Source organism: Electrona antarctica (assembly GCF_951216825.1).
Source record: "Electrona antarctica genome assembly, chromosome: 15".
NCBI lineage: Eukaryota > Metazoa > Chordata > Actinopteri > Myctophiformes > Myctophidae > Electrona > Electrona antarctica.
In genome coordinates this window covers 1,285,888-1,357,976 of record NC_136796.1, presented here as the reverse complement: position 1 = coordinate 1,357,976, position 72,089 = coordinate 1,285,888, and the positions used below count along the sequence as shown (strand labels likewise).

The window sequence follows — 72,089 nt, the reverse complement described above, 5'->3', positions numbered from 1 at the left end:
TGCTCTTCCTCTGCATATGGTTCCCGGTTGTTATGTGATGTTTTCTCCCACCACCACCCCAGCACCACCGGTGGGCTCTGTTATTTATGCTCCCCATGGGGGTTTTATTGTATCTACAGGTATATCTCCCTGCACTTCATGTTTTATGATGGTGTTTAATCGCGCCGAGCAGGGAGAAAATGCAGCAGAGCCCGAACGCCAAGTCAAATATCATATCATATGCACACTTGTATTCTCATTCTATAATACATTTTGGTTAAATCTATTCGTAAGTTGTCTGACTGAAGTAAGTATAAGTAAGTCAGACAGGCTTATTGTCAGTATTATCCAGGGTGCGGGAGTCTATCCCCGTTGCAATGCGTGCTAGACCTCTGGGAGATGGATTGCGGAGGTGGAGCGCCACACCTACGCTCAGCTCCCAGTACTTACCGCACAACATCATGGGGCGCTCCTCAAACGCTGAGTTGAAAGGCGAGTGCCCTTGAGCTAAAGCTGGGGAACATGCAACTGTAAGAGCTGGGGACAAAGGAAAAAGAAGAAGGTAAAAGGAGGGAAATATTGAGAAAAAGCAATGGATGATTCAGCTTCATGTAAAATCCTGCTGCAAGCGATTATATATCCAAATAAAAGCACTGACATGTTTAAAACTGTAGTTTCTGATGGATTAGATGAATAATGGTGTGTGTGTGTGTGTGTGTGTGTGTGTGTGTGTGTGTGTGTGTGTGTGTGTGTGTGTGTGTGTGTGTGTGTGTGTGTGTGTGTGTGTGTGTGTGTGTGTGTGTGTGTGTGTGTGTGTGTGCGCGCGCAACAGTGTTAATTGATTTGGTCGACTAATACTGTGACAAAAAATGTTCAACTACCTAAGACTAACTAAATATATTGACAATTTCATCAACAAATAAAAACTAGACTAAAATGTCAGGAAGGGACTAGTGGACAAGAGATCCAGTATAATTCATTTTACACTTGGTTGCATCCTGAAAATAGCAGATCTACAAGCTCACAACGCGTCGCAGCGTGACGCGTTGTGAGCTTGTAGATCGAATATTTTCAGCAAGTGTAAAATCAGTCATTACGACGGCATCAAGGCCCACTTAAATACCTTTTAGTCGACTAAATCAACTGTAGATATAGTCGACTAAACTATTTCAAATCACAATCCAGACTTCATTCATAACTATCAATGTTTTACACCCACTTGCCTGAGGTGAGGTGTGGTTCCAGTATCGACCACCGCGTGGCAGCGTCGCACCATGGTCCAGCTAAGGGCAACCCAACTGTAATACTGTGTGTAGGCTACTGTTTTTTTCTGCCACTGATGATGATGTGCATTTTTTTCATTAGCATTCTACTCTGTATGTATGTGGGACACAGGAGGAGACGTCTCTCTCTCTCTCTCTCTCTCTCTCTCTCTCTCTCTCTCTCTGTGTGTGTGACTGTGTCACTAAATGTACAGTAGTAAAGTACTAAGTACTGAGTACTTACTTGAATAAGCTATGTTAAAACGTTGTCCCAACTACAACATGTATACAAATTATGGTCGCCATTATCGAAAAATCTATTTTCACTCTATCTGAGCCAATATTGCACTTAAATGAACAAATAAGGTTGTGTCTATAGACTACACGACACGGTCCATAAAAATGCAGGCAGTGGATCAAACAATGTGGGAGATCTCATTCCCAGATAAACAAATATACATACGTCTGCTGCTCTGAGGTAGCATAGAGCGATGAAGTCCTGACGTCACTCGCTCAACCTCTGGTTCACGGATTTTTTGCTCTATGGAGAATTACATGGGGTCATCTTAAAATTGTCTCATATATGAATTGTGGTACAAAAATAAACAAACTGTCTCGGCAATATTGTCAGGAAGGTATTGTCTGTAGATCGTTTAAGACAGTCAGTCAGTCATATTTGATACAGTCTGTTTCTAGCGAAAATGTAACTAATTCGGCAGCAGTGACATTACCGTTTTCTCTCACTCAGTTCATTCTTCATATCCATATGAGTGAAGCGGCCTGGATGATTTGTTGGTTTTTCAAACACAGTTCTTATATGAGGCAATCTAAAATCCCCCTATGGGGATTACAATGCAAATAAAAAGTACACAAACCAGTGGACTTCTACCGATATTGACGTCAGCGGCATAACTTTAAGGTAGCTGCTAATGTTACGATGCTGTTAGATATGAGATAGTCTATCTTTTTTTGACGATGGGTTCTCAGTTTGGATATGAGATGATCTCAAAACTGTAGGCTATTTAAATGTTATCATTACTACTAAGGCCTATAAGAATTACCATTACCGAACGTTACTCACTGTAACGTTTAGCTACATACAAAATACTACAGGTACATGGTATTATAAAATGTTGACACAAAACTCCCAGAGGGCTTGTTAGCATTGTGGTCAATGCTGGAGGCTTCAGACAATGTCTATAAATCATGTTTCTTTGAATATTAACATGCTACATTTTTAACACGTTATTAGTCTGGTTTCCCAGAGTGTGTGTGTGTGTGTGTGCGTGTGCGTGCAACAGTGTTAATTGATTTGGTCGACTAATACTGTGACAAAAAATGTTCAACTACCTTTTTTCAATGACGAAGAATACATGGAAATTAAAACTAAGCTATGATGACTAAGACTAACTAAATATATTGACAATTTCATCAACAAATAAAAACTAGACTAAAATGTTAGGAAGGGACTATAGTGGACAAGAGATCCAGTATAATTCATTTTACACTTGGTTGCATGCTGCAAATAGCAGATCTACAAGCTCACAACGCGTTGCAGCGTGACGCGTTGTGAGCTTGTAGATCGAATATTTTCAGCAAGTGTAAAATCAGTCATTACGACGGCATCAAGGCCCACTTAAATACATTTTAGTCGACTAAATCAACTGTAGATATAGTCGACTAAAAAACTATTTCAAATCATAATCCAGACTTCATTCATAACTATCAATGTTTTACACCCACTTGCCTGAGGTGAGGTGTGGTTCCAGTATCGACCACTGCGTGGCAGCGTCGCACCACGGTCCAGCTAAGGGCAACCCAACTGTAATACTGTGTGTAGGCTACTGTTTTTTTCTGCCACTGATGATTATGTGCATTTTTTTCATTAGCATTCTACTCTGTATGTATGTAGGACACAGGAGGAGACGTCTCTCTCTCTGTGTGTGTGTGTGTGTGTGTGTGTGTGTGTGTGTGTGTGTGTGTGTGTGTGTGTGTGTGTGTGTGTGTGTGTGTGTGTGTGTGTGTGTGCGCGCAACAGTGTTAATTGATTTGGTCGACTAATACTGTGACAAAAAATGTTCAACTACCTTTTTTCACTGACGAAGAATAAATGGAAATTAAAACTAAGCTATGATGACTAAGACTAACTAAATATATTGACAATTTCATCAACAAATTAGGAAGGGACTATAGTGGACAAGAGATCCAGTATAATTAATTTTACACTTTGTTGCATGCTGCAAATAGCAGATCTACAAGCTCACAACCCGTCACAGCTTGCACCTGTACTCTTCAACATCTTCCTCATGAGTGTCACCTGGCTACTGCACAAAGAGCTTGAAGGAAGCAGTGGTGTGTCTGTGGATTACAGGCTGGACGGGAACCTGTTCAATATCAGGAGGCTACAGACTGCTACCAAAGTCAAATCTGTGAACTTAGTGGAACTACAGTATGCAGATGACTGTGCCTTTGTGGCACATACATCAGACGCTCTTCAAGCAACACTAACAGCTGCTGTGAAGGCCTACAGCAGACTGGGTCTCACTGTGAACACTGCAAAGACGGAGGTGCTATGCCAGTGGAACTCCCCTCCTCCAACTGCACCACCATCACCGGCCTTCAACATAGACAACGAGCCCTCAGTAGTAGTCCCAGATTTTAAATATCTAGGGAGTATCCTCTCAGACAACTGCAGTATGGACAATGATGTCCAAAACCGGAATAAGTCTGCCTCAGCCTCCTTTGGTAGACTGCGTAAGAGTGTTTGTGAACAAAGATCTCAGCATTCACACCAAGGTTGCAGTCTATCAAGCCATATGTGTCTCCACACTGCTCTATGGCTGTGAAGCCTGGACCCTATATCGCCGCCACATCCGTCAGCTGGAGAACTTCCACATCAAATGACTCCAGCGCATCCTTGGGCTGACCTGGCGCGAGAGCGTACGGGAATCCTGAAGAGAACCGGCACTAAGAGCATGGAGGCCACTTTTCTTCAGCACCAACTGCGATGGGTTGGCCACACCATCAGGATGCCAGAGGACAGGCTTCCACGCCAACTGCTTTATGGTCAGTTACATCATGGCCAGCGATCCGCAGGAGGGCAAAAGCGTAGATATAAAGACCAGCTCAAAACATCACTGAAGAGGTGTGGAATACAGCACACCCAGCTGGAAAGCTCTGCCTCAGAACGCACTTTATGGAGGCAGCTCTGCCATACTGGACTGCAGCGGTTTTAAGAAGAGAGGAGTACTGTTCAAAAGGCCTTACTGTTTCCCCCTTCACTAATGGTACGGCCCAGGTCAGTGCGACCTAGCCTATCTTCTCCCCTTTCTAAATGGTACAGACCACCTAATCAGTGCCAAATGACATTACTAGTTTCACCTGCTGCCCAGTACAGCAGAGCACTTCCAGTGCAGTTTGTGTTTGTAACCTCAGTATGCAGTCTTTGCTCGGTGTGCGTGCATCTAAAGTAATTTGCTGAATTAATGATCAGTCTGGTGACTTTGATTATAGTTTTTGCATAATACATATTTTGTACTGAGATATTTTCTGTAGAATTGATTTGTTTAGACAATATGGATATTGATGTATATTTTGTGTGATGTTTCGGGTAATTTAAGAATCCTAACTATGGGATTAATATGTACACTATGTTTTGTGTTTTATGTTGATAGGAACCACACCTACTGCTTAACAATTAAAAGACCTTTAAATGGAAAACCTTGGACTGATTTTTACCGATCTCCTGTGGAGGGTAGCAATTGCGTTCCGGCAAGTAGTTTAGTGTGACAAACGGTCAACACTTCATTTCAAGTACGGCAAGTGAAAGGAAACGCTAAATCCATTCCAAGCATTAGTTTGGGCTAATTGGTCAAATTGGGCTAAATTTGGCCATCAGCACAGTTGGGCCAGTTGCTATCGCCAAATTTAGCCCAATGAGTGTTTTTATGCAAAACTAATGCTTGGAATAGATTCAGCATCATGAAAACCCCCTAGTTTGATATGTCACATGCTACTTAAAGCATAAGGAAATTTAGAAAATATTGCCTTATAATAGGATGTCAATGGTGGCATTTTGAAAAATGGCTGCCATGGGTGCCATTTGGAAAATTCAGGATGCCTCCACATCCAATTATGTTTGGGATGCCTTTGGCTATATGTGTACCAGATTTCATGCTTTTATCACAAACTGAACGATTCCTTTATATATTGGAGCTAAGCAGCTGGACTATCATGTTCTTTTTCCCTCCATCGAAAAATGGTCCTTGGTCCTTCTAAGCGAACTTTGGGTGTGAAAACGGCCTAACACTGACTTTATATGCCCTCACTGCAATAAACCATGTGGCGCTCGGATTGGACTTCATAGTCACCTCAAAACTCACCAGTAGAAGAAGTAGAAGTCATCATCGGATACGATGGACTACCATAAGCGTGTGTGTGTGTGTGTGTGTGTGTGTGTGTGTGTGTGTGTGTGTATGTGTGTGTGTGTGTGTGTGTGTGTGTCACTAAATGTACAGTATAATAAAGTTTAACATGTAGTTTCCGTTGAGTCTGTTTGTTATCCTATACTTACCGATCACATGAACTGATCTCTGTCTTCTATCCTTCTGCTCTGCTGTCTCCTTTCTGAGGTACTGTTCAGCTTCAATAAAGAGAGTTCAACACAATGGCTTCTAAATCATTCATGACAGATTTCTAAAAAAAACATGTTTCTTTTTGAGTGATTCTCAACCTTTTTCACGTCAAGGACCCCCAGAATTATACAGTATGTAATTGGCCCCAGACCCCAATCTCAAAATATGTTGTCCCAGGGACCACCCCCAGAAGCAAAGATTTGAGTTAAAAATGTTCGCTCTGAAAGATTTGCGCCACATTTTCACGATTTTTCCAAAATAGAAGATCTACAAGGCCAAGCTCATAGCGCGGCACTCGGTGCCGAGCGTAACATTTGCTCTGAAATTCAAAGATTCGCGCCACATTTCGCACTTTCACTAGCTCGTAGCGCGGCGCTCGGTGCTGCGCCATGAGCTTGTAGATCTGCTATTTTTCAATAGCTAAAGTATAACATAATGCTTAAAACACCAAAAGGGATTCCCGTCCTGAATGGGTTAAGAATTACCTGTGGGATTTGGGGTTATCTATGCAAATTACAGAAAACAATCCACATTCAGGAGGATCATTAACCAAAAATGACAGATCTACAAGCTCACAAAGCGCTGTGAGCTTGTAGACCTGCTATTTTTAATGAAGAGATTTGGTGTAGAGGGAAAAAAGTGGTCCAAGTACAGAGTTAACTCAGGTCTGTTTCACTAAGTATAGACTAGAGGGTGTATTCTGCTATGGAGAAAACGTGATGTAAATCTGAAGACACATTGGAGGCGATGCAGTAGAATTGATTTGATACTCACCAACTAGTTCACGTTCACATTCATCATTCATGAAAAGAGAAAACACATGGTTGGAATAGTTAGAAAACTGATCCTTCACAAACAGAAAGATGACTAATAATTAGCAAATTGTTAAGGAACCTGAAATATGGAATGTAATAATGAAATGGTTCAAATGAATCGACTATCTTGATTACTATACAAAATAATAGCTTGCTTCATATATCATAATGATTCAGCATTCTAAATACAGTTACTGTAATTACACATCAGGAGGAAATACAAAACAAATATGTGTTTAGAAAACTGCTGTTGTAAACATAGATGATTTTACAAATTGTAAAATAACATGAAACATAACATTAAATAAATCAATCTGCTATGTCAATAGTAATCTGTCAGTAATATAAATCATCTTGACTAACGGAACCTGTTATCTTTTATTCAAAAAAAATGGCTTCTAAATCATTCATGACAGTTTTCTGAAAAACCCATGTTTCTATGTGAGTGATTCTCAACCTTTTTCACGTCAAGGACCCCCAGAATTATACAGTATGTAATTGGCCCCAGACCCCAATCTCAAAATATGTTGTCCCAGGGACCACCCCCAGAAGCAAAGATTTGAGTTAAAAAAATTTGCTCTGAAAGAATATAAAGATTTGCACCACATTTTCACGATTTTTGTAAAATAGCAGATCTACAAGGCCAAGCTCATAGCACGGCACTCGGTGCCGCGCGTAACGTTTGCTCTGAAATTAAAAGATTTGCGCCACATTTTCACGATTTTCACACTTTCACTAGCTCGTAGCGCGGCGCTCGGTGCTGCGCCATGAGCTTGTAGATCTGCTATTTTTCAATAGCTAAAGTATAACATAATGCTTAAAACACCAAAAGGGATTCCCGTCCTGAATGGGTTAAGAATTACCTGTGGGATTTGGGGTTATCTATGCAAATTACAGAAAACAATCCACATTCAGGAGGATCATTAACCAAAAATGACAGATCTACAAGCTCACAAAGCGCTGTGAGCTTGTAGACCTGCTATTTTTAATGAAGAGATTTGGTGTAGAGGGAAAAAGTGGTCCAAGTACAGAGTTAACTCAGGTCTGTTTCACTAAGTATAGACTAGAGGGTTTCATTGGTTTAGACTCCTTCAGTTTGTATTCTGCTATGGAGAAAAAGTGATGTAAATCTGAAGACACATTGGACGCCATGAAGTAGAATTGATTTGATACTCACGATCTAGTTCACGTTCACATTCATCATTCATGAAAAGAGAAAACACATGGTTGGAATAGTTAGAAAACTGATCCTTCACAAACAGAAAGATGACTAATAATTTGCAAATTGTTAAGGAACCTGAAATATGGAATGTAATAATGAAATGGTTCAAATGAATCGACTATCTTGATTACTATACAAAATAATAGCTTGCTTCATATATCATAATGATTCAGCATTCTAAATACAGTTACTGTAATTACACATCAGGAGGAAATACAAAACAAATATGTGTTTAGAAAACTGCTGTTGTAAACATAGATGATTTTACAAATTGTAAAATAACATGAAACATTAAATAAATCAATCTGCTATGTCAATAGTAATCAGTCAGTAATATAAATCATCTTGACTAACGGAACCTGTTATCTTTTATTCAAAAAAATGGCTTCTAAATCATTCATGACAGTTTTCTGAAAAACCCATGTTTCTATGTGAGTGATTCTCAACCTTTTTCACGTCAAGGACCCCCAGAATTATACAGTATGTAATTGGCCCCAGACCCCAATCTCAAAATATGTTGTCCTAGGGACCACCCCCAGAAGCAAAGATTTGAGTTAAAAATGTTTGCTCTGAAAGAATATAAAGATTTGCGCCACATTTTCACGATTTTTCTAAAATAGCAGATCTACAAGGCCAAGCTCATAGCACGGCACTCGGTGCCGCACGTAACGTTTGCTCTGAAATTCAAAGATTTGCGCCAAAGTTTCACGATTTTCACACTTTCACTAGCTCGTAGCGCGGCGCTCGGTGCTGCGCCATGAGCTTGTAGATCTGCTATTTTTCAATAGCTAAAGTATAACATAATGCTTAAAACACCAAAAGGGATTCCCGTCCTGAATGGGTTAAGAATTACCTGTGGGATTTGGGGTTATCTATGCAAATTACAGAAAACAATCCACATTCAGGAGGATCATTAACCAACAATGACAGATCTACAAGCTCACAAAGCGCTGTGAGCTTGTAGACCTGCTATTTTTAATGAATATATTTGGTGTAGAGGGAAAAAGTGGTCCAAGTACAGAGTTAACTCAGGTCTGTTTCACTAAGTATAGACTAGAGGGTTTCATTGGTTTAGACTCCTTCAGTTTGTATTCTGCTATGGAGAAAACGTGATGTAAATCTGAAGACACATTGGAGGCCATGAAGTAGAATTGATTTGATACTCACCAACTAGTTCACGTTCACATTCATCATTCATGAAAAGAGAAAACACATGGTTGGAATAGTTAGAAAACTGATCCTTCACAAACAGAAAGATGACTAATAATTTGCAAATTGTTAAGGAACCTGAAATATGGAATGTAATAATGAAATGGTTCAAATGAATCGACTATCTTGATTACTATACAAAATAATAGCTTGCTTCATATATCATAATGATTCAGCATTCTAAATACAGTTACTGTAATTACACATCAGGAGGAAATACAAAACAAATATGTGTTTAGAAAACTGCTGTTGTAAACATAGATGATTTTACAAATTTTAAAATAACATGAAACATAACATTAAATAAATCAATCTGCTATGTCAATAGTAATCTGTCAGTAATATAAATCATCTTGACTAACGGAACCTGTTATCTTTTATTCAAAAAAATGGCTTCTAAATCATTCATGACAGTTTTCTGAAAAACCCATGTTTCTATGTGAGTGATTCTCAACCTTTTTCACGTCAAGGACCCCCAGAATTATACAGTATGTAATTGGCCCCAGACCCCAATCTCAAAATATGTTGTCCTAGGGACCACCCCCAGAAGCAAAGATTTGAGTTAAAAATGTTTGCTCTGAAAGAATATAAAGATTTGCGCCACATTTTCACGATTTTTCTAAAATAGCAGATCTACAAGGCCAAGCTCATAGCACGGCACTCGGTGCCGCACGTAACGTTTGCTCTGAAATTCAAAGATTTGCGCCAAAGTTTCACGATTTTCACACTTTCACTAGCTCGTAGCGCGGCGCTCGGTGCTGCGCCATGAGCTTGTAGATCTGCTATTTTTCAATAGCTAAAGTATAACATAATGCTTAAAACACCAAAAGGGATTCCCGTCCTGAATGGGTTAAGAATTACCTGTGGGATTTGGGGTTATCTATGCAAATTACAGAAAACAATCCACATTCAGGAGGATCATTAACCAAAAATGACATCTACAAGCTCACAAAGCGCTGTGAGCTTGTAGACCTGCTATTTTTAATGAAGATATTTGGTGTAGAGGGAAAAAGTGGTCCAAGTACAGAGTTAACTCAGGTCTGTTTCACTAAGTATAGACTAGAGGGTTTCATTGGTTTAGACTCCTTCAGTTTGTATTCTGCTATGGAGAAAAAGTGATGTAAATCTGAAGACACATTGGACGCCATGAAGTAGAATTGATTTGATACTCACGATCTAGTTCACGTTCACATTCATCATTCATGAAAAGAGAAAACACATGGTTGGAATAGTTAGAAAACTGATCCTTCACAAACAGAAAGATGACTAATAATTTGCAAATTGTTAAGGAACCTGAAATATGGAATGTAATAATGAAATGGTTCAAATGAATCGACTATCTTGATTACTATACAAAATAATAGCTTGCTTCATATATCATAATGATTCAGCATTCTAAATACAGTTACTGTAATTACACATCAGGAGGAAATACAAAACAAATATGTGTTTAGAAAACTGCTGTTGTAAACATAGATGATTTTACAAATTGTAAAATAACATGAAACATTAAATAAATCAATCTGCTATGTCAATAGTAATCAGTCAGTAATATAAATCATCTTGACTAACGGAACCTGTTATCTTTTATTCAAAAAAATGGCTTCTAAATCATTCATGACAGTTTTCTGAAAAACCCATGTTTCTATGTGAGTGATTCTCAACCTTTTTCACGTCAAGGACCCCCAGAATTATACAGTATGTAATTGGCCCCAGACCCCAATCTCAAAATATGTTGTCCTAGGGACCACCCCCAGAAGCAAAGATTTGAGTTAAAAATGTTTGCTCTGAAAGAATATAAAGATTTGCGCCACATTTTCACGATTTTTCTAAAATAGCAGATCTACAAGGCCAAGCTCATAGCACGGCACTCGGTGCCGCACGTAACGTTTGCTCTGAAATTCAAAGATTTGCGCCAAAGTTTCACGATTTTCACACTTTCACTAGCTCGTAGCGCGGCGCTCGGTGCTGCGCCATGAGCTTGTAGATCTGCTATTTTTCAATAGCTAAAGTATAACATAATGCTTAAAACACCAAAAGGGATTCCCGTCCTGAATGGGTTAAGAATTACCTGTGGGATTTGGGGTTATCTATGCAAATTACAGAAAACAATCCACATTCAGGAGGATCATTAACCAACAATGACAGATCTACAAGCTCACAAAGCGCTGTGAGCTTGTAGACCTGCTATTTTTAATGAATATATTTGGTGTAGAGGGAAAAAGTGGTCCAAGTACAGAGTTAACTCAGGTCTGTTTCACTAAGTATAGACTAGAGGGTTTCATTGGTTTAGACTCCTTCAGTTTGTATTCTGCTATGGAGAAAACGTGATGTAAATCTGAAGACACATTGGAGGCCATGAAGTAGAATTGATTTGATACTCACCAACTAGTTCACGTTCACATTCATCATTCATGAAAAGAGAAAACACATGGTTGGAATAGTTAGAAAACTGATCCTTCACAAACAGAAAGATGACTAATAATTTGCAAATTGTTAAGGAACCTGAAATATGGAATGTAATAATGAAATGGTTCAAATGAATCGACTATCTTGATTACTATACAAAATAATAGCTTGCTTCATATATCATAATGATTCAGCATTCTAAATACAGTTACTGTAATTACACATCAGGAGGAAATACAAAACAAATATGTGTTTAGAAAACTGCTGTTGTAAACATAGATGATTTTACAAATTTTAAAATAACATGAAACATAACATTAAATAAATCAATCTGCTATGTCAATAGTAATCTGTCAGTAATATAAATCATCTTGACTAACGGAACCTGTTATCTTTTATTCAAAAAAATGGCTTCTAAATCATTCATGACAGTTTTCTGAAAAACCCATGTTTCTATGTGAGTGATTCTCAACCTTTTTCACGTCAAGGACCCCCAGAATTATACAGTATGTAATTGGCCCCAGACCCCAATCTCAAAATATGTTGTCCTAGGGACCACCCCCAGAAGCAAAGATTTGAGTTAAAAATGTTTGCTCTGAAAGAATATAAAGATTTGCGCCACATTTTCACGATTTTTCTAAAATAGCAGATCTACAAGGCCAAGCTCATAGCACGGCACTCGGTGCCGCACGTAACGTTTGCTCTGAAATTCAAAGATTTGCGCCAAAGTTTCACGATTTTCACACTTTCACTAGCTCGTAGCGCGGCGCTCGGTGCTGCGCCATGAGCTTGTAGATCTGCTATTTTTCAATAGCTAAAGTATAACATAATGCTTAAAACACCAAAAGGGATTCCCGTCCTGAATGGGTTAAGAATTACCTGTGGGATTTGGGGTTATCTATGCAAATTACAGAAAACAATCCACATTCAGGAGGATCATTAACCAACAATGACAGATCTACAAGCTCACAAAGCGCTGTGAGCTTGTAGACCTGCTATTTTTAATGAAGATATTTGGTGTAGAGGGAAAAAGTGGTCCAAGTGCAGAGTTAACTCAGGTCTGTTTCACTAAGTATAGACTAGAGGGTTTCATTGGTTTAGACTCCTTCAGTTTGTATTCTGCTATGGAGAAAACGTGATGTAAATCTGAAGACACATTGGAGGCCATGAAGTAGAATTGATTTGATACTCACCAACTAGTTCACGTTCACATTCATCATTCATGAAAAGAGAAAACACATGGTTGGAATAGTTAGAAAACTGATCCTTCACAAACAGAAAGATGACTAATAATTTGCAAATTGTTAAGGAACCTGAAATATGGAATGTAATAATGAAATGGTTCAAATGAATCGACTATCTTGATTACTATACAAAATAATAGCTTGCTTCATATATCATAATGATTCAGCATTCTAAATACAGTTACTGTAATTACACATCAGGAGGAAATACAAAACAAATATGTGTTTAGAAAACTGCTGTTGTAAACATAGATGATTTTACAAATTTTAAAATAACATGAAACATAACATTAAATAAATCAATCTGCTATGTCAATAGTAATCTGTCAGTAATATAAATCATCTTGACTAACGGAACCTGTTATCTTTTATTCAAAAAAATGGCTTCTAAATCATTCATGACAGTTTTCTGAAAAACCCATGTTTCTATGTGAGTGATTCTCAACCTTTTTCACGTCAAGGACCCCCAGAATTATACAGTATGTAATTGGCCCCAGACCCCAATCTCAAAATATGTTGTCCTAGGGACCACCCCCAGAAGCAAAGATTTGAGTTAAAAATGTTTGCTCTGAAAGAATATAAAGATTTGCGCCACATTTTCACGATTTTTCTAAAATAGCAGATCTACAAGGCCAAGCTCATAGCACGGCACTCGGTGCCGCACGTAACGTTTGCTCTGAAATTCAAAGATTTGCGCCAAAGTTTCACGATTTTCACACTTTCACTAGCTCGTAGCGCGGCGCTCGGTGCTGCGCCATGAGCTTGTAGATCTGCTATTTTTCAATAGCTAAAGTATAACATAATGCTTAAAACACCAAAAGGGATTCCCGTCCTGAATGGGTTAAGAATTACCTGTGGGATTTGGGGTTATCTATGCAAATTACAGAAAACAATCCACATTCAGGAGGATCATTAACCAACAATGACAGATCTACAAGCTCACAAAGCGCTGTGAGCTTGTAGACCTGCTATTTTTAATGAAGATATTTGGTGTAGAGGGAAAAAGTGGTCCAAGTACAGAGTTAACTCAGGTCTGTTTCACTAAGTATAGACTAGAGGGTTTCATTGGTTTAGACTCCTTCAGTTTGTATTCTGCTATGGAGAAAACGTGATGTAAATCTGAAGACACATTGGAGGCCATGAAGTAGAATTGATTTGATACTCACCAACTAGTTCACGTTCACATTCATCATTCATGAAAAGAGAAAACACATGGTTGGAATAGTTAGAAAACTGATCCTTCACAAACAGAAAGATGACTAATAATTTGCAAATTGTTAAGGAACCTGAAATATGGAATGTAATAATGAAATGGTTCAAATGAATCGACTATCTTGATTACTATACAAAATAATAGCTTGCTTCATATATCATAATGATTCAGCATTCTAAATACAGTTACTGTAATTACACATCAGGAGGAAATACAAAACAAATATGTGTTTAGAAAACTGCTGTTGTAAACATAGATGATTTTACAAATTGTAAAATAACATGAAACATTAAATAAATCAATCTGCTATGTCAATAGTAATCAGTCAGTAATATAAATCATCTTGACTAACGGAACCTGTTATCTTTTATTCAAAAAAATGGCTTCTAAATCATTCATGACAGTTTTCTGAAAAACCCATGTTTCTATGTGAGTGATTCTCAACCTTTTTCACGTCAAGGACCCCCAGAATTATACAGTATGTAATTGGCCGCAGACCCCAATCTCAAAATATGTTGTCCCAGGGACCACCCCCAGAAGCAAAGATTTGAGTTAAAAATGTTTGCTCTGAAAGAATATAAAGATTTGCGCCACATTTTTCACGATTTTTCTAAAATAGCAGATCTACAAGGCCAAGCTCATAGCACGGCACTCGGTGCCGCGCGTGACGTTTGCTCTGAAATTCAAAGATTTGCGACACATTTTCACGATTTTCACACTTTCACTAGCTCGTAGCGCGGCGCTCGGTGCTGTGCCATGAGCTTGTAGATCTGCTATTTTTCAATAGCTAAAGTATAACATAATGCTTAAAACACCAAAAGGAATTCCCGTTCTGAATGGGTTAAGAATTACCTGTGGGATTTGGGGTTATCTATGCAAATTACAGAAAACAATCCACATTCAGGAGGATCATTAACCAAAAATGACATCTACAAGCTCACAAAGCGCTGTGAGCTTGTAGACCTGCTATTTTTAATGAATATATTTGGTGTAGAGGGAAAAAGTGGTCCAAGTACAGAGTTAACTCAGGTCTGTTTCACTAAGTATAGACTAGAGGGTTTCATTGGTTTAGACTCCTTCAGTTTGTATTCTGCTATGGAGAAAACGTGATGTAAATCTGAAGACACATTGGACGCCATGAAGTAGAATTGATTTGATACTCACGATCTAGTTCACGTTCACATTCATCATTCATGAAAAGAGAAAACACATGGTTGGAATAGTTAGAAAACTGATCCTTCACAAACAGAAAGATGACTAATAATTAGCAAATTGTTAAAGGGCCACTTCACCCCTTTTGCAACCAGATCTTATTTTAATGATGTTTGGGAGACAAGAAACACTTTCCTGGGGTTTTTATGTGGGTAATTTGTGTTTTTAGATATTTCAGTATTTCAAAGTGTCCATGGGCTCCATGATGTCATGGACACTGGGCTCACTTATTTCCTGGACTACATGTTGTCTCAGTAAGACAGCCCTCCCCCTATCCACAAGAAGGAGCAGTGGACCAAAGCAGTATGGGAATTGTAGCCCAGGAAGGAAGTGAGCCCAGTGTCCATGACATCATGGAGCCCATGGCCACTTTGAAATACTAAAATATCTAAAAACACATATTACCCACGTAAAAACCCCAGGAAAGTGTGTCTTGTCTCCCAAACATCATTAAAATAAGATCTGGTTGCAAAAGGGGTGAAGTGGCCCTTTAAGGAACCTGAAATATGGAATGTAATAATGAAATGGTTCAAATGAATCGACTATCTTGATTACTATACAAAATAATAGCTTGCTTCATATATCATAATGATTCAGCATTCTAAATACAGTTACTGTAATTACACATCAGGAGGAAATACAAAACAAATATGTGTTTAGAAAACTGCTGTTGTAAACATAGATGATTTTACAAATTTTAAAATAACATGAAACATAACATTAAATAAATCAATCTGCTATGTCAATAGTAATCAGTCAGTAATATAAATCATCTTGACTAACGGAACCTGTTATCTTTTATTCAAAAAAATGGCTTCTAAATCATTCATGACAGTTTTCTGAAAAACCCATGTTTCTATGTGAGTGATTCTCAACCTTTTTCACGTCAAGGACCCCCAGAATTATACAGTATGTAATTGGCCCCAGACCCCAATCTCAAAATATGTTGTCCTAGGGACCACCCCCAGAAGCAAAGATTTGAGTTAAAAATGTTTGCTCTGAAAGAATATAAAGATTTGCGCCACATTTTCACGATTTTTCTAAAATAGCAGATCTACAAGGCCAAGCTCATAGCACGGCACTCGGTGCCGCACGTAACGTTTGCTCTGAAATTCAAAGATTTGCGCCAAAGTTTCACGATTTTCACACTTTCACTAGCTCGTAGCGCGGCGCTCGGTGCTGCGCCATGAGCTTGTAGATCTGCTATTTTTCAATAGCTAAAGTATAACATAATGCTTAAAACACCAAAAGGGATTCCCGTCCTGAATGGGTTAAGAATTACCTGTGGGATTTGGGGTTATCTATGCAAATTACAGAAAACAATCCACATTCAGGAGGATCATTAACCAACAATGACAGATCTACAAGCTCACAAAGCGCTGTGAGCTTGTAGACCTGCTATTTTTAATGAAGATATTTGGTGTAGAGGGAAAAAGTGGTCCAAGTGCAGAGTTAACTCAGGTCTGTTTCACTAAGTATAGACTAGAGGGTTTCATTGGTTTAGACTCCTTCAGTTTGTATTCTGCTATGGAGAAAACGTGATGTAAATCTGAAGACACATTGGAGGCCATGAAGTAGAATTGATTTGATACTCACCAACTAGTTCACGTTCACATTCATCATTCATGAAAAGAGAAAACACATGGTTGGAATAGTTAGAAAACTGATCCTTCACAAACAGAAAGATGACTAATAATTTGCAAATTGTTAAGGAACCTGAAATATGGAATGTAATAATGAAATGGTTCAAATGAATCGACTATCTTGATTACTATACAAAATAATAGCTTGCTTCATATATCATAATGATTCAGCATTCTAAATACAGTTACTGTAATTACACATCAGGAGGAAATACAAAACAAATATGTGTTTAGAAAACTGCTGTTGTAAACATAGATGATTTTACAAATTTTAAAATAACATGAAACATAACATTAAATAAATCAATCTGCTATGTCAATAGTAATCTGTCAGTAATATAAATCATCTTGACTAACGGAACCTGTTATCTTTTATTCAAAAAAATGGCTTCTAAATCATTCATGACAGTTTTCTGAAAAACCCATGTTTCTATGTGAGTGATTCTCAACCTTTTTCACGTCAAGGACCCCCAGAATTATACAGTATGTAATTGGCCCCAGACCCCAATCTCAAAATATGTTGTCCTAGGGACCACCCCCAGAAGCAAAGATTTGAGTTAAAAATGTTTGCTCTGAAAGAATATAAAGATTTGCGCCACATTTTCACGATTTTTCTAAAATAGCAGATCTACAAGGCCAAGCTCATAGCACGGCACTCGGTGCCGCACGTAACGTTTGCTCTGAAATTCAAAGATTTGCGCCAAAGTTTCACGATTTTCACACTTTCACTAGCTCGTAGCGCGGCGCTCGGTGCTGCGCCATGAGCTTGTAGATCTGCTATTTTTCAATAGCTAAAGTATAACATAATGCTTAAAACACCAAAAGGGATTCCCGTCCTGAATGGGTTAAGAATTACCTGTGGGATTTGGGGTTATCTATGCAAATTACAGAAAACAATCCACATTCAGGAGGATCATTAACCAACAATGACAGATCTACAAGCTCACAAAGCGCTGTGAGCTTGTAGACCTGCTATTTTTAATGAAGATATTTGGTGTAGAGGGAAAAAGTGGTCCAAGTACAGAGTTAACTCAGGTCTGTTTCACTAAGTATAGACTAGAGGGTTTCATTGGTTTAGACTCCTTCAGTTTGTATTCTGCTATGGAGAAAACGTGATGTAAATCTGAAGACACATTGGAGGCCATGAAGTAGAATTGATTTGATACTCACCAACTAGTTCACGTTCACATTCATCATTCATGAAAAGAGAAAACACATGGTTGGAATAGTTAGAAAACTGATCCTTCACAAACAGAAAGATGACTAATAATTAGCAAATTGTTAAAGGGCCACTTCACCCCTTTTGCAACCAGATCTTATTTTAATGATGTTTGGGAGACAAGAAACACTTTCCTGGGGTTTTTATGTGGGTAATTTGTGTTTTTAGATATTTCAGTATTTCAAAGTGTCCATGGGCTCCATGATGTCATGGACACTGGGCTCACTTATTTCCTGGACTACATGTTGTCTCAGTAAGACAGCCCTCCCCCTATCCACAAGAAGGAGCAGTGGACCAAAGCAGTATGGGAATTGTAGTCCAGGAAGGAAGTGAGCCCAGTGTCCATGACATCATGGAGCCCATGGCCACTTTGAAATACTAAAATATCTAAAAACACATATTACCCACGTAAAAACCCCAGGAAAGTGTGTCTTGTCTCCCAAACATCATTAAAATAAGATCTGGTTGCAAAAGGGGTGAAGTGGCCCTTTAAGGAACCTGAAATATGGAATGTAATAATGAAATGGTTCAAATGAATCGACTATCTTGATTACTATACAAAATAATAGCTTGCTTCATATATCATAATGATTCAGCATTCTAAATACAGTTACTGTAATTACACATCAGGAGGAAATACAAAACAAATATGTGTTTAGAAAACTGCTGTTGTAAACATAGATGATTTTACAAATTGTAAAATAACATGAAACATTAAATAAATCAATCTGCTATGTCAATAGTAATCAGTCAGTAATATAAATCATCTTGACTAACGGAACCTGTTATCTTTTATTCAAAAAAATGGCTTCTAAATCATTCATGACAGTTTTCTGAAAAACCCATGTTTCTATGTGAGTGATTCTCAACCTTTTTCACGTCAAGGACCCCCAGAATTATACAGTATGTAATTGGCCCCAGACCCCAATCTCAAAATATGTTGTCCTAGGGACCACCCCCAGAAGCAAAGATTTGAGTTAAAAATGTTTGCTCTGAAAGAATATAAAGATTTGCGCCACATTTTCACGATTTTTCTAAAATAGCAGATCTACAAGGCCAAGCTCATAGCACGGCACTCGGTGCCGCACGTAACGTTTGCTCTGAAATTCAAAGATTTGCGCCAAAGTTTCACGATTTTCACACTTTCACTAGCTCGTAGCGCGGTGCTCGGTGCTGCGCCATGAGCTTGTAGATCTGCTATTTTTCAATAGCTAAAGTATAACATAATGCTTAAAACACCAAAAGGGATTCCCGTCCTGAATGGGTTAAGAATTACCTGTGGGATTTGGGGTTATCTATGCAAATTACAGAAAACAATCCACATTCAGGAGGATCATTAACCAACAATGACAGATCTACAAGCTCACAAAGCGCTGTGAGCTTGTAGACCTGCTATTTTTAATGAAGATATTTGGTGTAGAGGGAAAAAGTGGTCCAAGTACAGAGTTAACTCAGGTCTGTTTCACTAAGTATAGACTAGAGGGTTTCATTGGTTTAGACTCCTTCAGTTTGTATTCTGCTATGGAGAAAACGTGATGTAAATCTGAAGACACATTGGAGGCCATGAAGTAGAATTGATTTGATACTCACCAACTAGTTCACGTTCACATTCATCATTCATGAAAAGAGAAAACACATGGTTGGAATAGTTAGAAAACTGATCCTTCACAAACAGAAAGATGACTAATAATTTGCAAATTGTTAAGGAACCTGAAATATGGAATGTAATAATGAAATGGTTCAAATGAATCGACTATCTTGATTACTATACAAAATAATAGCTTGCTTCATATATCATAATGATTCAGCATTCTAAATACAGTTACTGTAATTACACATCAGGAGGAAATACAAAACAAATATGTGTTTAGAAAACTGCTGTTGTAAACATAGATGATTTTACAAATTGTAAAATAACATGAAACATAACATTAAATAAATCAATCTGCTATGTCAATAGTAATCTGTCAGTAATATAAATCATCTTGACTAACGGAACCTGATATCTTTTATTCAAAAAAATGGCTTCTAAATCATTCATGACAGTTTTCTGAAAAACCCATGTTTCTATGTGAGTGATTCTCAACCTTTTTCACGTCAAGGACCCCCAGAATTATACAGTATGTAATTGGCCCCAGACCCCAATCTCAAAATATGTTGTCCCAGGGACCACCCCCAGAAGCAAAGATTTGAGTTAAAAATGTTTGCTCTGAAAGAATATAAAGATTTGCGCCACATTTTCACGATTTTTCTAAAATAGCAGATCTACAAGGCCAAGCTCATAGCACGGCACTCGGTGCCGCGCGTAACGTTTGCTCTGAAATTGAAAGATTTGCGTCACGATTTTCACACTTTCACGGGCTTGTAGATCTGCTATTTTTCAATAGCTAAAGTATAACATAATGCTTAAAACACCAAAAGGGATTCCCGTCCTGAATGGGTTAAGAATTACCTGTGGGATTTGGGGTTATCTATGCAAATTACAGAAAACAATCCACATTCAGGAGGATCATTAACCAAAAATGACAGATCTACAAGCTCACAAAGTGCTGTGAGCTTGTAGACCTGCTATTTTTAATGAAGAGATTTGGTGTAGAGGGAAAAAGTGGTCCAAGTACAGAGTTAACTCAGGTCTGTTTCACTAAGTATAGACTAGAGGGTTTCATTGGTTTAGACTCCTTCAGTTTGTATTCTGCTATGGAGAACACGTGATGTAAATCTGAAGACACATTGGAGGCCATGAAGTAGAATTGATTTGATACTCACCACCTAGTTCACGTTCACATTCATCATTCATGAAAAGAGAAAACACATGGTTGGAATAGTTAGAAAACTGATCCTTCACAAACAGAAAGATGACTAATAATTTGCAAATTGTTAAGGAACCTGAAATATGGAATGTAATAATGAAATGGTTCAAATGAATCGACTATCTTGATTACTATACAAAATAATAGCTTGCTTCATATATCATAATGATTCAGCATTCTAAATACAGTTACTGTAATTACACATCAGGAGGAAATACAAAACAAATATGTGTTTAGAAAACTGCTGTTGTAAACATAGATGATTTTACAAATTGTAAAATAACATGAAACATAACATTAAATAAATCAATCTGCTATGTCAATAGTAATCTGTCAGTAATATAAATCATCTTGACTAACGGAACCTGATATCTTTTATTCAAAAAAATGGCTTCTAAATCATTCATGACAGTTTTCTGAAAAACCCATGTTTCTATGTGAGTGATTCTCAACCTTTTTCACGTCAAGGACCCCCAGAATTATACAGTATGTAATTGGCCCCAGACCCCAATCTCAAAATATGTTGTCCCAGGGACCACCCCCAGAAGCAAAGATTTGAGTTAAAAATGTTTGCTCTGAAAGAATATAAAGATTTGCGCCACATTTTCACGATTTTTCTAAAATAGCAGATCTACAAGGCCAAGCTCATAGCACGGCACTCGGTGCCGCACGTAACGTTTGCTCTGAAATTCAAAGATTCGCGCCACATTTTCACGATTTTCACACTTTCACTAGCTCGTAGCGCGGCGCTCGGTGCTGCGCCATGAGCTTGTAGATCTGCTATTTTTCAATAGCTAAAGTATAACATAATGCTTAAAACACCAAAAGGGATTCCCGTCCTGAATGGGTTAAGAATTACCTGTGGGATTTGGGGTTATCTATGCAAATTACAGAAAACAATCCACATTCAGGAGGATCATTAACCAAAAATGACAGATCTACAAGCTCACAAAGCGCTGTGAGCTTGTAGACCTGCTATTTGTAATGAATATATTTGGTGTAGAGGGAAAAAGTGGTCCAAGTACAGAGTTAACTCAGGTCTGTTTCACTAAGTATAGACTAGAGGGTTTCATTGGTTTAGACTCCTTCAGTTTGTATTCTGCTATGGAGGAAACGTGATGTAAATCTGAAGACACATTGGAGGCGATGCAGTAGAATTGATTTGATACTCACCAACTAGTTCACGTTCACATTCATGAAAAGAGAAAACACATGGTTGGAATAGTTAGAAAACTGATCCTTCACAAACAGAAAGATGACTAATAATTTGCAAATTGTTAAGGAACCTGAAATATGGAATGAAATGGTTCAAATGAATCGACTATCTTGATTACTATACAAAATAATAGCTTGCTTCATATATCATAATGATTCAGCATTCTAAATACAGTTACTGTAATTACACATCAGGAGGAAATACAAAACAAATATGTGTTTAGAAAACTGCTGTTGTAAACATAGATGATTTTACAAATTGTAAAATAACATGAAACATAACATTAAATAAATCAATCTGCTATGTCAATAGTAATCTGTCAGTAATATAAATCATCTTGACTAACGGAACCTGATATCTTTTATTCAAAAAAATGGCTTCTAAATCATTCATGACAGTTTTCTGAAAAACCCATGTTTCTATGTGAGTGATTCTCAACCTTTTTCACGTCAAGGACCCCCAGAATTATACAGTATGTAATTGGCCCCAGACCCCAATCTCAAAATATGTTGTCCCAGGGACCACCCCCAGAAGCAAAGATTTGAGTTAAAAATGTTTGCTCTGAAAGAATATAAAGATTTGCGCCACATTTTCACGATTTTTCTAAAATAGCAGATCTACAAGGCCAAGCTCATAGCACGGCACTCGGTGCCGCGCGTAACGTTTGCTCTGAAATTCAAAGATTTGCGCCACATTTTCACGATTTTCACACTTTCACTAGCTCGTAGCGCGGCGCTCGGTGCTGCGCCATGGGCTTGTAGATCTGCTATTTTTCAATAGCTAAAGTATAACATAATGCTTAAAACACCAAAAGGGATTCCCGTCCTGAATGGGTTAAGAATTACCTGTGGGATTTGGGGTTATCTATGCAAATTACAGAAAACAATCCACATTCAGGAGGATCATTAACCAAAAATGACAGATCTACAAGCTCACAAAGCGCTGTGAGCTTGTAGACCTGCTATTTGTAATGAATATATTTGGTGTAGAGGGAAAAAGTGGTCCAAGTACAGAGTTAACTCAGGTCTGTTTCACTAAGTATAGACTAGAGGGTTTCATTGGTTTAGACTCCTTCAGTTTGTATTCTGCTATGGAGGAAACGTGATTTAAATCTGAAGACACATTGGAGGCCATGAAGTAGAATTGATTTGATACTCACAATCTAGTTCACGTTCACATTCATCATTCATGAAAAGAGAAAACACATGGTTGGAATAGTTAGAAAACTGATCCTTCACAAACAGAAAGATGACTAATAATTTGCAAATTGTTAAGGAACCTGAAATATGGAATGAAATGGTTCAAATGAATCGACTATCTTGATTACTATACAAAATAATAGCTTGCTTCATATATCATAATGATTCAGCATTCTAAATACAGTTACTGTAATTACACATCAGGAGGAAATACAAAACAAATATGTGTTTAGAAAACTGCTGTTGTAAACATAGATGATTTTACAAATTGTAAAATAACATGAAACATAACATTAAATAAATCAATCTGCTATGTCAATAGTAATCTGTCAGTAATATAAATCATCTTGACTAACGGAACCTGATATCTTTTATTCAAAAAAATGGCTTCTAAATCATTCATGACAGTTTTCTGAAAAACCCATGTTTCTATGTGAGTGATTCTCAACCTTTTTCACGTCAAGGACCCCCAGAATTATACAGTATGTAATTGGCCCCAGACCCCAATCTCAAAATATGTTGTCCCAGGGACCACCCCCAGAAGCAAAGATTTGAGTTAAAAATGTTTGCTCTGAAAGAATATAAAGATTTGCGCCACATTTTCACGATTTTTCTAAAATAGCAGATCTACAAGGCCAAGCTCATAGCACGGCACTCGGTGCCGCACGTAACGTTTGCTCTGAAATTCAAAGATTCGCGCCACATTTTCACGATTTTCACACTTTCACTAGCTCGTAGCGCGGCGCTCGGTGCTGCGCCATGAGCTTGTAGATCTGCTATTTTTCAATAGCTAAAGTATAACATAATGCTTAAAACACCAAAAGGGATTCCCGTCCTGAATGGGTTAAGAATTACCTGTGGGATTTGGGGTTATCTATGCAAATTACAGAAAACAATCCACATTCAGGAGGATCATTAACCAAAAATGACAGATCTACAAGCTCACAAAGCGCTGTGAGCTTGTAGACCTGCTATTTGTAATGAATATATTTGGTGTAGAGGGAAAAAGTGGTCCAAGTACAGAGTTACCTCAGGTCTGTTTCACTAAGTATAGACTAGAGGGTTTCATTGGTTTAGACTCCTTCAGTTTGTATTCTGCTATGGAGGAAACGTGATTTAAATCTGAAGACACATTGGAGGCCATGAAGTAGAATTGATTTGATACTCACGATCTAGTTCACGTTCACATTCATCATTCATGAAAAGAGAAAACACATGGTTGGAATAGTTAGAAAACTGATCCTTCACAAACAGAAAGACGACTAATAATTTGCAAATTGTTAAGGAACCTGAAATATGGAATGTAATAATGAAATGGTTCAAATGAATCGACTATCTTGATTACTATACAAAATAATAGCTTGCTTCATATATCATAATGATTCAGCATTCTAAATACAGTTACTGTAATTACACATCAGGAGGAAATACAAAACAAATATGTGTTTAGAAAACTGCTGTTGTAAACATAGATGATTTTACAAATTGTAAAATAACATGAAACATAACATTAAATAAATCAATCTGCTATGTCAATAGTAATCTGTCAGTAATATAAATCATCTTGACTAACGGAACCTGATATCTTTTATTCAAAAAAATGGCTTCTAAATCATTCATGACAGTTTTCTGAAAAACCCATGTTTCTATGTGAGTGATTCTCAACCTTTTTCACGTCAAGGACCCCCAGAATTATACAGTATGTAATTGGCCCCAGACCCCAATCTCAAAATATGTTGTCCCAGGGACCACCCCCAGAAGCAAAGATTTGAGTTAAAAATGTTTGCTCTGAAAGAATATAAAGATTTGCGCCACATTTTCACGATTTTTCTAAAATAGCAGATCTACAAGGCCAAGCTCATAGCACGGCACTCGGTGCCGCACGTAACGTTTGCTCTGAAATTCAAAGATTCGCGCCACATTTTCACGATTTTCACACTTTCACTAGCTCGTAGCGCGGCGCTCGGTGCTGCGCCATGAGCTTGTAGATCTGCTATTTTTCAATAGCTAAAGTATAACATAATGCTTAAAACACCAAAAGGGATTCCCGTCCTGAATGGGTTAAGAATTACCTGTGGGATTTGGGGTTATCTATGCAAATTACAGAAAACAATCCACATTCAGGAGGATCATTAACCAAAAATGACAGATCTACAAGCTCACAAAGCGCTGTGAGCTTGTAGACCTGCTATTTGTAATGAATATATTTGGTGTAGAGGGAAAAAGTGGTCCAAGTACAGAGTTACCTCAGGTCTGTTTCACTAAGTATAGACTAGAGGGTTTCATTGGTTTAGACTCCTTCAGTTTGTATTCTGCTATGGAGGAAACGTGATTTAAATCTGAAGACACATTGGAGGCCATGAAGTAGAATTGATTTGATACTCACGATCTAGTTCACGTTCACATTCATCATTCATGAAAAGAGAAAACACATGGTTGGAATAGTTAGAAAACTGATCCTTCACAAACAGAAAGACGACTAATAATTTGCAAATTGTTAAGGAACCTGAAATATGGAATGTAATAATGAAATGGTTCAAATGAATCGACTATCTTGATTACTATACAAAATAATAGCTTGCTTCATATATCATAATGATTCAGCATTCTAAATACAGTTACTGTAATTACACATCAGGAGGAAATACAAAACAAATATGTGTTTAGAAAACTGCTGTTGTAAACATAGATGATTTTACAAATTGTAAAATAACATGAAACATAACATTAAATAAATCAATCTGCTATGTCAATAGTAATCTGTCAGTAATATAAATCATCTTGACTAACGGAACCTGATATCTTTTATTCAAAAAAATGGCTTCTAAATCATTCATGACAGTTTTCTGAAAAACCCATGTTTCTATGTGAGTGATTCTCAACCTTTTTCACGTCAAGGACCCCCAGAATTATACAGTATGTAATTGGCCCCAGACCCCAATCTCAAAATATGTTGTCCCAGGGACCACCCCCAGAAGCAAAGATTTGAGTTAAAAATGTTTGCTCTGAAAGAATATAAAGATTTGCGCCACATTTTCACGATTTTTCTAAAATAGCAGATCTACAAGGCCAAGCTCATAGCACGGCACTCGGTGCCGCACGTAACGTTTGCTCTGAAATTCAAAGATTTGCGCCACATTTTCACGATTTTCACACTTTCACTAGCTCGTAGCGCGGCGCTCGGTGCTGCGCCATGGGCTTGTAGATCTGCTATTTTTCAATAGCTAAAGTATAACATAATGCTTAAAACACCAAAAGGGATTCCCGTCCTGAATGGGTTAAGAATTACCTGTGGGATTTGGGGTTATCTATGCAAATTACAGAAAACAATCCACATTCAGGAGGATCATTAACCAAAAATGACAGATCTACAAGCTCACAAAGCGCTGTGAGCTTGTAGACCTGCTATTTGTAATGAATATATTTGGTGTAGAGGGAAAAAGTGGTCCAAGTACAGAGTTAACTCAGGTCTGTTTCACTAAGTATAGACTAGAGGGTTTCATTGGTTTAGACTCCTTCAGTTTGTATTCTGCTATGGAGGAAACGTGATTTAAATCTGAAGACACATTGGAGGCCATGAAGTAGAATTGATTTGATACTCACAATCTAGTTCACGTTCACATTCATCATTCATGAAAAGAGAAAACACATGGTTGGAATAGTTAGAAAACTGATCCTTCACAAACAGAAAGATGACTAATAATTTGCAAATTGTTAAGGAACCTGAAATATGGAATGAAATGGTTCAAATGAATCGACTATCTTGATTACTATACAAAATAATAGCTTGCTTCATATATCATAATGATTCAGCATTCTAAATACAGTTACTGTAATTACACATCAGGAGGAAATACAAAACAAATATGTGTTTAGAAAACTGCTGTTGTAAACATAGATGATTTTACAAATTGTAAAATAACATGAAACATAACATTAAATAAATCAATCTGCTATGTCAATAGTAATCTGTCAGTAATATAAATCATCTTGACTAACGGAACCTGATATCTTTTATTCAAAAAAATGGCTTCTAAATCATTCATGAGTTTTCTGAAAAACCCATGTTTCTATGTGAGTGATTCTCAACCTTTTTCACGTCAAGGACCCCCAGAATTATACAGTATGTAATTGGCCCCAGACCCCAATCTCAAAATATGTTGTCCCAGGGACCACCCCCAGAAGCAAAGATTTGAGTTAAAAATGTTTGCTCTGAAAGAATATAAAGATTTGCGCCACATTTTCACGATTTTTCTAAAATAGCAGATCTACAAGGCCAAGCTCATAGCACGGCACTCGGTGCCGCACGTAACGTTTGCTCTGAAATTCAAAGATTCGCGCCACATTTTCACGATTTTCACACTTTCACTAGCTCGTAGCGCGGCGCTCGGTGCTGCGCCATGAGCTTGTAGATCTGCTATTTTTCAATTGCTAAAGTATAACATAATGCTTAAAACACCAAAAGGGATTCCCGTCCCGAATGGGTTAAGAATTACCTGTGGGATTTGGGGTTATCTATGCAAATTACAGAAAACAATCCACATTCAGGAGGATCATTAACCAAAAATGACAGATCTACAAGCTCACAAAGCGCTGTGAGCTTGTAGACCTGCTATTTGTAATGAATATATTTGGTGTAGAGGGAAAAAGTGGTCCAAGTACAGAGTTACCTCAGGTCTGTTTCACTAAGTATAGACTAGAGGGTTTCATTGGTTTAGACTCCTTCAGTTTGTATTCTGCTATGGAGGAAACGTGATTTAAATCTGAAGACACATTGGAGGCCATGAAGTAGAATTGATTTGATACTCACGATCTAGTTCACGTTCACATTCATCATTCATGAAAAGAGAAAACACATGGTTGGAATAGTTAGAAAACTGATCCTTCACAAACAGAAAGATGACTAATAATTTGCAAATTGTTAAGGAACCTGAAATATGGAATGTAATAATGAAATGGTTCAAATGAATCGACTATCTTGATTACTATACAAAATAATAGCTTGCTTCATATATCATAATGATTCAGCATTCTAAATACAGTTACTGTAATTACACATCAGGAGGAAATACAAAACAAATATGTGTTTAGAAAACTGCTGTTGTAAACATAGATGATTTTACAAATTGTAAAATAACATGAAACATAACATTAAATAAATCAATCTGCTATGTCAATAGTAATCTGTCAGTAATATAAATCATCTTGACTAACGGAACCTGATATCTTTTATTCAAAAAAATGGCTTCTAAATCATTCATGACAGTTTTCTGAAAAACCCATGTTTCTATGTGAGTGATTCTCAACCTTTTTCACGTCAAGGACCCCCAGAATTATACAGTATGTAATTGGCCCCAGACCCCAATCTCAAAATATGTTGTCCCAGGGACCACCCCCAGAAGCAAAGATTTGAGTTAAAAATGTTTGCTCTGAAAGAATATAAAGATTAAAAAAATAGCAGATCTACAAGGCCAAGCTCATAGCGCGGCACTCGATGCCACGCTATGAGCTTGTAGATCTGCTATTTGTCAATAGCAAGAGTATAACATAAAAAAGTAATCAATTGTTTTACTTAAGTAAATATCAATAATAATAATAATAATAATAAAACTTTATTTATATAGCACATTTTTAAACAAAGTTACAAAGTGCTTTGAACAGTCAGACAACAATAACCGAATACATCACAGATGCAAAATAGAAAATGCAAAATAACAAATTAGGGAGATGCAAAGGCTATTCTATAAAAATGGGTCTCTAGGAGGGTTTTAAAATGTGTCTGAGACTGGGTTAGTCTCAGCTCCTCTGGTAGGCTATTCCAGAGCCTTGGGGCCTTAACCACAAAAGCCCGATCCCCTTTAGTGACCAATTTAGCCTTATAGGTCACTTTCAGTAGACCCTGACCCGATGGGTCATCGGCATAAGTAGCTATAGGCGCTAGACCATTAAGAGCTTTAAAAGTTAATAATAAAATCTTAAAATCAATGCAAAAAGATACTGGCAACCAGTGAAGTGCAGCTAAGACCGGAGTTATGTGTTCATATCTCCTGGTGCCTGTGATGATCTCCTGGTGCCTGTGATGATCTCCTGGTGCCTGTGATGATCTCCTGGTGCCTGTGATGATCTCCTGGTGCCTGTGATGAGCCTAGCGGCCGCATCTTGTACCAGCTGTAGGCGGTGAATGAGGTTTTGACTGAGACCAGAATTCAGGGCATTGCAGTAATCCAAACGAGAATAGACCAGGGCATTGACAACAGTTTTGAGGTTATCCGAAGAGAGGAAAGATTTGATCTTGTAGATGTTTCTGAGTCTGTACTACCTTTTTTATTTGGCATTCAAAACGGAGTTCCGAGTCAAACTGGACACCCAGGTTTCTCGCAACAGAGGTCACATTTGATGCCAGGGGGCCAAGACTGTCTATGAAGGTGGTGTTTGAACTGAGAGGACCAAAAATAAATAATTCTGTTTTGTCAGAGTTCAACTGCAGGAAATGTTGGGACATCCATGATTGAATGTCTGCCAAGCAGGCTTTAAGGGAGGAAAGGGAGCTAGGGTCAGAGGTTTTGAGTGGGAGATAGAGCTGGGTGTCGTCAGCATAGCAGTGGAAATGAATGTTATATTTGCGAATGATATGACCAAGGGGGAGCATATAAACAGAAAATAATAAAGGACCCAGTATGGACCCTTGTGGGACACCGCAGGTGAGCTGGGCTGATGGAGAGGTGGAATTTCCAACAACAACAGACATAGTTCTGCCTGAAAGGTAGGAGCGGAATAGTTGAAGGGCACTGCCAACAAGACCCGCCCATGACTCCAGGCGATTCACCAGAACCGTGTGATCCACCGTGTCGAAGGCCGCACTAAGATCCAGAAGGACCAGGATGGAGGAGTCACCAATGAGCAGATCATTGGTGACTTTAACTAATGCTGTCTCAGTGCTATGGAGGGATCTAAAACCGGATTGGAAATAGTCTAGTGGGAAGAGGGGGGTATCATGCACCCCCCGGAAATATACTTCTAATCAGTGTTTTCTTATTGGAAAAAATGTACTGAAAATGATGAGCTATGATAAAAAGTTGTCAAAATGTCCCACCTACCTCAAAACCCCCTTTTTGGTATATGGCTCTGGCGAAATTGTGTAAAGGCAAATATTAATTCACTAAAATTACATAAATAGACATGGAAGTCTGACATTTGTCATGGAGTATCCTGACACATAGGGGTAAGTAGAAGAATATGATTTGGGGGGTTGCTACCATTATAGTTTTAAATATGACCTACATTATCCCCAGAAAAACAAAAAAAGATGCTGTCCGCTTGACTAATAACAACAAAGATGGTTATTTTCCAACACATTATGGTGAAAATCACTGCCTCACTTGTATATAGAAAACTTCCCATATCCCTAAGCTTCAATTTGATCCAAAGATAACCTTTCTATCTTGAAAATTACTCTTTCTGTAGCCAAAACTCTGAACTACCGGTATACCTCAAATCGGTGAAAATTGTATATTCAGTCAGTATCAGCTATACATTTGGAATAAATTAATGAATGACTGAGTTTGAACTGACTCCACATTATGGAATATTTCTTACTTGAATAAGCTATGTTAAAAAGTTGGTCCAATCTACCATTTTTATGCAAATGAGTGTCACCATTATCAAAACAATCGATGTTTACTATATCTCAGCCAATATTGCACTTAATGAACAAATAAGGTGTCTATACTTAAAGTGACCACATGTGCCCGTGGCATGCTGGTGTAAAAATCAGTGCTGCCATTACAATAAAGTCACATGTATACCAAGTAAGAGATACCAATATTGCATATAACTTTACAAATAAGGTATCTAGACAGGTGTTGTGTTTTTATGCTAGCTTTATAATTTAGAATATATATACTGTAGCATAACATCACACACAAAAAACATCCTCAGTATGAACAATACTAGGCGGCAGTATACACACTATAGAATGGCCTGCACTATGCAGTATAAAATACAAACAGTCACACAATCCTGTAACAGTATTCCATCATATACACACTCAAAGGCAAAAATGTAAGCAACAGTGACCACCCTATACACTAGCCTGCACCATAAAGAACAAAATGCAGTCACATTAATCAGTCTTCTTCGTCTTCTTGTCCATGGTCTCCAATGACAAGGAGATCAAAGGTTGGTAGGACTGGACCGCAGGACCACACTGGATTTAAAAACCCTTCGGTTTTCAACCATCCCTGCCCTTCATAGGGTTTTGGTTTTTCCACAATAGCTTCATCAGCTCGCTTGTATAAGGCAAAGCAAAGCAAAGTTACTATATTTACCCAGGGTAACTGGACTAAGCATCAGATACGTGTTTACAGCCAGGCCCTGCTCATAGAACATTTCATGGTAGTGGTTCAATGCCTTGCTCAAGGGCACTTCAGCGGTGGTAATTTTAACGTGCCGGTCCGGGGATACGAACTGGCGACCTTCCGGTATCAAGACCGCTCCGCAAACCGTTCGGCCACCGCTGCCACTAAAGGCAACACAGTGGTTCTCTTCAGAGCAGAGTAGCATGGAGAAAGACGAGCCAGGTCAACTTTAGATTTAAGAAGTGAGTTTGTCATTTGCCCCCACCATTGTCTGCAGCAACTTGGCACGGGTGACGTCCACTGGGGCGGCGGTGGCTCAGGGGTAGAGTGGCCGGATGGTAACCGCAAGGTTGCCATTTCAAACCCTGGCTCCCCCAGAGTTAGTGTCGAAGTGTCCTTGAGCAAGACACTGAACCCCTAATTGCTCCTGATGTGCTGGTTGGTGCCTTGCATGATTTCCGCCGCCACCGGTGTATGAATGTGTTTGAATGGGTGAATGTAATGCACAATCTATGTAAAGCGCCTTGGATAAAGGCGCTATATAAATGCACCATTTACCATACTGAAGACTCACAACTCTGTCCATACAGCAGACAGATGAATTGCTGCAACTATACTAAGTAAGGATCTGTTCCATATAGACCGATTCAGAAACGGGTCTCATGGTCGTAGGCAACATATTTCCTGTGGACGGAGACGACAAAACAGTCGGCTCTTCTACTACATTGAATGGATAGAGTGACCAAATAGAGTGCTGAAACGTTACTCTTTTACCTGCTTTTTAATAACACTAACTTTACAAAGATGCCCAGAACATCAGGATAAACCTGTGTAGTGTATGGCTGCTTCAACAGTGGTGGCAACGTTCAACTTTGGAGAGGAATACGTTGCCTGCGACCATGAGACCCGTTTCTGAATCGGAGATAGTGTACCACAAGGCACATTTCAAGGACCCCCATAACACTTACGGGTCCATTTGGTTCCATTTTGTACGTTCAGAATTGCACACCAGTAAGATGTCAACAGCTCAGTGGCCTTGTAGTCAGAGCGTTCGCCCTGAGACTGGGAGGTCGGGGATACCAAAGACTCAGTCGGTAAGTCGAGACATGTCCCTGCTACATACTAGTGTCATGTCCAGGGGGTGTACTTGTACATCAAGCTACCTCATACTACAGAAACAGGAGATAGGCTTCTGCCCTATGGGCCTCATGGCTACACAAGGCTTACTTACAGGTCCATTTGGTTCCATTTTGTACACTCTAAAGTTACACACCCGTAAGAAGCTCTGGATATCATCAACATCTCAGTGGCCTTGTAGTTAGAGCGTCCGCCCTGAGACTGGATAGTCAGGGGTTCGATCCCCAGCCGGGGAATACCAAAGGGTTGGATTGGGGTAAGTCCCTGCGACATACTAGTCATGCCAGGGAGTGTACTTGTTAGGCTTCTGCCCTATGGGTCATATGGCTTGGCTAGGCTCAGAATATATGCTATTTAAATTGTGAGTCTTCAGTGAAAGAGTGGTGGGGCAGATGACAAACTCATTTCTAAATCTAAAGTTGACCTGGCTCGCCTTCCTACATGCTACTCTGCTCTGAAGAGAGCCACCGTTGCCTTATACAAGCGAGCTGATGAAGCTATGGTGGAAAAACCAAAACCCTATGATGAAGGGCAGGGATTGTTGAAAACCAAATAGTTTTTGAATCCAGTGTGTCCTGTGGTGCAGTCCTATACCAACCTCACTGCTTGATCTCCTTGACACTGGAAAGCATGCACAAGAAGCCGACGAGATAGAGGAATTGATTTCATCGGCACTGATTTGCACACCAGCATGCCACGGGCACATGTAGTCACTTTAAGAATAGTTTCACTGAGATCCTCGACCCTCAAAACATAGGTCTAGACACCGTATTTGTTCATTTAAGTGCAGTATTGGCTGAGATATAGTGAAAATCGATTATTTTGATAATGGAGGCACTCATTTGCATAAAAATGGTAGATTGGACACTTTTCCAACTTTTTAACATAGCTTATTCAAGTAAGAAATATTCCATAATGTGGAGTCAGTTCAAACTCAGTCATTCATTAATTTATTCCAAATGTATAGCTGACTGACTGAATATACAATTTTCACCGATTTGAGGTATAGTTCAGAGTTTTGGCTACAGAAAGAGTAATTTTCAAGATAGAAAGGTTATCTTGGGATCAAATTGAAGCTTAGGGATATGGGAAGTTTTCTATATACAAGTGAGGCAGTGATTTTCACCATAATGTGTTGGAAAATAACCATCTTTGTTGTTATTAGTCAAGCGGACAGCATCTTTTTTTTTTTTCTGGGGATAATGTAGGTCATATTTAAAACTATAATGGTAGCAACCCCCCAAATCCTATTCTTCTACTTACCCCTATGTGTCAGGATACTCCATGACAAATTTCAGACTTCCATGTCTATTTATGTAATTTTAGTGAATTAATATTTGCCTTTACACAATTTCGCCAGAGCCATATACCAAAAAGGGGGTTTTGAGGTAGGTGGGACATTTTGACAACTTTTTATCATAGCTCATCATTTTCAGCACATTTTTTCCAATAAGAAAACACTGATTAGAAGTATATTTACGGGGGGTGCATGATACCCCCCTCTTCCCACTGTACTAAAAGTCTCAAAAAGATTATTGTGCTGTAAATGATCAATGAGCTGTGTGGATATAAGTTTTTCAAGAATTTTAGACAGAAAGGACAATTTTGAGATTGGACGATAATTATTAGGGAGATGGGGGTCAAGGCTGGGTTTTTTAAGAAGGGGTTGAACTAGGGCATACTTAAATGAGGAGGGAAAGAAACCAGAAACCAAAGAGTTATTTATTATAGAGAGGATAGTGGGTGCTAGTGAAATGGAGATTTCCTTAAGGAAATGTGTGGGAATTATGTCAAGTTGGGAGGATGATGATTTCATCTGTGAGATTGTATTAATAATATGTGGGACAGTAGTGGGTTCAAATTGATTAAGTGGGGACGGAGTACTGGGTGGCATTGAGTTTTCAGGAATGGAAGATGGTATTTGGAGCCGAATAGTTTAAATTGTATTAATAAAGAATGTTAGGAAATCGTCTGGAGATGGATCAATGTGTGTAATAGTAGGGGGTGAGGTAACAGAGTTAATTATTTTAAATAGGGTCCTGGGGTTATTGCTGTTACTAGAGATGATGTTTGAGTAATAATTTGATTTGGCTTGATTTACGGCCCTCTGATATCTTCCCATCAGCACTTTCAGGTTGATGAGTGATGAGTGCAGTTGGTTTGTTTTCCAGCTGCGTTCAATACTGCAATGTAGAACTACTCCGTAGTAAAAGTACAAAAGTATTTGCACCAAATGTACATAAATTACCAAAAGTAGAAAGAACACACTATACTACACTATACACAGAATGCCCGTTTTCAAATGTATAAAACTTTATTTTGTATAAAAATAAAGTTCACAATGCGTCACATCGAGATGCATTGTGATCTTGTAGACCGGCTATTTTATTTTAAGATTATTTTGGGCGTTTTTGCCTTTATTGATAGATTACAGTAGTTTGACAGGAAAGGGGGAGAGAGATGGGAGGGAAGACACGCAGCAAAGGTCGTCGGGATCGGGACTTGAACCCACGACACGCTGTCGGGCTGGATTAACAGCCTAGATGTCCGGACCGCTCGGCCGGCCCAGGCCAGATCGACTATTTTCAAATGGTCGAAATATATATAGGGCTGAAGTGGTCATGGTGGTGGCAAAGATTTGAGTTAAAAACGTTTGCTCTGAAATTCAAAGATTTGCGCCACATCTTCACGATTTTCACATTTTCAAAAGCTCGTAGCGCGGCACCGAGCGCCGCGCTACGAGCTTGTAGATCTGCTATTTTTCAATATCTAAAGTATAACATAATGCTTAAAACACCAAAAGGGGTTCCTGTCCTGAATGCGTTAAATTAGCTAGCTAGCCTGGATAATAAGCCAGCAGAGACCCTGCAAGTACTGACGGCAGGAGCAGATCCAGTAGCAAGCACAGGTAGTAATAATAATGATAATGATGATGATAATGATAATAATATTGAAATATTGTTCCTGAAGAAACAATGTGGGGTTACTGCAATCCAAAAGATTGTAGGCCTACTATAAATAGTACTTTATAGTCAAGGTCCCCCAAAAAATGTACTACAGTATGTTCTGCTCCATTTTCCACATCTTTTGGTTTCCAAAAAACAGTAATTTATTGTAAGTAAACACAAACGGTAAAAAGCTGTTTAATTTGTGCTTATTTGAATTTAATTTAATTTGCTTTGATGGGGAAAATAGTTAACAGATATCTGATATCTTCAGAAGAAGACGTTGCACATTGCAAGAGACATTTGGAACTAATGATTTGTAAGACCTGTTGTGTTGGTATTGTGTTATAGGTTAGGTATACTGTGCCAAAATGCAGTTTTCTATGCATTTAAGGGGCCAGGTCGCGTCACAGACGCTAATTTCTGGGGAGCTCCTGTAAGAACTGGAAGCGACTTTCACCCCTGTTGATATGAGAAATTGCTGCTATTAAAAAAAAAAAAAGCTTTATACCCTGTTATTTTCTTATTGTGAGTCAGATCATAATATTGTTTGATTTTGTGATTTCTGTCTCAGTCAGAACATGTTTAATATTCAAAATAAGTGAAATATAAAGCGTGGACTCTTGACAGCGTGGAATGATGGTTTCATTCCACGCTCTCAAGCGTTCAAGATCTGATAAGGGTCCATTTGGTTACCAACTCTCCATCATTTAGCTGGGGACCACCTGGAACCCCCTCAAGGACCACTGGTGGTCCCCGGACCACTGGTTGAGAACCACTGCTCTATTGCCTCAGTGGACAAAATGTCAGAACTATAGCGTTGGGGACCTGGGTTCAAATCTCGGCTAAAGACATGAAAGTTACAGAGTGGCACTTTAATGTATCCTCCTAATATGATTGGATGACTTGTCATCAATGATGTCATCATCAGGTGTCAACTGGAGCCAATCACACTGAGATCATTATGTTTATGATCAAAACACCTCAAATCAAATCAGAAAGACCAATAAGCTATCAGAAAGTGATTCTATGGAACATTATGAAGACTCAGATTACAGTAAACACTTATAGCCGTTATATGAATGCACAGTAATTTATACATGAAGAGATAAACATGATCACATAATTATATAAAATATACATATCGTTGCTGTCGGGCAGAAACTTTGTATCTCCGTATTTTAACTATTTTATGTTTGTAATTCATAAACTTATGCCTTACTTCATCATACTACAATGTCACACAACAATTGCAAATATAGCAGATCAACAAGCTCACAATGCAGTTTGTAGATCGGCTATTTTTGCTAGTTACACAAGCACGCACGCACGCATGCATGCACGCCCGCACGCACGCGCACACACGCACACACACACACACACCCCAGTATATTACATCTCCTGAAAAGTAACAGTTTTGGACATACAGGGTTTCCACCCGACAGAGACAACATCAGGGTTAATGATAATGTACAGTGACAGCAGGCTACAATATGGGTCACTTACATGCTAATCCCACAGCAATCTCCTCCACCTGTTCTCCATGTTGGACCTGACAGATGTAAACTCCTTTATCTGTCTCTTTGAAGCATCTCAGTGTCAGAGACACGTTGCCTCTCTGCAGCTCCTGGATGTTCAGGGTCAGTCTGCCCTCGTAGCCCCTCCCCTCGATCACCTGACCGTTCTTATACAGGTAAATACACGCTGACTCCTTAAACCAGCGGACTGTCATGGAAGACGCGCTGGTCTCAGGAGAGAGGTGACAGGGGAGGGTGATAGCTTTACCTGACCAACCCGCCTTACAGCGTTCAGTGTTGAGTTTAAAACCACCTGGAGAAAAGAAAAGACACAGTTAGTGGAATATGAATATGACACCCCCCGACACACACACACACACACACACACACACACACACACACACACACACACACACACACACACACACACACACACACACACACAGAGAGAGAGAGCACACACAGAGCACACACAGAGCACATAAAGAACACACACACACACACACACACAGAGCGCGCGCGCGCACACACACACACACACACACACACACACACACACACACACACACACACACACACACACACACACACACACACACACACACACACACACACACACAGAGAGAGAGAGCACACACAGAGCACACACAGAGCACATAAAGAACACACACACACACACACACACAGAGCGCGCGCGCGCGCGCACACACACACACACACACACACACACACACACACAGAGAGAGAGAGCACACACAGAGCACACACAGAGCACATAAAGAACACACACACACACACACACAGAGCGTGCGCGCGCGCACACACACACACACACACACACACACAGAGAGAGAGAGCACACACAGAGCACATAAAGAACACACACACACACACAGAGCGCGCGCACACGCACACGCACACGCACACACACACACACACACACACAGAGCACACACAGAGCACACACAGAGCACACACAGAGCACATAAAGAACACACACACACACACAGAGCGCGCGCGCACACGCACACACACACACACACACACACACACACACACACAGAGCACACACAGAGCACACAAAGAACACACACACACGCACACACTCGCAAAAATAACATAGTGACATAGTATGTATAATGTAGTTATTATTCACAAGCTCTTGTTAATACTTTAAACACACAAAACTACTTTAATTTTCACTCTTAAAGGGATAGTTCAGATTTTTGGACTTGAAGCTGTATATAGGAAATATACTTGTCATTAATATAGTGGTTCCTAAGCAAAGTGGTTACAACCTCACAACGTAATGCGTTGACTGGGACTCATTTGGGTTGGGAGGGGGTTGGAGTTGTGATTTTGATTGTTGATTTCAGTTGTTTCCCAAAGTGAACTGTATATGTTCCCACTGAGTCTAAATGGCAAAAAAAATTGTCTAAAAACGGGGGTAAAAATAGTCTAAAAATGAGTTTTTTAGCAGTCTAGGCTTAGATTAGACGTTGAAACAAATGCACCTGTTAATTATGATGACCTTTCATTCATTGAGGAAAGTTTACATGCCACCAGTGTTGATTCCGTCGACTAAAACTAAGACGAAAAATGTTCGTCGACTACCTTTTTCCACTGACAAAATCTAAATGGAAACTAAATAAAAACTAAGCCATGATGACTAAAACTAAGACAAAATATACTGACAATTTTGTCAACAAATAAGTCATTTTACACTTGGTTGCATGCTGAAAATAGCCGATCTACAAGCTCACAATGCGTCACAGCACGACGCGTTGTGAGCTTGTAGATTGGCTATTTTCAGCAAATGTAAAAAACAGTCATTACGATGGCATCAAGGCCCGCCAAAACACACTAAAATCTTATGATATTTAGTCAACTAAAACTGACACTAGAACAGCCCATGTGACTAAAATGTGACAAAAACTAAATAAACTATTCAAGAGACTATGACTAAAACTAAAATCAAAATTTGCTGTCGAAAACAACACTGCAACAGTATCCAGTATCACTACGCCAGCAGCAGTACAACAAAATAGTTCCATTTGACAGAGGGGTCAAAGTTGAACGAACGTTGTGCTATATGGATAGAAATAGGTCAACAATACAAAATAATGATGCTAGTTTTGTGCATTTGTTTATTTTTAATGAGTCTCCCCCCCGAGTGACCCCCACCAAATGACCAGAAGTTCGGAACTATACTTAATATTCACCAAAAGCAGACCAGAACTCCCACCACGGGACTCAGGCAATCACGCAATCATGCAACCACTATATTGATGGCAAGTATTTCTATACAGCTTTATGTCCACAAATCTGAACTAACACTTTAAACGTGACCCACATATCTCCCTCCTCCTCATACATGTTGATGATGGTTCATCTATCAGGAAATATATTTTAAAAAAGCGCTGTTGTGACCTACCGTGACCTCTGGCCCCTGCCATGTCTCCTGTATAGAGGAAAAATAAACACATTACCACACCTAACAGTCATAACATTTATCTGTAAATAGTTTGTGATTCGTGAGCTGCAATATATTCTTCATGGTAATGGAGATCAGTTTCAGTTTGTACCGACCGCTGTTACCCTACAGTGGTTCTGCAGATGTTAAGACAATCTCTTACCTTTCACCGCTTCGCGTACACAGTATTAATGTTAGATTCTTATCCATATAGGTAATCAAAAGGCATTACAAAAGCGGGTGGGGCATACGGTTCTCGTGAGAAGTGCAAAGGACAGATACATACATTCTAGCCTGGCCCAGGCAGCGTGCTTTCTGGTCTAGAGGGGCGGGTACGCATGGAGCAAGCGCTGGATACATTTTGGTTCACCGATCAGAGATCCCCCAGGCTTTTTGAGCCGTGGCTATTCCTGTGTGTGTGTGGCGTGCCGTGCACGCAGAGAGAGAGAGAGAGAGAGAGAGAGAGAGAGAGAGAGAGAGAGAGAGAGAGAGAGAGAGAGAGAGAGACAGAGAGAGAGAGATGCGCCCTGTGTGGGTCTCGCACTTGTATCACGGCATCCTGCACGTGCATGTCAAAATGAATTAAATAAAAATAAAAAAACAAATGATGTAGCCGCTGCCTATATGTAGCCTATCGGGTCTGGATTGCATCTTGGTGAACTCTTGCAGTGTGTGATCCCTGGTCGGCGATCAATCGTTTAGTGTGAAAGCCACAAAGATATAATGACAGCCGATAAAAAAAAAAGACTCTGCAGTGTGTAGGGGCCATAAGGCTATGCGGGCATGAGTTACCGCCCCGACTGTAGTGCCCGTGTTTCATTCGGGTTGCGGCTCAAGTTATAATAATCGTGATAAGTCAAAGAACAAAAGGCGAACTGAGTGTTCTCGTTTTGAGTGCATATGGTGATAGAATCAGAATCAACATTATTGTCACATCACAGTATTTCACGTAAAACATCACGCCCGTCCGAAGTGAGGGACGCTCTTATCAATATACATCATCTCATGAACAATATTATGTGATTGTTTGGCCGATTTGCTCGTCTACATATGACGTACATTTTCCCTTCATTGTCAATGGCATTTAATGTTGTTGTTGCCACAAATTTACGTCATATTTGAGGCACATATGACCTAATTTCTCCTTTCATAGAGACACACAGGGACTACTAATTGCATGCCCCCAAATGAGACAGCGGCCCCACTTCCGGTCCGTTACGACGGCGTACTGCAGGCCAGCCCATAGAAGTCCATTGAAATTCAACTGTAGTTAGCCTACTTAAAATGTAACGAAATGAACTGAAGACTATATTGATTTGATTGGTTTCCAAATGTATGTCTTTGTCAACATTATTTTTTCTCAATAGAGGATGTATTTCACATTTAATTTACCACTTGAATGAGTTACCCATAATGTTAACGGAGCAGAGGGGAGACGGCAGACAGAGAACCTGTCGCTTTTAAGGGACGTCACTGCCTTTACGAGGCTACGAGCGCCGACTTTGAAGAGTGGAATTCTCAATAATACATCCCGATCCCGACTGACTTTGTTCATTCATGTCTATATTTTGAACATACTAATATGTTCTACCTACCTCGGAGCTCCGACGGTGTGTTTTACCGTTGTCAACTTGTTGTATAATTAACTTGGCTGAATAGTTGGGAAAATAACCCAGCTAAATGGAGTGACATATCCTGACATTTTCAACTACCTAGTGAATTCTCCAGATTATTAGAGTATATATAATATATTATTATATAGTATTAATAATTAGTATTGTATTAATAATTAGTATTGCAAGATGCTGTTTAGATAATTTTCCACAAATACATAGCATATAAAACAAATATATCTGGATATTGAAAACCTCAAGGGATGCGACCGTGACCATAATTATATATACTGGGTGCGACCACTTTAACTTGAGATTTACAATGCTATAGTACTTTTGACACTTTTTGACTGATTATAGTACATTGTAGGATGTATATTGAGATGGCAGGTATGTGACATTGAAATGGACAAATCAAACATATGGGACACTTTATTAGACCACCAAAAACAATCGCTCCAGCCTCAGTAATGGACCAGTGAAATGAGGGTATTTTATGATGCCTCTCATAGGGATTGCATTGGCAGCTGCAGTACACCGTTCTAACGGACAAGTGGGGCCGCTGTCTCATTTGGGGGCGTGACATTTGTGGTCCCTGTGTAGGCTCATACATAGTCTGGATTGTCGGTGGTTAGGTGACCACCAAACTACAACATGACGTCACGAGCCGCAGTGAAGGGCAAACCACCGCCACCGCTCCAGCCCTTCTCTCTGTTTTTACTCACCACCGCTCAACGTTATTTCAGCTCCGGTGGTCAGCTCACCACCGGAGCGGTGGTCACCTCACCACCGAAAATCCAGACTATGAATAGGCCTTGTGTCTCTGTTACATACTTGTGTGTTTTAAGTATGTAGGTCAGTGATTCTCAACCTGTGGTGCTAGTACCACTAGTGGTACTTGAGCCCCCTCTGGTGGTACGCAGAGGAGTCGCCCAAAGAATAATAAAAGACAAAAGTGGAATGAAATATTTATATACTAGGTAGTTCTTCTGAGCAAGCAATTGGTTGAAACGGGCTCTCCAGTCGTGCCAGCAGAACTAGCCGTTAATAGAAGATTTGAGAACGGATTAATCACATTAGAAATATCATCAGTTGTGGTGATTAGTGATTAGACAGAGTTTTGTCAAAGCAGCAGCAGCATTATTGGCTTAGGAATGAAAAAAAACAAAAAAGAATAAATTACATTTCCCTCCTGTGTTAACTGTGCATAGCTGAATATGATGGATTGTATTTGAAACACATTGTGTGCCCAATACGTCCACAGACGTCCTAGGGATTACCGCATGTAGTGCCCACGACTCTTTTTTTTGAGGAACAGCAATGTCTGTGTTAACCTATGTGACTATGAGTACCAGCAGGGGCAAAAGTGGTGCCGTTGTGCCAGAAACAGAGAGAGAGAGATAGTGCTGCACTGTTGCCTGCTAATGAGAGAGAGAGAGAGAGAGAGAGAGAGAGAGAGAGAGAGAGAGGGGGGTGGCAGGGGGAGAGGGGAGTTGCACCACTCAGTTCACATGGGTGTGGTTTTTTTAATGTCAAAAACTGGGTCTAAAAGTGGGCACCCTGGGTCGCCATTTTGAAAGATTAAAAGGGCCCATAATGTGTTTTAACATCAGTTATTGTGGTGGTACTTGGAGAGCCAGATACTTTCTGAGGTGATACTTCACCTCTATAAAAGGTATAAAAAGGTTGAGAACCACTGATGTAGGTTGTTGCTGGGCCTACATAGTACTGACTGCAGCTTTCAGTCTAGGTTCTGCTGTGAGGAGACCTAAAGCTGCTACGCCTCGCCTCCATCTCTTTTGAAGTGCCACAGAGTGCGAATTCTTTTGTATTTTTCCAGTTTGTCATGTGTCCATGAGGTGACAGTACTTCATTAGACACCCTGGAGTAGTTGTTATGTGCAATGGTGTATTAACTTTGTATTTAGGGTTTCTTCCTGGAGTTTCTTCCTGGAGGGTTTCTTCCTGAACCCTTGACAGTCAAACGGGCCAATTAAATAAAAAGTAATATAGTGACATCACACTATCAGCCCCTCCGCTAACCCCTCCCCCTTTATCATACAACTACAGCTGTGGGTGCGGCTTCAGTTCAGGTGGATCACCACCCACCAGGCAAACCAGGCTACATGTTGTCTCAGTAAGACAGCCCCTCCCCCCTATCCACAAGGAGGAGCAGAGCACCAAAGCATTTTGGGAATTGTAGTCCAGGAAGGAAGTGAGCCCAGTGTTGATGACATCATGGAGCCCATGGACAACTTGAAATAGTGAAATATCTAAAAACACATATTACCCACATAAAAACCCCAGGAAAGTGTTTCTTGTCTCCCAAACATCATTAAAATAAGATCTGGTTGCAAAAAGGGTGAAGTGGCCCTTTAATGTATGGTGTTGTCTTGGACGGAAGACTATAGCTGCTGTCCAGGTGGAAAGCTAATGGAGATCATTACAAATATACAAATAAAACAAACATGCTTTTAAAACCCATTTTGACCTGAGATCAGATTCTAAAAAATGTCTTCTACATCCTGACAGTTTTCTGAAAAAGTCATGTTTCTATATGTCAGTCATTTTTCAAAAAATAGCAGACCTACAAGCTCGTAGCGCGCCACTCGGTGGCGCGCTATGAGCTTGTAGATCTGCTTTCTTTTCAATAGCTAAAGCTTATCATAATGCTAACACCAAGAGGGGTTCCCGCCCAGAATGGGTTAAAATAAAATAAAACCGCCATAGGGATGTCGACTAGGACCCTGACAGCAGGTAGAACATCCATCCATCTTCAACCGCTTATCCGTAGTCGGTTCGCGGGGGCAACAGCTCCACCAGAGTGCTCCAGACTTCCCTCTCCAGAGCAACGTTAGTGACTTCCTCCTGGGGAGATCCCGAGACGTTCCAAGGCCAGTGAGTCGATGTGTTTCCTCCAACTGCGCCTTGGTCTGCCCCGGGGTCTCCTCCCAGTGGGACCCTATAGGAGAGGCGCCCGAGAGGCATCCTAACCAGATGCCCGAACCACCTCAGCTGACTCCTTTCCAGGCGAAGGAGCAGCGGCTCTACTCTGAGTCTCTCTCGTGTGACTGAACTTCTCACCCTATCTCTAAGGAAGATGCCAGCCACCCGTTGAAGAAAACTAATTTCGGCCGCTTGTATTCGCGACCTTATTCTTTCGGTCATGACCCACACTTCATGACCATAGGTGAGAGTAGGAACGAAGATTGCTCGGTAGACTGAGAGCTTTGCCTTCTGGCTCAACTCTCTTTTCGTCGCAGGTAGAACAATAATCTTATATTATAAATCCAGTTGGATATCCAGTTGTCCTGAACCGCCGAACCAACCAATATGCCCATATATGGACATTACAATATATGACAGATACTGTGTACAGAGATCTCCATATATGGGCATAAAAGGGATACGGACAGAGACGGGGTAAAACAGGTACTTTGACGGGTATTACCAGGCGGCTGTGGCTCAGGAGGTAGAGCAATGATCCCTGGGTCGGCGGTTCGAATCCTGGCTCCTCCTGTCCACATGTCGAAGTGTCCTTGGGCAAGACACTGAACCCTACATTGCCTCCAATGAGTTGGTCGCTGTGAGATCGCTCGCCACCATTGGTGTGTGAATGTGGGAAGTGAGGACGCTGGTGTCGACTGTTCGCCGCTTCACCTTCCAATGTATGAATGAATGAACCATTGTAAAGCGCTTTGAGCACTTGGAAAAGCGCTATGAAAATGCAATTCATTAATTCATTATTACCGGCTTGAGCATGCATTGCCAACTTGCATTGTTCCCAATTTGGGAATCCGACTGATATGCCCATATGTAGCCATATGCAGATCCGGTCGTACAGAACGACCCATATGGGCATATTCATGAGTTTCAAACGTAGTCCTGCTACACCTGCCATGTTGGGGACCAACACAGGTGTGGAACGCCCTACCAACAGTCATTAAGACATGCAAATCCCTTGATTCCTTCAAAACCGCTCTCAAAGGGCACCTACGGACGGCCGCAATTCAAAACTGGCCTCCGTAAAACCTGAATCCCCCCCCACCTTTTTTCCCCTCACTGTATGTATGTTTGTTTCTTTCCATTTTTTACCTCTATGATGATTTCCTCTTTTTATTTTTGCTATAGAGTATATTTGTACGTCTTTGTACGTCTCTAATTGTTATGATGAATTGAACATGGTGGGCCCTATTGTAAATAAGTGTAATGCTTTATGGTGTCGTCCACAGTTAACAGTTTTGTTTTGAGTTGTGCTTGAAATGTACTGTAATTCTCCAATCTGTTAATACATCAATCAATCAATCAATCAATCAATGTCCATTTGTCTGATTGGCGTAGAACTAATGTTCTACGGCAATCAGACACATTGAAACACCTGTGTTTGTCCCCAACACGGTGCAGTAGGACTACATTTCACCTGTGTTGGTCCCCAACACAGGGATCTCCATATATGGGCATAGAAGGAACACAGACAGACAGACAGACAGTCTTTACCCAAAGGTGAATTCCACAAAAATGCACTGGTATTAATTTCAGTGTTATACCAATATCACCATTATTGCATAAAATGCCATATAGCTTGTAGCTTGTAGCTTGTTCTTGAGACCAACGATACATTACAAATCTATTTCCAACTAAACTTCCTGCTTCCGCTGCAAAACATACTTGAAAGCCTATTTATTTGTTGCACGACAGCGGGTCGTATCTGTGACAGGTAGTGAGCTTGTAAGTTTGCCATTTTGGACAGGCGACACAAGTCGAACAACGAAGCAAACAAACGCCCGTGTCCACCTCCCGTGTGCCTGCCTGTCAAACTACTTCAAAAACATTGACGTCCACAAACACCAAACACCAAATGTTCCCTTCATTGTCAATGGCGTTTAATGTTATGATGTTTATATGACATATTTGGCATAATTTTGACCTAATTTCTCCTTTCATTGTCAATGGCAAATATTGAGTGGTGTGAGGACAAAAGCTGTATATAGACCAATTATTTGTTTACAAACATTGGGACTGGTGACTGTTTCATGGCATCAATTCCCAACAGATCTCCAAACATGTTGATTTGGGGAGCGCTGGTTTCAGTCCATTCAACCTCCTCTCGTGTGTTGGCTAGTGAGGTGCACCCTAGGAGACATTTATACTTCAAAGTCCAATAGTATTGCGCACAGAGAACAGCTGATATACTGTACAAGCTCACATCGCATCGCGGATGCGACTGTTGTGAGCGCAGAGGTCTGCGTGCGTGACACCATCGCGGGACGAAGCATAAATTATACTTGATGGGCTGCAGGTGCGCGTGCAGCCATGGACAACCAGGCTCTGCTGCCGTGTTCATGAGCGCACCTCCCGTTCTGATGACAGCGACTGGAGGTGTGGTTTTGAGGACAACTGCTTTGAATTGCTATTATTGTTCACACACAACAGAAACCAATGGATTATATATTTCAAGAGTGAGAGAATACAATAAAAATCCTAATCATTCTTCCTCTACACGGGGAGAAAAACAGCATCTGAAAGTTTGATGGGGCATTTGTACACGTGAGTGCAGCTAGAACTTTCCCATTGCATTGCCGGTATGCGCGTGCATGCTGTTGCTTATCAGCTGTGACGTCGTCTGTTAAGGCGTCTATACGAGGGGCTAGCGCCCCTCAAAAACACAAAGCCCTAATTAAGGCTTATTTCCATTGTGGTAACAATTTGGAGCATGGAGAATTGACGCCATCATACTGACATCATATATGACTGACATCATAGACTGGCCTTAATGTTCACTGAAAATGGCCACTGAGCTATTATTTCTATATTTGGAAACATTGACAATGCCTGTCACAATGTGATGTCAGAAGAACTAACTGATGTCACGCCACTAACATAAAGGCTTGTGAATTGCTTTCACATTTCCATTCTGTACGGATATCATTAGTTTTTGATAGGAGATAAGAAGTCCCAGCTATACTTATTATTCAAGATGTCTGCAGCAAAAGGAACCGCCATCGGCATTGACCTGGGAACCACCTACTCCTGTGTGGGGGTGTTCCAGCACGGCAAGGTAGAAATCATTGCCAACGACCAGGGCAACAGGACCACCCCCAGCTACGTGGCTTTCACCGACACCGAGAGACTCATCGGAGACGCCGCCAAGAACCAGGTGGCAATGAACCCCACCAACACCGTGTTCGACGCCAAGCGGCTGATCGGGCGAAAGTTTGACGATGCCGTGGTGCAGTCGGACATGAAACACTGGCCCTTCCAGGTGGTGAGTGACGGAGGAAAGCCCAAGGTTCAGGTGGACTACAAGGGGGAGAACAAATGCTTCAACCCCGAGGAGATCTCCTCCATGGTCCTGGTAAAGATGAAGGAGATCGCAGAGGCCTACTTGGGCCAGAAGGTGAACAACGCCGTGGTCACGGTCCCGGCTTACTTCAACGACTCCCAGAGGCAGGCGACGAAGGACGCCGGCACCATCGCAGGGCTGAACATACTGAGAATAATCAACGAGCCGACTGCGGCTGCTATCGCTTACGGACTCGACAAAGTCAAGTCGGGAGAACGCAACGTCCTGATCTTTGACCTGGGCGGCGGCACCTTTGACGTGTCCATCCTGACCATCGAGGACGGCATCTTCGAAGTCAAGGCCACAGCCGGAGACACCCATCTGGGCGGAGAGGACTTTGACAACCGCGTGGTCAACCACTTCGTGGAGGAGTTCAAGAGGAAACACAAGAAGGACATCAGCCAAAACAAGAGGGCTCTGAGGAGGCTGCGCACAGCTTGTGAGAGGGCCAAGAGGACCCTGTCGTCAAGCTCTCAGGCGAGCATCGAGATTGACTCTCTATCCGAGGGCATCGACTTCTACACCTCCATCACCAGGGCTCGCTTTGAGGAGCTGTGCTCTGACCTCTTCAGGGGAACGTTGGAGCCCGTGGAAAAAGCCCTCAGGGATGCCAAGATCGACAAGGGAACCATCAATGACATTGTGCTTGTCGGAGGCTCCACCAGAATCCCCAAAGTACAGAAACTCCTGCAGGATTTCTTCAACGGCAGGGAGCTGAACAAGAGCATCAACCCGGATGAGGCGGTGGCTTATGGAGCCGCCGTGCAGGCTGCCATCCTTTCGGGCGATTCGTCCGAAAACGTGAAGGACCTGTTGCTGCTGGACGTGACACCTCTGTCCCTGGGCATCGAGACAGCCGGAGGGGTTATGACCGCTCTCATCAAACGGAACACCACCATCCCCACCAAACAAACCCAGACCTTCAGCACCTACTCTGACAACCAGCCGGGGGTCCTCATCCAGGTGTACGAAGGAGAGAGAGCCATGACCAAGGACAACAACATGTTGGGCAAGTTCGACCTGTCGGGAATACCGCCCGCTCCCAGAGGGGTGCCCCAGATCGACGTCACCTTCGACATCGACGCCAACGGCATCCTGAACGTGTCTGCGGCCGACAAGAGCTCGGGCAAAGAGAACAAGATCACCATCACCAACGACAAGGGCCGCCTCAACAAGGAGGAGATCGAGAAGATGGTGCAGGACGCCGAGAAGTACAAGGCCGAGGACGAAGTTCAGAGGGAGAGGATCTCGGCCAGGAACTCCCTGGAGTCGGCCGCCTTCAGGATGAAGAGCAGCGTGCAGGAGGACAGTGTGAAGGCCAAGATCAGCGAGGAGGAGCAGAAGAAGGTCATCGATCAGTGCGACGAGGCCATCGCCTGGATGGAGAACAACCAGCTGGCGGACAAGGAGGAGTTCGAGCACCAGCTCAAAGAGCTGGAGAAGGTGTGCGAGCCCATCATCGGCAAGTCCTACGGAGGGGGAATGCCAGCGGGCGGCAGCAGCTGCAGGGAGGACGCGCAGGAAAGCTCCTCCTCCCAAGGCCAAGGCCCAACCATCGAGGAGGTCGACTAAAAACAAGTCGTGGAATTTATGGTTCATCGTTTAAAAAATAAAATAAAAAACTGAACATTATTTTTGTTGCGGTCGTTTCCCTCGCAGTATTTATGTTCTGTTGGTTATGAATATTTCGCTATACATCTCTACATTTGCCACCTTTAGTCTCCCCCTAAATTGGGAGGATTTATCATGGAAAAAAGGAAAACGGGAAAAGAATCCAAATGTCAACAGTGGGGTTGGCAAAAAAAGAAAAGAAAAAAGGATTCAGTAAATCAAAAATAGATTAAAAGATAATAAAAAATATAATTGTACAGTGCCTTGCAAAAGAACTGTGAAAGAAATAAGAAAGAAAGAAATTAAAAACATACTCAGAAAAATAAAATAAAAGAATAATCCTGGCTCCAAAGGGTCTTAATTCTTTTGCAAGGTTCTGTACTATATGCCTCTCAAAATCCAACCCTACGTCCTCGTCGTGAGAGGTGGAAGCAGGTAATGCTGACCAACAGGGCTCTGGTAAAACTGAAACTCTTTTTTGATGGGTTTAACCCGATTCTACAAATGTCTTCTAAATCCTGACAGTTTTCTGGAAAAACTCCCATGTTCCTATGTCAGTCGTTCTCAAACATTTTCATGTCAAGGACCCCCAAGATTATATGTAATTGGCCGCCGACCTTCATCTGAAAATATGTTGTTCCAGGGACCCCCCAGAAGCAAAGATTTAGTTAAAAACTTTGGCCCTGAAAGAATATATATTCAAAGATTTGCGCCACATTTTCACGATTTTTCAAAAATAGCAGACCTACAAGCTCGTAGCGCGGCACTCGGTGTCGCGCTATGAGCTTGTAGATCTGCTATATTTCAATGGCTAAAGTATAACAATGCTTAAAACACCAAACGGGGTTCCCGCCCCAAAATGGGTTAATGTTTGTTTTTAGTTCAATGTTTGTTTTAAAAACGCCATTGACAATGAAGGGAAAAATTCACGTGATCTTGTCCCCAACACAAACATTAAATGCCATTAACAATAAAGATAATAAAGTTTGTTTTGTCACCGTTTGTTTTACATCACCATTACATCACCTAATCAACATGAGTTAGACTTTAGTAGCACCCCTCACTTCACATGGGTGTGATTTATTTCCTTTATTGATATAGATCAGGGGTTCCCAAAAGGTATAGATCGTCATCTACCTGTAGATCACAAAGGCTGTGCAGGTAGATCACATGACATTCCCCTAAAAATATATGATTTTAAATATATATATATACAAGTAAGACGCGCAAACGCGGGAAGCGAACGCAGCTCGTAAATTGCAATAACAACAATTAGAATAAATTACGTACTTTAAGGGTTTTTTTAAGTTAAGTTTTTTTAAATTAAATGTTTTTTCAAGTTATTTTTTTAGTGTGTGTATGTGTGCGTGCGTGCGTGTTTCTTTTTTAGGTTTTTGTTTTTAACGTTTTTCCTTTTTAAGTTTTTTTTTTAAGTTAATTTTTTTTTAAGTTAAGTTTTTTTGTAAGTTAAGTTTTTTGTGTGTGCATTTTTCCTTTTTAAGTTTTTTTTTTAAGTTAAGTTTTTTTTTAAGTTACGTTTTTTGTGTGTGCATTTTTCCTTTTTAAGTTTTTTTTTTAAGTTAAGTTTTTTTTTAAGTTAAGTTTTTTGTGTGTGTGCGTTTTTCCTTTAAATTTTTTTTTTAAGTTAAGTTTTTTTTTAAGTTAAGATTTTTTTTAAGTTAAGTTTTTTGTGTGTGTGCGTTTTTCCTTTTTAAGTTACGTTTTTTTTTAAGTTAAGTTTTTTTTTAAGTTAAGTTTTTTTTTAAGTTAAGTTTTGTGTGTGTGTGTGTGTGTGTGCGTGCGTGCGTGCGTGCGTGTGTGTGTGTGTGCGTGCGTGCATGTGTGTGTGTGTTTTTGTGTGTGATACAGCTGCGCCCTCTGGTGGTGGGCGGGTGGTGTTACAGCGTGACACACACACACACAGACACACAGACACACACACACACACACAGACGTGATCTGCTGGGTCTCATAGTAAATGCTCACTGCGTTCGCAATAATCAAATAAAACTATTTTTGGCATCTGCAACTTGACTTGTTGACTTGATTGACATTGAGTGTTTTTTCCCAAACGGCAGTAACATTACAAAGTTACGTACAAGAAAACCCTTCCAACTCCAACTCCATTTCCACCCCTCTATTTCCCATGCCAAGTGTGTTTGACTGTTTGTCTCATAGAACACCATCGTCGCTGTTCCAAAGCCCCCCTCAGGTACATTTTTGTCTCCACCAGGCCGAAGGCATGGGGAGAGAGTATGTTTTGCACTCCGTCCGTGTGTCCGTCCGTCCGTCCGTCCGTTACCAGCTAATCTCCGGCACCGTTAACCCGGTCGATGCCAAACTTTGCACACACACTCCCTGGATGCCAACGATGAACCTCTGCCCCACATTTTCCAGAACGGCCTGTTATAGCGCCACCATGAGGCAGCTTTTCAAATTTTTTACCTAAAACCGCACCGATCTGCGTGAAACGTTGCATGCACACTCCCTAGAGGCCAAGGACAAACCTTTGACCTGCATTTTCCGCATCTGCCTTTTATAGCGCCACCAGGAGGCCGACTTTTGTAAAACACATTTTTTGATATTACTCCTCCAGATTCTGTCCAAAAATCTCACAAATCCTTACACAGTATCTCTATGGTCATGTGCTCAAGTTGGATCTGTCCGATATTTCATATTCTATCCTAATTGGCTATAATTGGCTTTCACAGTTTGCAAGATAGCCCCGTTTTGAACAAAAGCCTCAAATCATGAACGCAGCATGCAATTTACGTGAAATCTTTCACACATTTTCTTACTAGGCTGAGGAATATATCCCACCCTTTTCACATTGGCCTGTTATAGCGCCACCAACAGGTTGATTTTTGCAAAACACATTTTTGGAACAAAATGCCTCAAATCATCCAATTGCCATCAAAGGCGTATGAAGAAATGGCAATCGGTACACATGATCTCTGTAGTCATGTGATCAAGACGAGTCTGTTGGATTTCTCAGATTGTACACTGATTGGCTAAGATTGCCTTCCAAAGTTTTCAGGAGTGGCCCGTTTTGTACAAAATGCTGCACATGTCCTGCTCATCCAGAATTCTATCCTCAGAGATGCTATGAGTGATCTGGCTCTGCATTTCCTCAACAAAATGAAGAAAATTGTTGCAAAAACAAAACAAAAAAAACATCCTCCTAAACATTTTGCCAAACATCACACACACTCCTATCCTCCTGGAGGAGACATGTGCCCGGAAAGGCACTTTTTCTAGTTTTGTAACTATTTTCAGCAATGGGATCATCTTTTTGGCGGGTAGATCTTGTTGACAGGGAAAACAGGGAGAGAGATGGGGCCCATTTAGGCCCGACATAAAAAGGCAGAAATTTAAAAAAAAAAAAAGTCTTCTGAAATAATATATATTCAAAGATTTGTGCCGCATTTTCACGATTTTTCAAAAATAGCAGACCTACAAGCTTGTAGCGCGCCACTCGGTGGGGCGCTATGAGCTTGTAGATCTGCTATTTTTCAGTGGCTAAAGTATAACAATGCTTAAAACACCAAAAGGGGTTCCCGCCCAAAATGGGGTAGGGATGGGTATCGTTAGGATTTTTGTGAGTCCGGTACCGATTCCGGTTCTGCTTATGGATTCCGGTTCTTAACGGTTCCCTTCGGTTCCAAAATGGTATAAAATAACTTAAATAAGAGGTCAAATGTTTATTTAACAAAAAAGCTCAATGTCAATTTAAGACATGCATAATGAATAGTGTAACATCCTCTCCTTTATTGAGCCATTTGTGGATAATATAGTGATTATTTTAAATATAATATATCTATTCTGTATTTACCCAGGGCAGTGTTGTAGGCTACTTCTCTTACTACTACTGACAATGACAGATAAAAGCATGTCTGAGATCAACGCACGCACACACACACACACACACACACACACACACACACACACACAAATTAGCATTGCTAATGGGGGGGGGGGGTTGCATGCTGTGGTTTGCTAACAGAAATGTACATGCACAAGGGCTGCCAGTAGGCTATCATTTTAGCCCAAACATTTAGACTCTCGTAGGTTTTTTTCGATTCTGACGAATCTCTCTACGAGAATCTAGATTTTGCATTTGTACAAGGTAAGAGTGATTTTGAGGCACAAACGTAAACACGAGCCCTTTTTTGAGGGACTAGTCTTTTAGACTCTCGTAGAGAGATTCGTCAGAATCGAAAAAAACCTCTACGAGAGTCTAAATGTTTGGGCTACTATCATTTGTTGTTTTTCTTGTTTTTTCGCCACCTCTTTTCGAAGTTAGACTGAAAGCTCTAAACTGACTGGGCCTCTGGACCCTACGCCGTGATCACACACACACACACACACACACACAGCGCGCATTCGAGGTGGGTTGATGTTGATTCATCGCTGTGCAGCGCACATGCATGATCATGCAGTGAGGCAACTCAGGCAGCAGGGGGCACAAGACTCCTCTCTTAAAAGTTTCCTCTTGAAAATTACGTTTAAGAAACTTTAACAATGATGTTGCTTCAATGCTTCTCTGCACAGCGCGTCTCTCTGTCTCTACACTCCTCGACAACTCCATGCAGAGAGATAGCTCCGCCTCTGCAAGCCACAAGCCCACAACGCGTCGCTGATGCAACGCGGTGTAGGCTTGTAGATCAGCTCTGTTCCCTGCGCTTCTATTAAAAGGGTAGAAAATAAACAGGCGCGCAGATATGGGGGGGGGGGGGGGGGGGGGATTTACCCCCTCATTTTCATGAGGAGGGGGGATTATCCCCTCCACACAATCAGGTAAGGATGGCTGGCTTTGCTGTGGCTTGATTGATTTATTAACAAACTCTATACAAAGACTGTTGAGTGGATGACCCAATTAAGCATTACACTTGTTTACAAGAGGGTCCACCTTGTTCAATTCATCAAAACATTTAGAGACGTACAAATAGACACTTCTATATACCGGTAGTCAAAGAACAGAACAGGAATTCATCATAAAGGAGGTAAAAAGGGAAAAGAAACATATACAGTGAGGGGGGGAAAGGGTGGGCGGTGGGGGGGATTCCGATTTTCAGATTTTTGGCTGCATGTGTTTTGCTGTGTTGGCAGTGTTTCGCTGTGAAATCCACTAAAAAATTGGAAAATCTGCGTAATTATGCGCAAAAGTGGGGCCCCTCATAATTTCCCCCCCCCAGATAGCCCCCAAATATGCCCCCCCCCCCCCCCCCCCCCCCAGTTATAAAATGCTATCTGCGCCCCAGAGAGAACCGAAATTTAATTATTGTAATGGGTACCCGGTACCCAGGCACGTTCGGTTCGGTACATAGGCTACTTGGTCCCGAGGTTTGGGACCCACCCCTAGTTAAGACACACAGCAAAGGTCGTCGGCATCGGGACTCGAACCCACGACACGCTGTCAGACTGGATTACCACCAGCCTAGGTGCCCGTACCGCTAGACTGGCCAATATGTCCCCCTTTGAAAAATGTGTGGACACCCCTGCACAATATGACGTCAAATTGTCCATTCATTGTAAATGGGAATTTAATATTTGTGTTACAGGACAAAGTTTGTGCTTTTCTTTATTGATTGAAGTATTTATTAACAGTTTGCAGAATTACAGTACATTTCAAGTACTCAATACAAAGAAACTATTAACAGTGGACGACACCATAAAGCATTACACTTGTTTACAATAGGGTCCACCCTTTTCAATTAATCAGAATTGCACATAGAAGTGCCCCTCCAAAAGTACAAATACGCTCCCTGTAAACACCTCGGCTTCGCCTCGGTGGTTAATCCCTTATTGAATATTGGTTAAAAACAATGTCAATATATATATTACAATGGGTTATACAAATGCAAAAGGACCCGTCAACTTTGAATATATATATAACTCTTTAATTAGCATATGAGAAATTGCCAATTTTCTGTGCATTCTGGTCGGCTCATAGCGAGCCACCGAGTGGCGCGCTACGAGCTTGTAGGTCTGCTATTTTTGAAAAATCGTAAAAATACGGCACAAATCTTTGAATATATATTCTTTCAGAGCGAACTTTTTTTTTCACGTCAGGCCTAAATGTGTTATACTGCTGCTATTATTATTCAGTGTAGTTAGTACATATAGCTCATATACCTGGGAATAAACTGAATTAATTAATTCATGAATTCTGCAGTTATAGCGCTTAGCAAACTGCTATCACTCAGTATTATTGATTTATTATTATAATAGCCACATACACACAGCCAAATACATGTTTCGATATTATTTCTTATAATACATTTAACAATAAATCATAACAATACCATTTTAACAATATCATAACATTATTGCAGACTCACCATGAAGCCACAGCCAAGATCATACCTCCCACCTGTACAGTCAGTCAGTGTACACTATAGTATGTATCAATACTGCAATATAGACACCTGGGAAAAACTGAATCCATTCTCTTTGGATCTAATAGTAATCTCAGCAAGGCAAATGGCTTCTTGGTTAGAGTGGGTGACAATGTTATCACACGTAAAGATGAAATGACCTACCTAGGTTCCATCCTGGAGGCTAATCTTTCCGGTGATAAAATGGCCACCAACGTAATCAAAAAAGTCAACCAAAGAACACGATTCCTTTACAGGATCTCCTCACTGGTCAACAAAAACACCTTGAAGACCTTAACAGGAGCCCTCGTACAAGGCTTCTTTGACTATGCATGCACCTCCTGGTACCACAGCACCTCAAAGGCCCTTAAAACTAGGCTCCAGACTTCCCAAAACAAACTGGTCAGGCTCCTACTTGGCCTCACCCCCCGAAACCACCTCACCCCTGCCCACTTTGACAGACTGGAATGGCTTAGGGTCGGCGACAGAGTACAGCATCTTGCAATGGGTCTGGTCCACAAGATTCGATACTCCACCAAGATACCCATGTACCTGTGTAGATACTTCCTTAATGTTAACGAAGTCCACACCCACAACACCAGAGGGAGTGCAACGAACCATGTACAACCCAGATTCGGCACAAACAAGGGACTAAATTATTTTCGCTCCTATGCCACCAAAATGTGGAACGCCCTACCAACAGTCATTAAGACATGCGAATCCCTTGACTCCTTCAAAACTGCTCTCAAAGGGCACCTACGGATGGCTGCAATTCGAAACTGGCCCCCGTAAAATCTGAATCCCCCCCCACCACCCCCCCCCCCCCCTTTTTCCCCTCACTGTATATGTTTCTTTTCCCTTTTTACCTCCATTATGATGAATTCCTGTACTGTTCTTTGTCTATATAGAAGTGTCTATTTGTACGTCTCTAAATGTTTTGATGAATTGAACATGGTGGACCCTGTTGTAAACAAGTGTAATGCTTAATTGGGTCGTCCACTCACAGTTAACAGCCTTTGTATTGAGTTTGTGCTTGAAATGTACTGTAATTCTGCAAACTGTTAATACAATTTTCAATCAATCAATCAATCAATCAATGAAAGCCTTGACGACATGCTATCTGTCAATGCAGCCAGGCATCACTCACCCACAGCACTTATCACAGCAGTCTCACTGATCGCCTTCGCCGTGCACTGCATGCGCACGAATGGGTAAAATTAATATAGGCCTAGCCTACAAACGTATTCCATTCATGGCAATGCGATGTGTCATGTAGCCTTGAGGTGCGTGCGTGGACATTACAGCCAGACAAGCGAGGCGAGAGGGAAACCGTGTAGGGCAGGCCTACTTGCTGTTATCTAATTCATGCAGGTGTTCGTTCTTTATTTAAGGCAGTGGTTCCCAAACTTTTTCGTGTCAAGGACCCCCAAATCAACATTTGGCAAGCAGGGGAAACTTTTTTATTTACTTTTTTCGTCATGTAACTATGATTTCCAAGGTCGTACTGCAGTTGTTTATGTCGCAAAAACGAGGGCGAGTCTTGATTTCATATAGGGCGTGCCAGATAGATTTCAGCCGTCACATTTATTAACGTCGGAACGAAATTAAGGAAGGATCAGCTGTTTGCGATCACTTTATAAATTCCGTGGCGACGTGAGTGTACTACAAAACCTACACTCGAATTTGGGGCAGATAGATTTTACACTCAATTGATAAATGAGGGCCATATATTTTTACATCTAAATGTTATGATGCATTGAACATGGTGGATCCTATTGTAAACGAGTGTAATGCTTTATGGTGTCGTCCACAGTTAACCGTTTTTGTATTGAGTTGTACTTGAAATGTACTGTAATTCTCCAATCTGTTAATAAATACTTCAATCAATCAATCAAGGGCTTACCTGTGGTTCTGTAGCGGTCTATATGGTCTGTAGTGGCTCAGTGCAGGCTGACAAGGTTGAACTGTGTTGTTCTGTAGCTGTCTAATGTCTATGAGGTCTGTAGTGGGTCAGTGCTTGGCTGACTTTGAAATTTCAATGGCTTGAAACAGAACCTGTATTCTCAGTTGAGATTCTGGTTGGTTTAGTTTTCTTAACCACTCCGTGGGAGGAGACTCAGCAATAGAGGGTATGCGCATGCTTAAAGTGAATGGCACATCGAGTGGCAAAGGAACAGGAAAAGTGAGTTTAACATTGTTTAATGCAATCAGATAGGACTTTTCTGTTTGGATGTATGGGCTGTCAAGGCCAGAAAGTAGTTTTTTGCCACGCAGTAGGCGTTCCTGCATAACTTCCTGGTTTGATGATGATGTCACACGCATACCCTCTATAGCAGATCCAGAGCCATCCAAGTGACGACATTGAGGGGGCGGAAACCGAGCACTCGAGCGCTGTTCATGCGGCCTTGAACTGAGACAAGCTGGAGTTGGAAATACATTGTTTTCAACGAGGGCGGCGCAAACAAGAGCTGTTTTAATATATATTTGTACTTTCACTACAATCATTTGAAAACTTTAGTTTCTAGTTACTTTGGCGATTTTAATTTTGATTAGAAAACCACTTCAACCCTATACATTTTGGCCATTTGAAAATAGCCGGTCTACAAGCTCACAACGCGAATACATGTTAGAATCAAAAGGTTTTAAGTAATAAGGCACTATCCCCCCACCCCTGTGGATACAGAAAACAGACCTGCTTCATATGGTCTTATCCCTAGATGATGTGCATTCAATATAAACCACATCCAAACTCTCAGTCACTACTAGTCATTAGCCCTACTTAAATGATTCAATATAAACCACATCCAAACTCTCAGACAACTACTAGTCATTAGCCCTACTTAAATGATTCAATATAAACCACATCCAAACTCTCAGACAACTACTAGTCATTAGCCCTACTTAAATGATTCAATATAAACCACATCCAACTACTAGTCATTAGCCCTCTACTTAAATGTAGTCCCTCAGTCACTTCTATTAAAAAGGCTTGTTTCACTTTCAAACACTTCCGGGGCCATTTTAGCGTCCACTCTGGCTTTTGTTCAACCCCAGAAGCGTTTTATAGTGAAACACCAGTTTTAAACAACACCTCACTTTATCTCACTTTAGCTATTGAAAAATAGCAGATCTACAAGCGCATAGCGCGTCACCGAGTGGCGCGCTACGAGCTTGTAGGTCTGCTATTTTTGAAAAATCGTGGAAATGCGGCACAAATCTTCTTCCAGAAGACTTTTTATTTTATTTTTCGACGTCAGGCCTAAATGGGTTAAAGTGAAACACCAGTTATACAGTTTTAAACACCTCAATTATATATATATATATATATATATATATATATATATATATATATATACACATATATACACACACACACACACACACAGTACAATCCACTTTTTCCATTTCATTTGGTGTGGTTCTGGTCCATTTTATTCGGTGTGGTTCTGGTTCAGAGTCTATTTTAGGCGGCCTGCTGCTGAACGTCACTTTTCCGCTTCTTCTTGGACTTTGGCGTTTGGGGGTCCCCGTTGACCGCGGTGGGCGTTTGGGGGTCCCCGTTGACCGCGGTGGGCGTTTGGGGGTCCCCGTTGACCGCGGTGGGCGTGCCGCCGTCTTCCTCCTCCTGCGCTTTCCTCTTCTTGCTGGGCTTGTCGCTGAGGTAGCCGCTGGAGTCGCTGTGGAGGTGGAGCTCCGTGGGGGAGAGTTCCTCCTCCGTCTCACCTCGTTTCTCCTTTTTCTTCTTCTTCTTCTCCTTGTTGTCTGCATCCTCCTCCGTTGACTCCTCTGTGAGATAAGAGGACATAAGATGTTTATAGAGGGTATGCGCACGCATAAAGTGAATGGCGAGTGACAAAGTTAATTTAATGTAATCAAATAGGAGTTATCTGTTTGGATGCGTATGGGCTGTCGATCAAATAGGAGTTATCTGTTTGGATGCGTATGGGCTGTCGAGGCCAGAAAGTAGTTTTTTTTCGGTAAGTGTTTCCGCGTAACGTCCGGGTATGATGATGATGTCACGCGCATACCCTCTATACTAGTGTGTGTGTGTGTGTATATATATATATATATACACTCTACAACTACATTCATACCCTCTGTTCTCACTGTATGGGAACACACAACTAAATTCCGTTTAGCGCATTGAGACCATTCTACAAATGTCTTCTAATTCACGGCGGTTTTCTGAAAAAAACAATTTTTTTCTATAGCAGTGGTTCCCAAACTATTTCATGTCAAGACCACCCAGAAGCAATGATTTGAGTTAAAAATGTTCGCTTGAATATAGCCACTTAAAACCAGAATGAGCTTGTGTATCTGCTATTTTTCAAAATCTAAAGTTTTAAAGTGGTTAAAAGCTAGGGTGACACAAATGACATTCCAAATTAATGCAGATACAGCATCATTATGACAAACTGTTAGTCCGTCAGAGTCAATTTATCATAGTCCATATTAATAGTTAATACATACACTATTACATCTTAACATAAGACTTGACACCATGATATGAGGAACCATCCACTATATAAGATGTTGCACTCGTAGGATTGACACGATCATGACATTTTAGTTGACAATTTAGGCATTTAGGAGACGCTCTTAATCCAGAGCGACTTACATTAAGCAAGAACAAAAAGCATGGACGATTGACTGTAGTACAAATAATTGTGATTAACGATTTTGTCCATTAAACACAATAGGAACATATGAACTTAAAAGTTACATTTCTGACTTTCAGGCGTTGTAAACAAAAATTAAAAAAAAGGAAACATCAGGACTAAAATGTTCGCTATTTTTCAGCAGATTAATACAGATGAATTTAAACGAGTCGTTGTGCAAAAAAAATCCATTATCTGTTAAAGGTATATTCAGTGATTTGACTTAATTCAAATATCACTTATTTTCTCTTTTTTTCTGGATAATCCTCCCTACTATAGAGTGTGCTGACCATATAAGAAGTTCCTCCCTGTCCCCAGTGAGCCCCTGGGGTCAAAAAACCCTAGTTTCAGTTTTGGCGGCGGGTGGCAAAACCGTCATCCAATCAGGATGAGAGGGGCCTTCCTCCAATCATGATCGAGTGGGGGCGGGCCTTGGTGCACATGCTGTTGGCCTGTTGCACTTCACCCCACTGTAGAGCGTGCATGTGCATATTTTGTTACCTGGCGGACTGGGTGGTTTTCCAAATCACCCAAATCACTGAATGCTCCTTTAAGTAATAAAAGGTCCTTACTTTTCTTCTTCTTCTTCTTCTTCTTCTTCTTGGGGGTCTGGTCAGTGGAGTCCTGGCCAGGCGGTTCGGGCAGCGTGGGGGGGTCCGGCACCTCTGAGCTCTCGCCCAACGCCAACATCTCCTGGACCCTGGCATGAGGGAGAGGACACCGAACATTAGGGAGAGGACACCGAACATTAGGGAGAGGACACCAAACATGAAGTAGAGGACAACAAACATGAAGGAGAGGACACCGAACATTAGGGAGAGGACACCAAACATGAAGTAGAGGACACCAAACATGAAGGAGAGGACACCGAACATTAGGGAGAGGACACCGAACATTAGGGAGAGGACACCGAACATTAGGGAGAGGACACCGAACATTAGGGAGAGGACACCAAACATGAAGTAGAGGACACCAAACATGAAGGAGAGGACACCGAACATGAAGGAGAGGACACCGAACATTAGGGAGAGGACACCGAACATTAGGGAGAGGACACCGAACATTAGGGAGAGGACACCGAACATGAAGGAGAGGACACCGAACATTAGGGAGAGGACACCGAACATTAGGTAGAGGACACCGAACATTAGGGAGAGGACACCGAACATTAGGGAGAGGACACCGAACATTAGGGAGAGGACACCAAACATTAGGGAGAGGACACCGAACATTAGGGAGAGGACACCGAACATTAGGGAGAGGACACCGAACATTAGGGAGAGGACACCGAACATTAGGGAGAGGACACCGAACATTAGGGAGAGGACACCAAACATTAGGGAGAGGACACCGAACATTAGGGAGAGGACACCGAACATTAGGGAGAGGACACCGAACATTAGGGAGAGGACACCGAACATGTCAGAGCTCTATCTAGTAGTCTCTCGCAGTGTTGATTTTGTAGTCTAAAACTAAGACGAAAAATGTTCGAAAAAAAAATGTCGACTACCTTTTTTCACTGAATGGAAACTAAATGGAAACTAAATGAAAACTAAGTTACGATGACTAAAACTAAGCATATACTGACAATTTCGTCAACAAATAAAAACTAGACTAAAATGTTAGGAAGGGACTAGTGGACAAGAGATCCATTTTACACGTGGTTGCATGCTGAAAATAGCAGATCTACAAGCTCACAACGCGTCGCAGCGCGTAAAATCAGCCATTACGACGGCCTCAAGGCCCGCCAAAATACATTTTAGTCGACTAAATCAACTGTAGATTTAGTCGACTACATTTAAGTAGGGCTAATGACTAGTAGTTGTCTGAGAGTTTGGATGTGGTTTATATTGAATGCACATCATCTAGGGATAAGACGATATGAAATCGACGATATGACTAAAATCGCATGACATTTAGTCACAGACTCAAACTAGACTAACACTAAAACATTCTAGGTGACTAAAACTAAATGAAAACTGTTCAAAAGACTATGACTAAAATCTAATGTTGCTGCCAAAATCAACACTGACACACAGACACACAGACACCTTGTCCTGTCCAGGCGTCCTCTGATCAGCAGCACTCCGGCCGTGTCCGCGTCCAGCTGGGACACCTCGAACTCCAGCTCGGACCCTATCCTGGGCCCGGCGTCCCTCCACACGTCCACCGACACCAGGCCCGGTTTGGGGATGCTGGCGTTGAAAGAGCCGTGCACCAGGCAGCCCACGAACGTTGCGCCCAGCTTGTTCACCGTGCCCTGGACAAAGACAAAGACAAGCAGATCGACAAGCTCGCAAAACGTGTCTTGCTCGTGGAGCAGCCATTTATTCAACACTGCATTGTACAATGAAGTATAACACGGGACTGGAGATGAGCATAGATCATCGGGCAAAGCACTGCTTACGACTCAAACGGGTCCCAAAAAAACCCGAAAGGAGACCAAGCTTTAAAAGGTATATTCAGTGATTTCACTTAATTCAAATATCACTTATTTTTTGGATAATCCTCCCTACTATAAAGTGTGCTGACCATATAAGGAGTTCCTCCCTGTCCCCAGTGAGCCCCTGGGGGTCAAAAAACCCTAGTTTCGGTTTGGGCTTTGGGTGGCAAAGCTTTCATCCAATCAGAATGAGAGGGGCCTTCCTCCAATCATGATCGACTGGGTGGCGGGCCTTGGTGCACGTGCTGTTGGTCTGTTGTACTTCCCCCCACTGTAGAGCGTGTGCATGTGCACATCTTGTTACCGGGGCGGACCGGGGTTTTTTCCAAATCATGTCTTCAGGGCTCGACAGTGCGACTAGGTACTCGCATTTGCGAGTTAAAATATCACCGTGCGAGTTGTCAAATTCACGTTGTAGCACCCGTGCGACTACAGAATTTGACCGTTCAATCGTGATAAAGACAAGGCTCTACAGCAAGTGCACAGTCTATAGTCGCGGTTCTATACCTACATTTATATTTATATAGTACGGCGGTGTCGTTCGCCAAAAAGAGCAGATCTACAAGCTAACAACGTGTCGAGACTCAATGCGGCGTTCATTTGAAGATCTGTCCCTTTTGCTCCCACCGCCCCGCCCCTCCATGTGTTGCTGCTCAGTACTTCTCTTCCCTGTCAGCAGCGAACGCAGCAGGATAGCATGATAGCACAGAAGGAGTTGCTAGGACCCCGACACGTTGAATACTAAAGTTATTTGGAAAGTTTAATGTTCAAACATCACTCGATAACTTTTAACCAAACGTGGGTGAAACAGCGTGCGGCCGTGCACGCAAAGAGTGCACGTGTGCACGGATTCTACCAAAACAACCATCGCGTAGCACCTCGCTTACAAAATCGTGTGCGCAGCGCAAATGATAATACGAATGACCGACTTGGCTGGGTACATATTAGTCAGTAGCCTGCATAACGAGCGACGGAAAAAAGGCAAAGATCCCCCCACTACCTCCTTCCACCACGCCGAGGTGTATATGTACGATGGTCTGAACTGAAGCAGTCAAAGCCAAGGAGAATGTTACAATACTAATAGTACCATCGAGTAGCCTGCGGTGCCCTGCACCGAATCTCACACGATAGAACAGCAGGATAGAAACGGATAGAAAGTCTGTCTGTCTGTCCATCCATCCATACATGAGCAACATAAAATTAATTGATTATCCATCTATCTATCCATCTATCCCTCTATCTATTTGCATAAAAAACTAATAGACTATCAGCATAAAAACAAATTGATTATATAGATTATATAAAAACAAACAAATCCAGATGAATATCAATATTGTGATCATTTCTGAAAGATATTGTGATAATAATATTTTTTCATATTGCCCGCCCCTACCTCATATCACTGTATTAAAGAAAAATCACACCTGTGTGAAGTAAGGGGCGCTCTTATCATCATACATCATCATGAATCATCTCATATTGGCCAATCAGAATGCCTGTTGCCTGTGATTGGTTAGCTGATTTGCTCGTTTACATATGACATACATTGTCCTTTCAATGTCAATGGCGTTTAATGTTTTGATGTTTAATTTACGTCATATTTAGCGGAATTTTGACCTAATTTCTCCTTTCATTGTCAAGATATTGAGACGTGTGGGGACTACAGCTGTATATAGGAGGGGCTAGCGCCCCTCAAAAACACATTATTTGATAACTTTTCATCGTGCTCCTAAAATAATTTGTGTGCTACTAGATTTTTCAACTTAGTTGCACACGTGCTACTTGGGAAAAAAATGCTAAGCGTCAAGCCCTGCATGTCTTCCCCCCGGACGACTCAGGCTCCTGAAAACCCCACCTTTAACAGAGCTGCTTTTAACCCCCAACCCTTGCCGTTTTTAATTGTGCATCTGTGGATGTAGCTTTTGTTTTTTTATCTATTGTTGCGTTTATTGACTCGTTTCTTGTTTTGCATTCTCTTTTCCGCTAAGCAGTTCACTTCAAGACTTGTCCGTCATTGGTGTATGTCATGTTTTACCCATTTAGACCCGAGTTAAAAACATTCACTTTGAAAGAATATATATATATATATATATATATATATATATATATATATATATATATATATATATATTCAAAGATTTGCGCCACATTTTTACGATTTTTCAAAAATAGCAGACCTACAAGCTCGTAGCGCGCCACTCGGTGGCGCGCTATGAGCTTGTAGATCTGCTATTTTTCAATAGCTAAATTATAACATAATGTTTAAAACACCAAAAGGGGTTCCCGCCCAAAATGGGTCAAGCACTTGTGACTCCTCCTCTCTTAACCCATTCTGGGCGGGAACCCCTTTTGGTGTTTTAAACATTACAGTATGTTGCACTTTAGCTATTGAAAAATAGCAGATATTTATATTTCAGAACCTTTTTAAATAAAATCTTTGCTTCTGGGAGAGTCCCTGGAACATACATATTTTCAGATAGCTGTCCGCGGCCAAATACAGATAATTCTGGGGGTCCGTGACATTAAGAAGTTGGAGCACCACTGACATAGAAACATGAGGTTTTTCAGAAAACTGTCAGGATTTAGATTGTTTTTGTCTAGAGTCGGCCTCAGGTCTAAATGGGTTAAAAAGGTGCTATAGTATACACATGGTTGTTTGTATAGTGTGTTGTTATTAAATCGGATTCAATGGAATAATCACTATGAAAAGAAGTGACAGTTGCAATAGGCCTATCTCACAGCACTTCCCCGCCCCCTTTCCACGCCCCCCTTTTGGAGCTAATGGTGTTATTTTTTCTGCGGTCCATAGACTTCCATGTTAAAAGAGGTATTTTCACAAGCCACAAACTACCGTTTTGTAAAGGTATGGTTTATTCTACTTATTTGAGTTGTTATACCATTGTGTTTTCTTCATATTATTATCGGTCTTTGACATTTTAACATCTAGATTCTCCAGAGGAAAAAAAAGTGTAAATGCCTAATGTTAAATGACACCACTAGCTACCGGAAGGGGGCGTGGAAAGGGGGCTGTGAGATAGGCCTATTATAAAGACATCCTCTCTCACCAGTAGTCTCTGTCCCTGTTTGGGCTGGAAGATGACAAAGTTGGCCTGTATGTCCAGGTGGATGTAGCCGCTGTCGTCGTAGATGTCTCCGTGTCGGCCCACGATCCTGATGTCGTCGTAAGCCAGGGGCACCCCGTGGAGACTGCCAAGGGGACAAAACACAGAGGGCACACCCATGGGCACATCGGGCAGAGAATGTTATATTAGGAGAGGCGGGGACTGAAATTCCCTAAAAAAAAAAGGCACTTTTGGCAACAGTTTCTACTCAGGACACATTCTTTCAACGCAAAATGCTACATTCAAGTTCAGAAAAAGGCAGTCCTCCTGAATGCTGCCTTTGGGTATGGAAAGGTAAGGGGGGGCATTTGCATTTCTTTCACTAGTAACTTGATCTGAAACCGAGCCATAGCTTCTGTGTGTGAAATACGAGGGGGGTTCCAGGGGGTCCTTAGCTAAATGATAGATAGGGACCAAATGGGTCTGTAACTCTGAGAGTGGAACCAATTGGACCCAGAGAGATGATACAAAAACAGGAGATAAATGGAGGTCCCTGGCCTCGGGATGACCTTTTACACAGAGCCTCAGAGTCGATGGTCACTGAGGGGGCGCTTGTTTTACAGGCGACCAGATTAAGGTTGGTGAGGGGTCCGTTAAAACGACCGGATTAAGGTTGGTGAGGGGTCCGTTAAAACGACCGGATTAAGGTTGGTGAGGGGTCCGTTAAAACGACCGGATTAAGGTTGGTGAGGGGTCCGTTAAAACAACCGGATTAAGGTTGGTGAGGGATGCGCTGCTCCGTGCTTGTGGTTATGGTTAGGTTAGGGCTTGAGGTAGGTTGTAGTAGCCGGCGCTGTAAAACAAGCGTCCCCAGTGCGCGTATATCTTTTCTACGTCCGAGCATAGACATGGTAACGCCCTGCCTGCCTCTGATTGGCCTACCGACACTGCCGGCCTTACCAGAGTTTCCTCCGAGGTGGAAGATACATGCTGGATAGTCTGCCAAGAGGTTACTACGTGGTGGGAAATAAATAAATAATATAAGTACGATATAATACAAGAGAATGACAGCTTGGCACACGCGACAGTAACTTTTATTTTTGTAGAAGAGGCAAACCAATATTGTTTATGCCGTTGGCTTGTTTATTTGTATACATGTGTAAACTTGAAACATTATTGTACTGTAAAAAGGTCTCTTTTCCCTTGATCTTTACCTTTTTTTAGTACAACAGTATTAGTTTACTATATTTGATCTTCATCTTTTTTAGTATAATCGTATTAGTTTACTATAATTAGATTAATACACGATAAACACCAACACTTTATTCAATCAAAGCAAACGGCACAAACAATATTAGTTTGCCTCTTCTAGAAAAGAGGTTATTAAAAGTTACTGTCGCGTGTTGCCATTCTCTTGTACTTGTATCATTTCCCACCACGGAGTACCCCTTGCATCTCGGAGGACAGGCAAGACGGGCAGTGTCGGTAGGCCAATCAGAGGCCGACGGAGCGTTACCATGTCTATGCTCGGACGTAGAATAGATATACGCTATCAGTGTTCAGTGCCCATCCATCGAAAAAACCGAGGCTCTGCGCTTAAGGGCGTTTCCCCTGGCCTCATGCAAATCAAACGACAGATATGTCCGTGCGTGGCAAAGACTTGTCCTTGTACGTGGCAAATGTGAGATGTTCTGTTTTACACAGCAGTATAACCATGTTCTATATTTTGATCATAATAGACCCAATTACTGAATGTCAAGATTCCAGGTTTTCTTCAGAATATTTACGACACCGGAAGTAGGCAGAAATGCATTGGACTCAGGCAACAGCCCAGCTTTAATGATCTTAAATCTCTTTATTTGAGATTGTTTTGTAGTAATCGTACAACACAAACATTGCAGAGACTTTAGTTGTTACTGTACAATACTTTAAAACAGTCGTCATGTTGCACACATGCCTAAAATTGCTCTTATTTGTATTTCAAACTCCATCTTGTCCCAGTTCAGGCTGCATGAACAGCGCTCGGTTTCTGCCCCCTCAATATCGTAACTCTTCTATTAGAGGGCTCTGGTGTAGACCTAGATTTTTTTTAGGATTGATTTTAAAATTATTTTACTTGTTTATAAAGCTCTCAATGGCCTAAATATGTCCCAAACCGCCCCCTAAGGTCTTCCACTGCTGGCCTGCTCGCTTTGCCTAAAAAAACGGCAACTCAAACATACGGGGAAGCAGCTTTTTGCTTCTACGGGCCGACGGCGTGGAACAAACTCCCACTGTACCTTCGACAGGCAGCCTCTGTAGACATTTTTAAAGCACAGCTCAAGACCCACTTCTACACTCTTGCTTTTAATTGATCTTTTAATATTCTGTTATTCATGTCCTCACTGTATCTGTATGCTCTTGTTTTTTAATGTGTATGCCTTGCTTTTCTTTTTTTCTCCATTGCTCTGTAAAGCACTTTGAGATTTCATGTCATGAAAGCCTGAAAGGTGCTATACAAATAAAGTTATATTATTATTATTATTAGAATGTCTGTGATCATTCATATACTTTGTTCTAATTAATTATAATAATTCTATTAATAATTGATAATTCTCATGTATCACAGGCATAGAACCCTTCCACCCGTTCCTGGTTGAATTGAATTGTGCGCGGCCTAAATGTGACAAATGCTCCGTTTGTACTCACACATTAAATAACAAAACGTGTATTTAGTCAATTATCTCCACTTTTTCACGAGATGCACACGGACGTCTTTCTCTCCGGGCAAAGGGGCCCGGAATGATCGATGGACTGATTTTACCAATACTTCCTGTTGTTTACCGCAGACGTCATCACCAATTGACCAGGGAAACACAAAAGTTTTGGTCACACAATTGGCAAGTGGTGTGATTAATTACCCAGCACCTGCCCGCCGCCGCCGCCGGCACCTGCCAATTGTGTGTCCCAGACATTTGTGCTTCCCTGGTCAATCAATTGGTGAAGACGTTTGTGGTGATCAGAGGAAGTTTTGAGCATCTCGTGAAAAAGTGGAGATAATTGACTAAAAACACACGTTTTGTGCCAGAACTTTCACATGGATATGAAACTAGGACCATATTTCACTCCACGTCTTTGGAATTATTTAATGGGCGAGTACAAACGGAGCATTTATCACATTTAATGCCGCGCATGATGCGCCCGACCAGAAATTAACCAGGGTGTTCTATAGCCCCATATGTGCCCTCTCCCTACGCTCATTCTGTAGCTCCGAGATGAGGTCACACACACAGGGCCACTCCCACCCCGTTCAGAAACTGCGCATGTTTCCACAATTCCACGATTCTTACCCTTTTCTAAAGGGTTTACACTAATTCAACGTCAACAACGCCAAAGAAAATCCAACTTTACACGGTTACACGAGCGTCTAGCGGTTGTTTAGCATGTTTTTCAAGGAAGTTGAAAAGCTTTAGCGCCTCCCCGGTGCCTCCCCTGGTCGAAAATGTCCAACTGACTTCAGTTCACTCGACATGCAGGCGCACACGCACGAATCCCTTGATAAACATGGAAGCGGCTGACTAAACCAACCGCTGTAACGCTCGTAACCGTTTAAAGTTGGATTTTCTTTGGCGTTGTTGACGTTGAATTAGTGTAAACCCTTCACGCCGTGAAGTGGCGTTTAGAAAAGGGTAAGAATCGTGGAATTGTGGAAACATGCGCCGTTTCTGAACGGGGTGGGAGGGGCCCTGTGTGTGACCTCATCTCGGAGCTACAGAATGAGCGTAGGGAGAGGGCACATATGGGGCTAGGTGTTCTATGGCTCTGTATGTGAAATACTTTGCAATGTATGTAACAACAGAGCCATTCTAGGGCTAGCAACAGCCCTGCCCTATTGGCGCGGTTGCGCGTTGGTCTGGCGAGTGGGAGTCAGTCCCGGCCGGGTTCAAGCCCCGCTTCCGCGTATATAAATGCTACACTTGTAACACAGAGTATTTCGATATTGCAGTATTGGTGTACCGTGTAGAATACTAGAATGTGAGGTACTTTTTCTACCACTGGTTCCTTGGCAGTTTGAGAACCACTGAGTTACACAGTGACTACACAGTTACAGTGTAGTAACTCAACTGTACAGTTACGACGACAAAAAAGAAACAGCCAACAACTAAATAAATGTAATCCTATATATATATATATATACACACACACATACACACCTCTCCGAGTATCTGAGCAGCTCCGTGTCCAGCTCCTGCTGTATGCCGCTCCTCTTCTTCCTCAGGAACATGGGGGACAGGGCCAGGTGTCTCCTGTGGACGTCCAGCACCAGGCAGGAGTAGGGCGCCGACACCAGCTCGCAGGCGGCCGAGAACGAGGGCAGGAGCGCGGCCACGGGGGGTGGCACTGGAGGAGGAGGCCCGGCGGTGTCGCCGCCGCCGCCGGGGCCGGGTGTCAGGCTGCCCGCCGCCGGTCCCGGAGGAGCCGGGCTGCCGCCGCCGGGGCCGGGGGTCGACGACGAGCTGCTGGAGGGCGGCGCCTCGCTAGACATTGCTCCCCGCTTCGGGTGTTCGTCTCCAGCATACTGCAGCCGGTTCGCCATGCTGTGTTGTTGAGATTGAGAAAGAAGGCTAGTGAAAACAGGAAGAAGTCAACGAGCGCTGACTTCCGTTTGCAGGGAGGAGGAGGAGGAGGACACCAAGCCCCCCAGTAAAGGCTATCCAACGTTGAAGATGCCACTACCTACTGGCGAAATGTGGAACTGCAGAACTTTAATGGAGGAACTTTAATGACGTCACGTGCGTAAGCCCGGGCCTCAAAATAGGCCTGTCTCACAGCCATTCCCCGCCCCCTTTCCAGACCTAGTGGCGATGACGTGACGTCACTCCATAGACATGATTACATGTTAAAAGAACTACATTCAGAAGCCATAAACAACGCTTTTTCTGAAGGTAAACTTTATTCTATTTGTTTTAGCGGTCTTAACATCTTGTTTTCGTCATAATAATATTGGTCTTTTACATTTTAACATTTGGAAACGGCCTTAAATGGTGCAGAGAAAGCAGGTAGGGATGTAGCTCTGGTCCATAGCCTTACTCATGGACCAGAGCTACATCCCTACCTGCTTTCACAGTATGCAGAATGGGTATAGATTTCAAACGAAAGTACTGTCATATCAATACAAAAACTGCTACAAGGATAAAAACCAGGGGAAAAAAGCACTAAGACATATCAGGGTCCTCCATCAGGGACACATCAGGGACCTCCATTGTCAATTCATCAAAACATTTAAAGACGTACAAATAGGCCTATATACACTATATGCTCAGTACAGTGAGCATATAGTGCTCGCCCCCCCACCAAGATACCCATGTAGGCCTACCTGTCTAAATACTTCCATAATGTCAACAAAGTTCACATTCACAACACCAGAGGGAGTGCAACAAACCATGTGCAACCCAGATTCGGCACAAACAATTAAGTAAAATTACTTAAATTAATTTCGTGACTACTGTATGTCACTAAAATGTGGAACGCCCTACCAACAGCCATTCAGACATGTGTATCCCTTGACTCTCAAAGGGAACCTACGGACAGACGCAATTCGAAACTGCCCCCCGTAAATAAAGTCTGAGTTCACCCCCCCCACCCCTTTTTCCCCATACTACAGTATACATGTTTTTCCCCTCTTTATATGATTTCCTGTTTTTTAAATACAAGTGTATATTTGTACGTCTTTAAATGTTCTGATGAATTGAAAATGGTGGACCCTGATGCAAACAAGTCGTGTGCTTTTCATGTATGGTTATCCAGGGTTAGATGAGGTCAGTGTTGTGATCTTCATATATATGGAGATGGCCATATATGGTGGCGTGACGTGTCACGAGGTGTGACCATAAATGGAGATGTGATATGTCAAGCATGGAGGCATGCTGCCTGTCACGCGGTGTGACCATATATGGTATATTTTGGCAATGTGGTTGGTCTAGACTAGAGAAGTTGTTGTGCTGGCTGTAGTATACTTTATAATAGTTGCAATGAGAGCTCAGCGCTCAAAACCACCACAGAGCACAGCGGGCTGCCCGGGCAGTGCTGTCCTCCTGGCCGTGACGAGTATGTGTGTGTGTGTGTGTGTGTGTGTGTGTGGGGGGGGGGGGGGGGGGGGTCAGACATTACGTCAGACCACAGCTGATCAGGCTATATAAGACCTTACACCACTCAGTTCACACGGGTGTGATTTTTTTAAATACTTTTCGGCGAAATGCAACGAGACTTAGCGTTGGGGGGGGGGGGG

General features: G+C 41.1%; 2 protein-coding genes across 2 annotated transcripts; one reads left to right on the top strand and one right to left on the bottom strand.

The window, feature by feature from the left end:
- Positions 1 to 47,304: 47,304 nt before the first annotated feature.
- Positions 47,305 to 49,242, top strand: LOC306938996 (heat shock 70 kDa protein 1-like; the record flags this gene model as incomplete). Its single annotated transcript, XM_079523424.1, has 1 exon — positions 47,305 to 49,242. One exon carries the CDS (start codon positions 47,305 to 47,307, stop codon positions 49,240 to 49,242), a length of 1,938 nt encoding a protein of 645 aa, XP_079379550.1.
- A 9,634-nt stretch (positions 49,243 to 58,876) lies between these two features.
- polr1f (RNA polymerase I subunit F) lies at positions 58,877 to 70,524 on the bottom strand. Its single transcript, XM_079523450.1, has 5 exons — positions 70,015 to 70,524; positions 65,825 to 65,966; positions 62,368 to 62,576; positions 60,889 to 61,016; positions 58,877 to 59,444 (listed from the first exon to the last, which is right to left on the bottom strand). The coding sequence occupies exons 1-5, from the start codon at positions 70,395 to 70,397 to the stop codon at positions 59,122 to 59,124; spliced, it is 1,185 nt and encodes a 394-aa protein (XP_079379576.1). The 5' UTR covers positions 70,398 to 70,524; the 3' UTR covers positions 58,877 to 59,121.
- Between the last annotated feature and the right edge of the window lie 1,565 nt (positions 70,525 to 72,089).

Bases quoted from the DNA above. Each gene is read 5' to 3' on its own strand.
- polr1f (XM_079523450.1), bottom strand. From the start codon at position 70,397: ATGGCGAACCGGCTGCAGTATGCTGGAGACGAACACCCGAAGCGGGGA. The intron at 61,017-62,367 runs GTGTCTGTGTGT...CCCTCATGCCAG, and splicing joins GGACGCCTGGACAGGACAAG to GGTCCAGGAGATGTTGGCGT. The intron at 59,445-60,888 runs GTAAGGACCTTT...CTTATCTCACAG, and splicing joins GAAGAAGAAGAAGAAGAAAA to AGGAGTCAACGGAGGAGGAT.